This window comes from Triturus cristatus, chromosome 10 (assembly GCF_964204655.1).
Source record: "Triturus cristatus chromosome 10, aTriCri1.1, whole genome shotgun sequence".
Taxonomy (NCBI): domain Eukaryota; kingdom Metazoa; phylum Chordata; class Amphibia; order Caudata; family Salamandridae; genus Triturus; species Triturus cristatus.
The window spans coordinates 812,075,871-812,147,959 of record NC_140593.1 but is presented as its reverse complement, the minus strand read 5'-3'; the positions used below and the strand labels follow the sequence as shown (position 1 = coordinate 812,147,959).

General features: G+C 47.2%; 1 protein-coding gene across 1 annotated transcript; it reads right to left on the bottom strand.

The window, feature by feature from the left end:
- Nucleotides 1–24,285: 24,285 nt before the first annotated feature.
- LOC146790046 (uncharacterized) lies at nt 24,286–68,255 on the bottom strand. Its single transcript, XM_085631252.1, has 6 exons — nt 68,072–68,255; nt 26,781–26,916; nt 26,477–26,518; nt 26,269–26,372; nt 25,674–25,823; nt 24,286–24,402 (listed from the first exon to the last, which is right to left on the bottom strand). Exons 1-5 carry the CDS (start codon nt 68,253–68,255, stop codon nt 25,675–25,677), a joined length of 615 nt encoding a protein of 204 aa, XP_085487378.1. The 3' UTR covers nt 24,286–24,402; nt 25,674.
- Nucleotides 68,256–72,089: the final 3,834 nt, after the last annotated feature.

Sequence of the window (72,089 nt, the reverse complement as noted above, 5' to 3'; positions counted from 1 at the left end):
GGGAATTGACATTGTGGGGCCTCTGGACCCCAAGACAGCCATGGGCAACAGGTACATCCTGGTCTTGGTTGACTATGCCACCCTGTACCCTGAAGCCATCCCACTCAGGACAGTGACGGCCCCCATGGTGGGACGTGCACTGATGGGGATCTTCTCCTGTGTGGGGTTCCCCAGAGAGGTGGTGTCTGACAGGGGAACCAACTTCATCTCCCAGTACATGAAGTCTCTGTGGGAGGAGTGTGGGGTAACTTATAAGTTCCCCACTCCTTACCACCCCCAAGGAAATGGTCTGGTTGAAAGGTTCAACCGGACCTTGAAAGGTACGATTATGGGCCTAGAGGATCCTCTGAGGCGTAAGTGGGATGTCCCACTTGCCATGCCTGTTGTTCACCTACCATGAAGTGCCCCAGAAATCCTTAGGGTTCAGCCCCTTTGAACTACTCTACGGTCAGAGGGCCTCTGAGTCTGGTCAGGGAAGGCTGGGAGCAATCTCCCAGGAAACCTCCCCAAGACGTATTTAGCTACATCTGGGCCTTCAGGAACCAGACTCGGCATTTCAGAAAGATTGCTGAGGCAAATCTGGAAGCCAGCCAGGAGGAGATGAAACGTTGGCACGACCAGAATGCCATTCTGGTTGAGTTTCAACCTGGTCAGAAGGTTTGGGTACTGGCCCCAGTGGAGCCCTGCGCGCTCCAAGATAAGTGGACCGGTCCATTTGAGGTGGTGGAGCGCAAAAGTCAAGTTACCTACTTGGTGGACTTTCAGTCGCCCAGGAACCCCCTGCGGGTCCTGCATGTGAACCGCCTGAAGCCCCACTTTGCGAGGTCTGAAGTGGGCATGTTGCTTGCCACAGATGCTGGAATGGAGGAGGAGAGTGAACCTCTTCCTGACCTCCTGTACGCAGAAGAGAAGGATGGGTCAGTTGAAGGTGTGGTCCTCTCCACCACCCTGACCCCTGAACAGCAGAGAGATTGTCACTAGCTGTTGGGACACTTCTCAGATTTGTTTTCCCTAGTGCCTGGTGTCACTGACTGGCGCGTCCATGAGGTAGACACCGGGGACAGCCCCCCTGTCAAGCATAAGGCTTACCGTGTGTCTGACAGGGTCAGGGCCTACATTAAGGAGGAAGTCTCCAAAATGTTTGCCCTAAGGGTGATTGAGTCCTCTAGCAGCCCTTGGTCCAGCCCAGTGGTCTTGGTACTAAAGGCTGCCATGCCTGGTGAGGCCCCTGAACTAAGGTGATGTGTGGACTACCAAGGTCTCCATTCAGTCACAAGGACCGACACCCACCCCATCCCCAGGACAGATGAGCTCATTGATCGGCTAGGGGCTGCCCGGTACCTCAGCACGTTTGATCTAACGTCTGTGTACTGGCAGATCGCCTTGACTGATGGGCAAAGGAGAGGTCAGTATTCTCCACTCCAGATGGGCACTACCATTTCCGTGTGATGCCCTTTGGGATGAAGAATGCCCCTGCCACCTTTCAGAGGTTGGTCAACCAGGTGTTGGCTGGACTGGAGGATTTCAGTGCTGCCTACCTGGACGACATTGCAGTGTTCAGTTCCTCCTGGGAGGATCACTTGCGCCACCTCTAGGAAGTGTTGATGGCGCTGCGCAGAGCAGGCCTCACAATCAAGGCCAGTAAGTGCCAGATTGGGCAGAGTTCTGTGGTGTACCTAGGACACTAAGTGGGGAGTGGCAAAGTGGCACCCCTGCAGCCCAAGATTGAGACCATCCTGGCTTGGGAGCCCCCAAGAACCCAGATGCGGGTGAGGGCCTTCTTAGGACTCACGGGGTACTACTGGAGGTTTGTCAAGGGGTATGGCAACATTGTTGCACCCTTGACTGAGCTGACTTCCAAGAAGCAACCAAAGATTGTGAGCTGGACTGACACCTGCCAAAAAGCTTTTGATGCCCTCAAGACTGCCATGTGTACAGCACCCGTACTCCAGGCACCCAACTTTGCTAAAGAATTTATTGTCCAGACAGACGCTTCAGAGCATGGGGTGGGGGCTGTTCTGTCAGAGATCAATGAGGAGGGACTAGACCAACCTGTAGCCTTCATCAGTAGGAGGTTACTGCCACGGGAACAGAGGTGGAGTGCCATTGAGCGGGAAGCATTTGCTGTGGTCTGGGCGCTGAAAAAGCTGAGACCATACCTGTTTGGGACTCACTTCCGGGTTCAGACAGACCACAGGCCCCTCAGATGGTTGATGCAAATGAGGGGTGAGAATCCCAAGTTGTTGAGGTGGTCAATTTCCCTACAGGGACAGTGGAACACCGCCCTGGTACAGAGCACGCCAATGCTGACGGTCTGTCCAGATTTTTCCGCCTTAGTGATGAGAACTTCCCAGGGGATGGGTAATTCTCCCCACATTTCAGCTGGGGGGGACACGTGTTACACCTGGCACCATTGGCGTGAGTCTCCCTTTCTCTTTTCCTCTGTGCCTCCTCTGTTTTTCTGGTGATAAATGCTCTGGGCGCTGCACCACTGCCATTCAGTGCTGCAGCGCGGATACTCCCTGTGTAAAGATGACATACAAATTTATGTATCCCTAATTGGATTATTTGGTCTACCTGTTAGTCCCTAGTAATGTGGTCTGTGTGTGCCCAGGGCTGGTAAACCAAATGCTGCTGGTGGGCCTGCAGCGCTGGTTTGCGCCACCCACAGAAGCAGCTTGTAAAGTGTGTCTCAGACCCGCCACTGCAGTGTCTGTGTGCAGTCTAGGACTGCCATGTTGGCTGTGAAGTGCACCCACTTCCCAGCCCCTGAACCTTCCCTTGGCATCATGTAAGCCACCCCTATGGTAGGGAGCATTGTATGTGTAAGGTAGGACACGCTCTGATATGTGTAGTATGTCCTGGTAGTGAATTACACCCAATTTCGTTTTTCACTACTGTAAGGCTACCTGTTCTCCATAGGCCAGAATGGGAGGTTTGTCTATTACATTCTATAGTCCTAACTGACCCATAGAACATGGTAAAAAAAATAATTTAGTATGCCTGAGCTCAGAATATTAAAATACATCTTTTAGTGAAGTTTATTTTTATATTCTGTGATTGAAAATACCACTTTTAGAAAGTAGGTATTTTCTTGCCTAAGCCTTCCAATGTGCTCTGCTGTTATGTGTATTGGCTGTCTGGTTTTGGAGGGACAGGGCAGGCTGAGTCAGACCTGGGTTGAATAGAGAGATCTGCATTGGAGTGTGGGGAGGGATAGCTCCTGGACCTCAATAGGGTGGGCCTGGCAAGGTGAATGCTGGCTCCACCTCCCACTGTGCGTCTGATGGCAGACCCCCTCTCTCTGAAAGGAAGGATGCAGCCTGGTAAACAAAGTGCTCCAGGGCTGGGCAGAACTGGTTCTGGCTGGGTTCAGTGACTTGTAGCTTCTGAGAACAAAGACTTTTGGGGTATAAATATCTGTGCTGAAACCCCTACAATTTGTATTGCCCCTGGATCTCAAGACCAACCTCTGTCCGTGGAACTGAAGGAAGCTGCAGGAGAGGACTGTCCTTGTGTTGTGTGCTGTTCCCTGGATTGGCCTGCAGTAGCTGTCATTGGACTGGAAATAAGAGGGAAAAGGAGCTGTAAGAGAACTTTTTAATCTTGAACCTGCAATCACCCAAGGGCTAGAGAGAGAACTAGCCTCCTGACTGAAGTCTCAGGACCAGTAGACTTCATTTTGTCGCTAAGGCCTGTTAGCGAGCCGCCGCAGCCGAGGAGCGTCAAGAAATTAATCGCACTGCTGCCGCTGAGGGCTCGCTGGCCTGATCATCGCCCCGCCCGCTTGCGGGCCTCAAAATTGTCGCTAAGGAATGTTAGCGAGCCGCCACAGCCAAGAAGCATCAAGAAAATCATTGTGTTGCTGCCGCTGAGGGCTCGCTGGCCTGATCATCGCCCCGCATGTTTGCGGGCCTCAAAATTGTTGCTAACATCCGTTAGTGAGCGGCCGCGACCAAGAGCGTGAGGAAAAACATCGCTAACCCGCCGTAGCTGCTTTTTTGTGGATTATTGACAACAACATCCAGGAACTTTGAGTAAAAGGGTCGCAGAGACCATTGCCCTGAACTGAACTTTGCATTCCCCATTTGAACTATTTTTGCAGCATCCAGAGAGAATTATTTTTGTACAGTATTGTGGCTTTCCCGTTATTTGGTCTTGTGATCAGCCTACATATAAAGATAACTATTTTTTGATACCTACCTGTGTTGTGTCCCTTTGTAGTGTTCCTCACTGTATTACTGTGTATGGTCATAGACGCTTAACACACTGCCTCTGAGATTAGCCTAACTGCTTGTGCTACGTTACCACAGGGTGGAGCAGGGGTTGTCAAAGGGGTGCAGCCCTTCACTCTGACTTAGGAAGAAGGGTCCCTGCTTGGACAGTGGCCATCCACTGCCAACCATAGACCCCCATTTCTAACAATGCCTCTGACATAGCTGCCCTCATTGTAAACCAGGAAATAGACTTAACAATCCTAACAGAAACATGGCTCACGGAATCCTCTTCCCCTCTCATGGATCTACTGGGGCCCCCTCATTATAACATTGTGAGATGAGACAGACAAAAAGGGACAGGTGGCCGGATAGCCTGCATACATCGATCGGATATAGAGGTCAACCAAATACAATCAGACCCTCTCGAATCCTGTGAATACCTAGGTCTCAATATAAGAACTGCAGACAATCAAAAGTGCAACCTGCATGACCTTTACCATCCACCAGGCAATAATGCTACTTTCATAGATCAGTTATGGAGATCATCACGACTAACAGTCACACCAATAACATATTCCTAGGCGACTTCAATTTACACTGGGACGACAATAATGACAAACAGGTTAACGCACTTAAAGACTTTTTAACTGAGCTAAACCTTACTCAAGCCTGCACACAGCCAACTCACTCGAAAGGGGCAACCTTAGATTGGGTAATTTTGAGGAGTAAAGATATTACAGTCCATTCAATTGTTCCTTGCGACTGGTCAGATCACCATGCCATAACCTTCCTGATACCCACCATAAAAAAGAGCAAGACCGCGCAGCCTGTCAAACCTAAAAAGTGGATTCGGGACACCAAAGACCCTAATATTCAGCTACTAAAACTGAAAAGAATATCAGAGAAAGATAAAAATCCATGGTTCAATGAAACACTGAATGAAGATAGGCGGAAACTGAGACTTGCAGAAAGAAAATGGAGACAGCACCCATCATCCCCCCAGCTTAAAACACTCAGAAAAATCAGAAACCAGTACAACAAAAGGGTAATCAACCCCCCCACCCCCCAAAATTTTTTTTAGATCAGAACTGGACAGCGCTAAAAACAGACCGCGGAAACTATTCGAGATGTTAAAGCAACAATCAAATAAGTTGGTCAAATCTGCCCAAGAAACGACTAAAACCCAACTGAGCTGCGAAGAATTCTCTACATTCTTTACTGACAAGGCTAACTCGCTAGAAAAAGAGCTCAAGATGGCAGCCGACAACCTTACCAGCCAACTACCACCACAGAACATTGATACCATGACAAACGATCACGATAGATTGAAAAACAATGCACAATGGGCAACCTTCAAGTTATATGATCAGAATACCATTGACAAAACTCTATCGGATATAAAACCTAATAATCACTACAATGACCCCCTCCCCTCTAAATGCCTAAAAAGAATCAATCATATTGTCGTCCCAATATGGACAGAAATAATAAATGCCTCACTATCTCAAGGGATCCTACCAGGGTGCCTAAAAACAGGTCAAGTCCTCCCCATCATCAAAAAACCTACAGCGGACCCGGCAGAGCCAAATAACTTTCGCCCAGTAACCAATATTCCATTACTTGCCAAACTAATTGAGAAATGTGTACAAAATCAGCTGAGCAATCACATCGCCAATTTCAAGCCGCTGGACAACTGCCAATCCGGATTCAGACCAGACCACAGTAAGGAAACAGCAATCTTACATATAGTGGACGATGCGCTAAAGGCCCTAGATCACAATCAAACATGCCTACTTGTCCTTCTTGACCTGTTGTCTGCGTTTGACACGGTAAATCACGAAAAATTGCTAGCCAGGCTTCAAGACAGGATGGGACTATCTGGAATTGTTCTGAAATGGTTTGAATCCTTCCTTCAGAACAGAACATAAAGATTCCTGGTCAACCAGACGCTATCACCATCTTGCCCAAATTCGATTGGAGTCCCTCAAGGATCAACACTATCACCGTCACTTTTCAACCTTTATGTCGAACCCCTTACAGAAATTATCCGAAACGCAAACATATCTTATCACATGTACGCGGATGACACTCAGATCTACATCAAGATCGCGTCACAAGAAGACATCAAGATAATGAATGAGGCCTTAAAAGTGTCATTACACTGGTTAACTAGCAATCACCTGAAACTAAATGCACAAAAAACGGAATTCCTATTAATATCACCACCTAAGAGCCCCACAGAAGCGAAGGAGTGGACCAAACTAATCACAGCGCTAAACTGCACCCCTACTCTAGTTGAATCTACAAAATCACGGGGAATCACGCTTGATAAGAACCTAGACATGAAAGCCCACATCAGATCATTAGCAAACAGTGCCCGGTTTCACCTGAACTATATTAGAAAAGTGAAACCACTCATTTCTATGGCGGACCTCAAAATGGCAATCCAGTCCTTAGTTATTTTAAGGATTGAATATGGATGTACTACTCTAGCAGGTCTATCAAAAATTTCCACAGCACCACTAAAAGCATGTCTAAATGCGGCCGCAAGACTCATAACGGGATCTAGAAAATACGACCATATCTCCCCTCACCTGAAACCATTAAACTGGTTACCTTATGAAGCCAGAATTCAACTAAAACTGGCATGTACTACCCACAAAGCGCTCCACTACAAAACACCAAGGTACCTAGCTAAGAAAATTGAGCTATCAGGAGGAAGCAGACCAGCTAGGAGTGCCAGAGAGCTGTTGCTGAAATCTCCCATATTTTGGAATAAGACAATGTATGACAGAGCTTTCTCCGGAGCATGCCCCAGAATCTGGAACTCACACCCTCCAAACATTGGAAAAATTCCAAACACTGCAACATTCAAGAAGGAAGCGAAGCTCTTCCTAATGAGCAAATTCCTTCCTTAGGCTAGACTGTTCATCATCAGCATCGTGATTAAGCATCGTGATTAATACCTAAACGTTGATCGTGAACTGTGTATGATGTAGAACCCGCGGAAAGCACATCAGAACAACTTGTATAGAAATACTGTTACACCTTGTTCCTTAAGAAGTTCCTAGAAAAAAATATATATTTTTGCCGAAACTGCTAGGAGAATTATGTACCGGATTTTTATATATATTAATGCTGCTGTACCCGCTATGGTCCAAATGTACCTCATTGTACATTGTATATAGTATATAATTGTATAATTGTTTTGCCGAAACTGCTAGGAGAATTATGTACCGGATTATTATATATATTAATGCTGCTATACCCGCTATATTCTAAATGTACCTCAGTATACATTGTATATTGTATATAACTGTATATAGCTATACCCGCTGTATTCCAAATGTAACCCATGCAACTGTGAAGCGCTGTGATACCCAAGGGTCACGTTCGCGCTATATAAAACTCTATAAATAAATAAAATAAATCTTCTTTGGTACCCATGCTCTAGGTACCTCAGGTATCATTTACTAGGGACTTACAGGGTGACCAAAGGTATTGCCAATTGGGGGAACATTTGTACAGTTTTGGGAAAGAGATCTGGCACTGGGAACCTGGACAGCAGGAACCCAGGACACTTCCAGTCAAAATTGCATTGAATACCAGTCAAAAAGTGGGGGTGACCATGTCAAAAAGGGGCCCTTTCCTACAAGTTTCATTAAATGTAACATCATAGATGCATACAGGCACATCATTCCACTATTTTTCCATATATTCTAAATGTCCCATTGTCTTTTACAGTCAAATTTGAAGATGAAAAGCCTATATCCACTACGTATAAATACTTAGTGATCCCATTAACATTTCACTCAAAGCAGGTGTATGGTTGGCTAGGGGAAACAACCTTTACAACGCAGTCATTACATCACACTACCTTTACAACGCAGTCATTACAACACAACATCCTATACATCGCATGCCATCACAACGCAGCCATTACATCACATGTCACTATAACGCATGTTATTACAATGCATGGCACTACAACGCATGCCATTACAATGCAATATAAGGTAAGTAATGGGGAATAGTAATTTTTACGCCTCCCCTATCAAACACTTGAGTGGGAATAGTAATTTTTACACCTTCACTATCCAACACTTACCCTACTGTTGCACTCACTGGAGTGAGAATAGTAATTTTTACCCCTACACTATCCAACACTTACCCTACTGTTGCACTCACTGGAGTGGGAATAGTAATTTGTATCCCTACACTATCCAACACTTACCCTACTGTTGCCCTAAAAGTAATATGCATTGTAATGGTATGCATTGTAATGGTATGCGTTGTAATGGAATGCGTTGTAAATGTAGTTTCTAAAAATGCGTTGTGATGGCATGCAATGTAAAATCATGCGTTGTAATGGATGTTGCGATGTAAAAACTGCGTTGTAGAGGCATGCGCTGTAAATGTTTGCGTTGTATTGTCATACATTCTTGGGTAGGGACCAATTGGTTATTTAATCTGTTTAGTACTTTTCCCATTTGCTCCATATTTTTTTATGCTTTTGGGGAAACCCCTATCCTCGTATATTGGAATTCCAAGGATACGACATCTATCAATGCCACATTTCCACACCTTGACACTTGGGAGTTTTTGACTCAGTCAGTACTGGCAATATCCATTTCCCTAACATTAAACTTAGTCTCGGGAAAATCTTCTCAGCATTTGTAAAGCCCTCTTTCTCGTGTATGTTAAGCAAGGCCAATTTTGGGAGCCGGTCTATTGGTCATTTTAGAATGAGCTGCAGCATGTGAAATTTCCCTGGCCAGTGGGGTTCCACAGCTGGACAGGTCCAAACAACATATAAGAAATTTCCTCTTAGTGTCTGGCATCGAAGGAATTCCTGCCTTGGTCCCATTTGAAAGGAGTTGGGTATATTCAATGGAGGTATTTGAACTGTATGAGGAAAAGCCTATATGATATTGACACATTATGTAAGCCATGAGTGCAAACCTTGATTCCTCTTCATCTCCTGACAAGCCTCCTCGTCCACGGTGCTGGCAGGAAAGGAATGATGGCACTATACAACTTATGGACTGCACAACTGCATAACCCCATTCCAAATCACACAACCATGGGAAAATGACTTGGACACAGAGTTCACAACTAAACTGTAGGAAGCAATCACCAACATGGTCAAATAGGTCTGCAGCAACTCGAAATTAAAATTCACACAATTCAGCTACATGTACCAGACATACCTCATCCCACACTCGACACCGCATACACAAGATGTTCGGGAGAACACCCACTGACTGTCTCCGATGCTGACAAACTGATGCAGGCTTTTACTACATGGTGTGGGACTACCGGCCCCTACAAAATGCATAGGTGAGAATATGGGATGTTATACCAGAGATAGTGGACCGTCCGATCCCTTATACATCTGAGCCGTGCCTCCTAGGCACATGCCACGACCCAAAATTGACTAATTGTTCTGCAAATTCATGGATCTAGCCCTCATGCTTTTTAAAAGTGCATTGCAATTGTCCTGGAAAGCAAATATAGGCCCTGACATAAGACTATGGTTGCAAGACCTGTCGAAATGAGCCAAAGCAGAAGCCGCCGTACTCAAACTACACCGACTATTGGTCTAATATGAGATGAATCATTACGAACCTAGAAGCCACAAATGATACCAGACCACCCTAGTAGCCACGTGGACAAATCGCAGACAATTAGGCCCATAACCGGTGGATAATGGACCTCACACTCTGAGTGGTATCCACCTGAACTCGTGGAAACACACATTGAACCAACCTACCCATATATAAACACACTTAAGAACAAGGGATGGCAGGTCTAGCAACCCCCTAACAGTGGGGAACTTAATTCAGAAAGGGACAAAGAACCGGCGATAGGGACAACACTACACTGTGGAACTGATAACCAACCACTGGCAAGGAGAGCATCACCTAAACTGTAAATACTGATTAATAGAACTGGCCTATCCCCCTCCACCCCCCCTTCCCCGCTCCCCCGAGGCAAGATTGACCTGAAGAGATCATCAAGAGACGCTGAATACTTTGGCAACTAATAAATGGCTGATGGCCTTTGAGTGACAAAAGTATAAACACAGAGCTGGTCCAAGTAGCCCATTCGGCATGGTAGACTACAATGTATGATTGCACAACTTAATAAAGAAATCTGTAAAAAATCCATTCCTCTTCGTCTAGAGGACCTACTTCCGCCTCCCATGCCTACCTCAGTTTATTAAATTTGGCAGGAGTATTGATCACTAGGGTTTTATGTATGTGGGGCCCTTTCCTCTCTGAGGGGAGAAGGGACATCACCAACTTTACCTCCATGGGACTGCACTCTTGGACCTCCTTCAGATTGGCTATGTAGGGTATTAGTGCATATACGATTTGGAGGAACTGGCTTTGTAAGAAACCTTGTCCCTCTCATTTTTGCAAATGACTTCACTTGTCCACTGCTGATCACTTCTCCCAGACTAGATATTCGATGGCAATCTCACCACCCCAAAACCCTCTAGGGCCACCACCTCCAGAGACGTGGTTGCTACCCACAGCAGGGTCTGTTCGATGAACCAGCCCACCCAGCCAATACGCTTGTCTGAGTATTTAAAAGTTTCAGCAGCTGGGATTCCTGAAAGGTCTTTTGCACCATAAAAAAAGTGACTAGAGGGCTTCTCCTCCAAGGTCCACAGCATATGCCTGGTGTGCAGTGGATCCCACATTTGTGGAATTAATCCAGTCGTTTTCCACCATCAGGTGAGCAGCCCGGTAGGAAGAGACTGGATCTATCATTGCTAGGCCTCCATCATACGTCAACAAGAAGCATTTCACAAAGTAAATTTGGGATTGCCTTCTGGGACATTAATCTTTGTATTTGTAGTTTTACATTCTGCAACACTTTAATGTATTTGTAATTGTATTAATTTGTTTTTCCTTTGGTTTTGATTAGGAGTTGTTCATCAGTATGTATTAAATACTTCAGTGTTGCCTTATCTGGTCTAAAACTCTTTTTGCCATCAAAGACCTAGTCGGCTTTGGTATACCTCGTGCAGTGATGAGTTAGTAATTGGCACTTATGAATGGCCCTTTTTAGGTCTCGGCTGGCGTGGGCTGCTGTTCTGCTTGGGTTTTTCTGATCAGATAGAACCCGCTCAACAGAGCCTCTCTAACCCAGCCAGAACGTTACCCCCTCCCTAGGGCCTATTCACAAACAAAACCACATATATATATACCACCTAAGGACAGGGAATTCCTACTATATATATATATCAAGACCTCTTATAATACAAGTGGCGGCCTCGCGGTCCCAAGTGGACCCAGGACTTCCTACCCAGACGGCAGCCTCAGCCTCGCGGTCCCAAACGGACCCGGGACTTCCTGCCCAGACGGCAGCCTTAGCCTCGCGGTCCCAAACGGACCCAGGACTTCCTGCCCAGACGGCAGCCTTAGCCTCGCGGTCCCAAACGGACCCAGGACTTCCTACCCAGACGGCAGCCTCAGCCTCGCGGTCCTAGATGGACCCAGGACTTCCTACCCAGACGGCAGCCTCAGCCTCGCGGTCCTAGATGGACCCAGGACTTCCTACCCAGGCGGCAGCCTCAGCCTCGCGGTCCTAGATGGACCCAGGACTTCCTACCCAGACGGCAGCCTCAGCCTCGCAGTCCTAGATGGACCCAGGACTTCCTACCCAGGCGGCAGCCTCAGCCTCGCGGTCCTAGATGGACCCAGGACTTCCTACCCAGACGGCAGCCTTAGCACGAGTTCATCCTATAATTACCACGACATACAACAAGGGAATCAGTGTTACTATGTATCAGATCACACAAGGACCGCCAGTTGAGCACAACCTGTTCCCCAGTTCGAGGGGCTCCTTTCTCCCTTATTCAGTTACCACTTACCTGATCAGGATTAACATCTGTTCATGTCAAGTCACAGCTGACTAGAAGAATAGGCTACCCTCTTATACAAGAACACGCAGCACATGTTGATTCACTACAAACTGGGTACTTTATTACTCATTACATACGTAACCACACAACATTATACTATGACATATAACCTGCAAAGAAAAGTGAAAGATTAAGTTGTACACTCTAATAAAAAGGGGTTGACATCACCTTGGTCGTATGTAGCCTGCACTCAATGGTCATCTAGGTTCCCTTCTCGTCTGTGCCTCGGCTTCGCCTGGAAGTCACACCTCCGCAGTCACGGATCTACTCCCTTCTCCTTCTCCGAGTCACTGGGACCTCTTCCTCATCGGCTACTCTCTTCTCTTTGGCTATTCTGTTAGAAGAATATCTATCTCTCGGTTTTTTCTCCACCTTCAAGTTTGTCATCTGTCTTCCCTGGAATAAGTAGTAGCTTTACTGCTAACGGCCAGGTGCCGCCTACGAACTAAAAGCAAGTGCCAGTATCTGCCTCAGACTTTCACTAATATAGAGGTGCATTTTCTCATGGAAAATTCCAGCCCGTAACCTGCCGCCCACCAAATTCTTGTACCTCCCCGTGCCAAGGACACGTTCCCAGCCGGCCGGCCTGATGTAGTGTCTTCGGCATGAAGAAAAATACAATCCTTCGATAAGGGCCGGCCTGAACCGGTTCTCTCCAAGCGAATAACACCTCCTAACTAAAACACTGCCTATGACCTAGAAGCATCCCAAGCTGCCGGAGCAGGAAGAAAGATGGAGTCTCTCCCGTTTGAGGCCTACCAGGCCTGAATTCAGCACGGCTCCATGAAATACCCTCACTACAGAATAAATTACCCCTAATACTAACGAATCTATCCCCTAGGATATGTGTGCAAACCCTGATCTATGGGGAAGAACACAGGACCATGTCGAAGTGCCTAATAAATAGGCTCTATACACTACTCTAACCCTTAGACTTGAATGGAAAGAGACTGAAGTCACATTAGTTCCCCTTTAACACAGAAAGGCCGGGAAAATCGAGCAGTACATTTCACCCTTGACTTCAGTCTATTATACATTCATTACACAGAACTAACATCGGTGGAAGAATAATATGAAACAAAGCTAACTGATCTATGTCTAGTACCGAGTGTACAGAATTGAAGTAGTGAAGGAATACACTGAATAAAACAACAGATAGAAATCAAAATAGCAACAGTAATCAGAATACCTCCTAATGTTTGACGTAGCATATGTACATCAGGCAACCAATTAAAGAGCCAGTCAAACCATCCCTGGTCAATGTGTTTTCTAACTTCTTCCGTTAAGTCACGTAACTTGTCAATATGTGCCGAATGGATTGTGTATGATCAGACAAGTTAAAACAACAGAGACCCTCAAAATCAGAACAGTCGTGTCCATGTTTAAGCAAAAGATAATCAATGGCCGCTCGATTTTGCAAAATGGCCCTACGTTCACCCTGGGCGTCTAATAGCATGTCAGACAGGACTGTGGAAGTATGATTAATGGATTTCACCATCCAGCAGGCCATTTTCCCAATAGATTTGGCATTATAAACTGCCAAAGCAGGAACACCAATAATTGAAATAGCTAGGCTAAGGTATTCAGACTTGGAATATAAATGTAAAGATGAGTCACAATCCTCCTGTAACATCACAGTATCTCGAATCACACGAGAGTTGGCATTCGGATGCGACGAGAACATTAGTAAACTTAGTCTAGTAATGGCACAAGGGCCTCCGGAAATGTTTGCAGGGACATATGGCCAGGAAGTATTACCACATGAGAAAAGCCATCCGGCAGGTAGTAACATCGTGCGATAATGACTGGGGGTAACTACCAAACTATTGCAAGTCATATTGTTCTGAACTGAAACACATGTGGTCGGTGTCCTTTGAAAGCACAAAGTCCGTTCATGAGCTGTAAATGAAGTGGCACCTTTCAGTTTTAGGTGTAGACATTCAGAGATCGCACTAGGATTACACGTAAGAAAGAAACATAAGTCACCTTGTGTGATATTATAAGTAACTATTTGGGACTGGATGGGGGGTTGCTCGTCTAGCATTTCAGTACATGAGGGGCAATACACATGGGTAGCGAAATCACCCAGGAGAACATTGGGGCGAGCCTTTGAAACATTGAAAATGTTAGTTAGAGTTTCCAGTGAGGCAGGGACAGCAACCAGACAGGTCGCCAAGATATCATGTACAGATCTCATCGGTGTCAAACAGAAGTGAGGGGCATCAGTCACCCTCTTAGCTAGCGATGTCCAAAAGTTCGATGATGAATCCCACGCAGCGAAGGAACGCAACACTCTGGTTCTCAGTTCATCCCGGGTTGACGGGATCCCTCCTCTCTCGTCGTACCATCCCAAAAGGAGTCCAGCGCCGACACATCCTGCAGCAACAGTCCAAAGAATGATCTGAAAGAGAATCAAATACAGGCATTAATCATTCTCGTAAGTAACATTTGTCAGCCGGGACCGCTTCCCAGCTATCTTTCCCTGGTCTCATAACCAAAATGGTATTGTCCTGACCGGTGGCAATGACCTCTGCTTGTTCAGGGGGATTCTTAGGCGACTGCACCCAAACCCTAGCCCCAGGGTTATCCGTAGAGCCAAAACCTTTCTGGCCTCGTACAGTTAGCAAAGTTGGGGCAGCGCCTTTCATTAATGAACCACTGAAAACAGGCATAATGAGTAATTGAGCCACTCGGTCAGTGCGGTGTATCAGTAAGTCAACCTCACTGCTATTCAGCAGGAGCACCTTAATCTCTCCCTGATAATCACTGTCAATTATTCCTCCAAGCACCTGAATGCCTTTTACAGCCAGCCCCGATCTAGGGGCTATCAATCCGAAATTCCCAGGTGGTATATGAATACCAACACCGGTAGCAATGATGACCCGATCCTTACTTTTTAAAACGGTGTCATCCATGGTATGCAAGTCTAAGCCTGCCGACCCTGGGGTCGCTCTACATGGAGCCAAAGCTCCGGGAGTAATTTCCCAATACATTACAGTCTCTCTGATTTCATTAGGCATAGCCTCAACATTCGGGGGAAACAAACGCATAAGTGGAGATTCAGCATTTAGAAAAGGACGATTATTCAAAATCAATATTGCTTGGGGCACAAAGTCTCGCCAATTTTTATACTTGTCATCTGTTAACTTACGCAGCTGATCCTTTAGCAAGCCATTCAACCTCTCCACAAGACCCGAGGCCTGTGGATAGTAGGGTATATGGAATATCCATTCAATATTGTTTTCCACACAGAATTCCTGTACCAATCTTCCACGAAAATGGGATGCATTATCAGATTGAATTTGGAATGGCACACCATAATACATCATAATCAATTCTAATGTTTTAATGGTATTCAATTGGGTAGCTTGCTTACAGGGAAGGGCTACCAGCAGGCCACTGTATGTATCAACAATAGTGCAAACATATTGACAATTCCTACTCATAGGAAGTGGACCGATGTAATCAATCTGCCAAATTTGAGCGGGCAGTTTCCCGCGATGTAAATGACCTTTAACAATTTGGGGCACCTTACGCTGTCTGATATGCTGACAAACGGGACAATGTAAAATAACATTTTTAATTAAATCTAGGGGAATATAAATTCCTCGATCAGCAGCCCACCTGCTAGTGGCCTTCTCTCCAAAATGTCCTGCCTTCTGGTGTGCCCATTTCGCCAATCCCGCAATATCAGAATCTTGCCTGTCCACCACTGCCTCAGCAATTTTAGATTTCTCATCTGCAATGTTATGAAAAAATTTGTCAAGAGAATCTATCGGGGTATGAGCATCCACATGGAAGATTGTAACAGTACTCTGTGGGAGCATCTCCCAAATCTCTTGCCATAACTCTTTTCCCCACAATTCTTTGGAATGCAACTTCCAATTATGGGAATGCCAAGTCGGCAACCAAACAGCCAGTCCATTGGCAGTAGACCAAGAATCGGTGAAAATATGACATGTACCAGGTAACTCTTGTTTCCAAACTTGATAAACAGCATAAAGTTCAGCAAATTGGCTGCTTTTACCTTCACCAGTTGTGCTCAGCAATTTCTGTGTGATCGGATTATAGGACACCGCCTTCCAGTGCCGTGTCGTCCCTATGAACCTCGCTGAACCATCCGTGAACCAAACATGGTTTCTGTCCGCTACGGACAAATCATCAAAAGGCTTACCCCACTTGACAGGAGACTCCTGTACTAAAGGTACGGAACATTCACTCTCAGTCTCAGTCGACGGCGCTCGCGCCACCTGCTCATGTAAAGAGGCAACTCCTTTCGGGCCCACACGTGCCCTGTCTTGTATATACCATTTCCATTTAATCACACTCGCCTCTTGAGCATGTCCAATCCGGTGAGTTTTCGGCGAACTTAGAACCCACTGCATGATAGGAATTTCAGGACGCAAAACTATATCATGTCCCAAAGTCAATTGCTCGGTATCCACCAGAGCCCAATAACAAGCAAGTAACTGTTTCTCAAAAGGTGTATAACGCTCACCAGCATCAGGTAACTTTTTGGTCCAAAAACCTAACGGTACTCTACTCCTGCCTTGTTTCTGCCACAAACTCCAATTCGCATAAGGGCCCTGTACAGACACATTCAAATCCACGTCACCATCACGTACAGGCCATAAATCCAGAGCATGTTGAATTGCTTCTTTTGCCAGACTGAACGCATCTTGCTGCGGTTTATCCCATTCAAATGCATTCTTTTTACGCGTGACCCGGTACAAAGGGGCCAATATTTGACTTAAATGAGGAATATGCTGGCGCCAAAAACCAAACAGACCAATGAAGCTCTGGGCTTCTTTCCTATTCCTCGGAACTGCAAAATCAAGAATCTTCTGTTTAACCTGAGGGATCACTTCACGGTGCCCTTCATGCCAATTAATACCCAAAAATTTTACAGCCTGGGACGGACCTTGCAATTTATCCGGGTTGATTTCCCAACCTTTCCCACGCAGGCACTCAATGATCCTGTCCAATTGTGTCTGAACTTCCTCTCGTGTTTCACCTTGGATCAAAACATCATCAATATAATGACATATCTGAATTTGGGGAGGAACCGGTACCTCAGCCAAATGCTCTGCCACCAGCCGGTGACATATCATAGGACTATGCACATAGCCCTGAGGAAGACTTCTAAACGTCATCTGACGCCCGTTCCACGTAAAACTGAATTGTTCCTGACACTTAGGGGCAATTGGAATCGAAAAGAAAGCATTAGCAATATCAATGGACGCATACCATGTACCTGGATGCTTTTGGATTCTTTCAATTAGGGTAATAACATCCGGTACTGCAACAGTCAAAGAGGGCGTGTGTTTGTTCAATTCTCGATAATCAACAGTCATGCGCCAAGAATTATCACTCTTACGTACAGGCCAAACAGGATTATTCCAAGCAGAAGTAACCGGGGTTATAACACCTGCATCCACCAACTCCTGAATAGTGGTACTAATCTCCTCATGACCACCTGGAATACGATACTGCTTCTGACAAACCACTTTTGTCGCCTGGGGAACTTGTATGGGGGGCATTCTTAAACGACCAACCCGTATAGGCCTGGACGATATATAATGCGTGGTTCCAAATTGGTAACACCCATCATCTAAATGCAACGTCATTCCTTTCAAAATATCAATTCCAATTATGAATTCTAAGAGAGGCACCACTAGTACAGAATATTCTTTTCTAGGGATTCTACCTATTCTCATTTCAAGCAAAGTTTGAACTGCAGGAGTTTCTTTTCCACCTAATCCGGTAATTGTAAAAGGCTGACCTGTAAACTTCTTTGATTTTCCATGAATAAGAGTGGCCTCCGCTCCTGTATCTACCAATGCTCGGGCCCTTTGGATATTACGATGTCTCCAATAAATATCAATATCTACATAGGGTCTATTATCTCTGTGAGCCCATCTGTGTACCGGAGCTTGACCTATTTCCTAGTCATTCTTACTGCATTCTGTGTACCAGGATAAATCAGGATAAAGAGTCTCATTTAACATAACATAACATAACATCGGTACCTCCTGTTCATATCCATTCCCAGTACGGAACGGATTCGAGTCTTCAGCATTGTACTGCGGGTTACGATCGACCAAACTGTGACGATCCTCTCTCCTCCTCAACTCAGGGGATTGATCCCTATCATCTCTACGTCTGCTGTAAACATAATCATTTCTCCCCCTTTCTCTTTCCCCCTCTCCCTCCCTGTCTCTCTCTCGACGGGGGGACATATCACGTACATAACGTCGATCATCACGACGAACAGAGCGCCCACGGCGGTCGTCATCACCGCTACCGTCAGAACCACCACGATCACACTCAGTGGTCCGAACACGCCGGGCACCCTCCTTCCGATCCAAACCACGTTTGCGAAACAACTCCCACAAACGAGCGGTAGTCTCACCGTCAATGTCTTCCCTACGCACACCATCAGCCAGAAGACCAGAAAAGATATCACGTCTAGTAAGTTTATTTTCACCAGGAGTACGAGTGTCAGGCCGGGACTGACGTTCAGGTTTAAACCACTCACCCAACTCACCGAGTTGGCGCACCGATTCCAGTACCGTAGATAACACATTACCAGTCTGATTAATCAATAAAGTCATCATGACCTGCTTATAGGCAACAGGGGAAGATCGAATAATACGGTTCCGCACAGAAGATGTCAACAAACCATCAAGCAACCTGTCAGCAGTACCCAGAAAAATTGCCGTTTTCATCACCTCCTCTTTGAGACGTTGAGCAGCATCGCGCAAAGTATACCACGGCTTGTCATTCACAGGCCAGTCAGATTCAGTAGGATATTTTTGATTACAACCCTCAGTCGCCAATTGGAGTAAAGAAATTTGACCACCACCATTATAGTTACGAAAATGATCCTGCACAGTAGAATCCAAACTCAAGGAACAGAACTTCAAACAATCGCCAGTATCCAACATAATACCAGCAGCGCCCAGTTCATAAAGGCGCACCATCCATGTGAGCAAGGACTCACCAGCTCGCTGCCGAAATCGCTGCAAAATATCACTAATTTCTTGTTGAGTAAAGTCTTCTAAACAGTCTAAAGAAACACCCTGCGGAGCATTGGGAGACTGCTGCAACTTCCGACGAAAAACTGGATGCGCAGAGACCGCGGGACGAGCATCACAAGGAGCCCGATCAGTACTCGTAGAGGGACAATCAGTGTAAGAGGCATCGATCCCACTCGAAGAACGAGCGTAATCACGGGGTGCACCATCAGAGGTGCGAGAAGCAGAACTACAATCATGGCGGGAGCGAGAAGACTCGCGCTTGGCAGACTCCTCACCCGAGGAACAAGAATCACTCGAGTTCCAGATATTACCATCCCATTCATCAGGATTCCAATCCAGCCCGGCTTTCGCCACGACCAGACGCACCTTTCGCGTCGAAACCCGACCGCGCCTGTTCTTGTATTTATAACGAGCAATTCGCACGGCCGCCCTTTCGGCAATAGTTTGATAAGTCTCAAGTTTATCAGCAAGCAACTTATTTTGACACCGCAACAAAGTATGAGAATTCTGAATCTCAACAAAGTGCGCTTCCACATCCTTAAGAGATATCTGTAACTTCAACAATCTCTCATGTAGAATCCTGTACGCAGACAGAACAATCCAACCTCTGCGCCCCAAAACGGGAATCTCCTCACCCTTCGATACGGGTGCCTTCTGTAAACAAGTAATCACATTAGCCGGCTCCGCCAGCTCCAAAGAAGAATTCCAATTCTCACTCAAACCTGTAGAATCAGCCCACTCACGGGCTAATGCTTCATAAGGCGTTGAATCCCATCCGGGAATATCAACGGGCAACTTAAAAGTAGATTTAGATTTTCTAGAAAACATCGTGAAAAAGAAAGAAGAAAAGAAAGAAGAAGAAAAGCTAGACACACAAGTATACCACAAATAATATACAAACAAAACCACGCACACGCCGAAAGCAAACACGAGACAACACGACGCACACAGGTTTCGAAAACGGTTCGTGACGCCAAATGTTCTGCTTGGGTTTTTCTGATCAGATAGAACCCGCTCAACAGAGCCTCTCTAACCCAGCCAGAACGTTACCCCCTCCCTAGGGCCTATTCACAAACAAAACCACATATATATATACCACCTAAGGACAGGGAATTCCTACTATATATATATATCAAGACCTCTTATAATACAAGTGGCGGCCTCGCGGTCCCAAGTGGACCCAGGACTTCCTACCCAGACGGCAGCCTCAGCCTCGCGGTCCCAAACGGACCCAGGACTTCCTGCCCAGACGGCAGCCTTAGCCTCGCGGTCCCAAACGGACCCAGGACTTCCTGCCCAGACGGCAGCCTTAGCCTCGCGGTCCCAAACGGACCCAGGACTTCCTACCCAGACGGCAGCCTCAGCCTCGCGGTCCTAGATGGACCCAGGACTTCCTACCCAGACGGCAGCCTCAGCCTCGCGGTCCTAGATGGACCCAGGACTTCCTACCCAGGCGGCAGCCTCAGCCTCGCGGTCCTAGATGGACCCAGGACTTCCTACCCAGACGGCAGCCTCAGCCTCGCGGTCCTAGATGGACCCAGGACTTCCTACCCAGGCGGCAGCCTCAGCCTCGCGGTCCTAGATGGACCCAGGACTTCCTACCCAGACGGCAGCCTTAGCACGAGTTCATCCTATAATTACCACGACATACAACAAGGGAATCAGTGTTACTATGTATCAGATCACACAAGGACCGCCAGTTGAGCACAACCTGTTCCCCAGTTCGAGGGGCTCCTTTCTCCCTTATTCAGTTACCACTTACCTGATCAGGATTAACATCTGTTCATGTCAAGTCACAGCTGACTAGAAGAATAGGCTACCCTCTTATACAAGAACACGCAGCACATGTTGATTCACTACAAACTGGGTACTTTATTACTCATTACATACGTAACCACCCGGTTTTCCTTTTCAAAATTATGGTTCTTTCACGGACACACGATCGAGCCGGAAGGGTCTTCATGCCACAGAAAATATCCCGCTCAGTTGGTTGTTAAGTATCGTCTTTTTCAAAAAACCTAAATTGGATGTCAACTACATCTCCCAGAATGCTTGAGAAGCTCCGCCCCACTAAAACTTGAATTTCCAATTACAAGTCGACACGCATTCACCAAATAGCCACCACTTCCTTTCAGAATCAGTCGTTGGTGTTGTGAGCACGGTGCGCGATGGTTATGGCGGCATTGGAGTAACCGGATAAAAGGTAACCAGGAGCTTAAAACTAAACGTAATGTTGCTGAAACTGTTCAAAGACCTGCGGTCTCAAAACTTGCTTCGCTTTCTGCCCCCAGGCCTTAGCTGGCGACTTGGATTTTCCAATTGATAGCTGACACGTATTTACCAAATAGCCATCGCTCCCTTCCAGAATCAGTCTCCGGTGCTGTGAGCACGGCGCGCGATGGTTATGGCGGCATTGGAGTAACTGGATAAAAGGTAAATAGGTCCTTAAGAGCATACAAAACTAAAACGTGATGTTACTGAAATTGATTAAAGACCCGCAGTCTCAAAACTTGCTTCACGTTCTGCCCCTAGGCCTCAGCTGGCGATTTAGTTCCCAACACGCCCTCCTGCACGAAAACATAACCATCTCTGACCAAGAAGAGCTAAGATACACAAAGCGCCTATGAGATACCGTTCGTCTCAACAAGTAAGAATTCTATCATCAGACTAAGGCACCGTGGGGCCATTAGACGCTTGCTCTGACGCTTAAGCTTTTCTCTGATCTTGCCCTTGACTATCTTCTGAAAAATTTCACCCTACTATTCACAGATTGTGGGCGTCGGACTGTTATGTCGTCTCACTTCGAAAGCCTGAGTAGCGTACTTTCAAGCTTTAGGTAAGGCTCTCGAGTTCTTGTTTGGTTAATTATTGTTTTTAGAATTGAGGGGCCAACTGGTCTAACTTAGTGTTGTGTTCGTCTTTGTTCCTAGAGAGTATTGGTCCTGAAGAGAGTCCCCGGTGAAGGGATTCGAAACGCGTAGACCTTTTTTGACCTATCTTCGCCCTTGGCCAATCATCTGTCAGAACAACTAAAAATAAATGTTTAGAAGTACTGCAAATGCTAGTTGTTGATGGCCTTATGTTTCTTGTACATACAATTGTAAATTGTCTGTTTTATAGTGTTTAGTTAGTATCTTTTTGTACATATTTGTGGTGTTCTGAGTGTTGTTGTTGTCTGAGTGACTGTGGTACGCTAGTGGTGACGTCATTTATATGTGTTAATGTAATGTACATATTTGTAAAAATCTGTTGCTTTTTGATTGTTTAAACGCTTTAATCACTTCTATATAACCGTGCAAAATAATAAGAAAATTTGCAAAAATATTTTTGATTAAAATCAACCAAAAAAATGGGTAGTAATGGACGTGTTTAATTCAGTTCATGTTTAACAAGCATTTACAATGCAATGGTCTCGGCATTGGTAAAGTTAGAGCTATTGGCATTGCTCATGACAATATTTTTGTTCATGTTTGTTTTTAAAACATTTAAAGAAACGGCATTATTTACAATGTCAATAGCTTAATCACTCTCAAATGCGAGACCTTTTGCATTTGCACTCACACACAGAGCCCCACAAAGAGCCACCCACACACACGGAGCCACTCACATAAAGCAACCCACACACAGAGCCACACACACACACAGAGCCACACACACACACAGCCACACACACAGAGCCACACACACAGAGCCACACACACAGAGCCACACACACAGTGGCTTCCACAAACCTTCCAGCACCTGTGACGAGATTAGCAATAAATCAGCATTTAACAGTGTTTAAGGCTCGAGAAACGAAGGAGTTAAATGCCAACATCAGAAGGAAATAAAAAGAGAACTTCACCACTAAAGATAAAGCGTGCAGGAGCTGCTGAGGGTGCTGCGTAGGATGGACAGTGGAAATGTACACCACCAGCAGGCACTGGCTGCACGCTTCGATGGGGACTGTAGGGGGAGTGGCTGTTTACCTTCTCAAAACTCACGGCTTCCCAGAGGACTCCTCTAGGGGCGTCTTACTAGTAGTGCATCACTCCTTGTCTCTTCCCGCCCTCTCTCCCATTCAATACCAACTCAAGTCATTCTCAAAATCTACATTACTACTGGGTTGGGATCTCCCCAGCTCGCCAAAACTTGCTCTGTTGCATGTCATGGAGGGGATAGGATATAACATTCACAGACGCCACTTACTGCAGTTAGGCCTTACTTTGGCGAAAAGGGATATAGCAAGGGCATGGAAGGCACCGAGGGCCCCCTCAGTAGACTGGTGGAAAATGGATTGGACTTCTGTATGGGCCTGGAGAAACCCATCTTCATTGCCAGGGGGTGCTCACACAAACACTTTAAGATCTGGAAGAGGTGGGCTGACTATCGTGGACTGCTGCTGGAGCCGGTCTCGGTGGCAAGGGACCCCCAACTGACATGATTCCTCTACCACTGGTAGGATTCAGGGGGGTACGGTGTGGTTTGGAATTCCAATGGATAGACCGTTGTACTATCATAATGGTTCTGCCTAAGCATGGATGTTCAGGGCGATCTGGGGTGGGGGGGGGGGGGGTAGATTTTATTTTTTATTGCTCTTCATTTTCCTGGATCTTAAGATGATAATGGCAAAGTCAGGCTATGCTTTGTGCAGTTGCCTCTGGGGTAGAGCCCTGGTATAAATGTGTAACTTGACAATTAAAATCTGTCAAAAATAAAAAAAGCTACATTACTAGGAAAGGTATTGGAGAAGCAAATTGGGCAATGTGCGATTCCCCGCAAATGATTCCTACGGGATCTTTACCACCACAGGCAGTAAAATAGAGATGGATGCTTCTTGCTGTTCTACAGGAATCCTCACGCCCAGAAAGAGCGAGATGGATCAAAAATAGGAGTAGAACATTCCAGTATCGAAGTTATGCTGGAGCCCATCATTAGTAAAGAGGCAACTAAGGCCACTGTGATACAGGCATGAATGAAGTCACATGCAGCCCCAACCCCCTTTCGAAAAGTGCACCTTCTATAAAACCATGCCGAGATCGCTTATGTGGCAGGGGTGGGTGTGAAAGTAAAGAGACTAAAACGTAGAATATATCACGAATTAGAATCTCACCTCCAGGAAAGCAAAGTTTTTGTCTTGGTTTATTTGGACAGCCAGCACAGGGTTTCCAGGGGCCTGCGTCAGACCTCCAAGGCGCATCTGGGCGTTGAAGAAATCCATCATGGCTTCCTGCAGAGGAGGCAGAAAATGAAGAAGGAAACACAAAATAACACAAACATGATATAGGGTTTATGTGGCACCAACCCGCTGAAATAATATATAGCAAAGAGCAGGCTTAAAATCTAGATGCTCCTACTTGCCTTGGACGATGGCAGCCAACTTATTTTGCTACGAAGGCATTTCAGCCCCACAATTCACTTAAAAAAGAAATGGAAACAACTCTTTGATCTTTGTTTTTATTAAGCGGGAGTCAATTTTATTTGTATACTTCCCATTTTTAAAGAACAATCTAACACCAATTGACCTTTGATCGCTAGCTGCAAAAGAAGCTTATGGTCAAATAAACACATTAGTCAGCCATGTAATTTTGGAATGGGTTATCCTGATGCAGTCAGTCCATTACATGGTTATTTCCAGGTGACCACGAAAAGGAACAACTAACACCCACCCTCACCATCCACCATGGGCGGGAGAGATGCAAACCAACCCACAACCAGTTTAGAAGCCTAGATCAAAGGGAACCGTCCAGGCAGTCTAGCAGTAACATCATCACCCCCTAACATTTACTGCACGATTAAATATATACTCTGTTAAATCCTGAATCCCTACGTCCTCTTATTGTGCAGAGGTATTTGCACTCAATTGCCCCGACAGACTGCCTCTTGACCTACTGAAAGTACATTTTCTATGTTATGCACACTATTTACGATCAGAGCTTTTCTGTTTAATCTATCTTGCACAACTTTTAAAGGTGGCGGTAAGACTCCCTCAGTGAATGAAGCCTTGACAATGTAGCCATGGCGGTTTTATTATTTGAACGGCTGCCATTACACAGAAATAGTTTACAGAGAGTTGAGGTGTAAAAGCTGAAAGCAGCTGCGGAGTTGCACAGCTCGATTCCAACAGGTGGCAGCGGGTTCAAACAAAAGGACACAATAATAGAGCTTCAGTGCACCAAGCTTAATTAAAATGCAACAGCTTGGATTCAAAAGAAGATTCCATTTACTCGTGTCTATACCCATCAAATTCTGGGGCAGAAATAATTAATCTGTTCATCTGAAACATGCACCGCTAGAGGAGAGTGAAACACGGACAGAATCCTGGTTGAACTAACTGAACGGCCACAAAACCTGAAATATAAGATACGAGGAGCTGAAAATGGGGCAAAAAGGTAGTTAGTTTTGTGACCAGGTTCCAATGCAATCTTTACTATACACCTACTGCACACAAAGCTTCTCGGTAGGAGAGAACGGAGGACGGCATAGGGAAACCACGGGTACCTCAGTGATTCCGAAGGGGATATTTCCAACGTAGAGTCGGCGGGCCTGCCTGGTCATCTGGCTGCCGACGACGGGCACAGGGGTAGGGGTCACGGCCAGTCCATCTGGGGTCATGGTCGGAAGGAGAGCTGTTCAAAACAAACACTATCCCTGTACCAGAGGTGGATACGATTCGCCGAAGGAAGCAAGACAAGAGAAAACCTGTTATAAAGTAAAAGACTATGGACCAAGAGAAGCAAGTTTTTTTCCAAATATCAAAAGGGTTCATACACAAAACATGGGTGTAGCGTGAATACAAAATGAATACCAGAGGATTGCTCCAGTTGCTTGTGTGTATGTCTGTACAGTGTGTATATATACACAGACACTCTACCACCGAGTTGCGGTTTGCTAGGGGAGGGTTTAAGGAGCCCAATTGAACTGCAAATATGCTTCAACGTTACATCCATAGACACATACTAAAGCCCACCAATGACGACATCCAATAGATGCCTAAAGGGAACTAGCTAATTGTGGTAGTGTACATACATGCACGTACATCTATACAACAAGCGATTTGGTATGTGTGGTGTGGAATGCTCGTTAAGATATATACCTTGCATGGCTTTATACTGCATTGGTGTGATGTGTTCAAACCCAGGAGGTGGGACATCCCAGTACTTGCGGATCTTCTTTTTCTTCTCATGCCTGGGAGACCTGCTGTGAACAGGAGAAAGAATAAAGACTTGCAGTGGCTGAGACAGAAATAGCGAAATTTGTGAAAGCACCCAACCATGTCAGGAGCCCGGAATTGGTATGCTAACCTCTTATCAAACGAAGGCTGTATGTGTTCTACAAGGTTATCCCTAGACAAAAATCGATAAGGAGTAAAACGATTGATTAATAAATTTCCCATTGTCAGTCACACAACATACATCACAAAGGAATAAGCAGTCTTTAACAAAGCAATTAAAACGCACAGGTAGAATGCACAAGATTTATGGTAAAGCAAGTATGTGAATGTTTACTGACCAAAAAAAGTATGTAACTGACTTATAAAAGATATGGAAATAAACACGGTGGTCCCGCCCTTTCACTGGTCTAAGCCAACGAACGGCAGCCCCATACCTGCGACGTCTTCGGTCCCGGGAGCCGATACGCTGGTCTCTGCCACGCCTATCCCTACTGCGGCTACGACGCTTTCGATCACGGCTCCTAGAGCGACTATGACTTCGTTTCCTGTGACGGTTCTCCTTGTCACGTTCTATAAAGTGAAAACAATGATTTAGTTTCAAACAAAAAGCAACGTGGGGACTATGAGCAAGATGAGGTAGGTCGGATGAACTTAAGAGGCTCCCATTGGTTTTCCGAATATGTATGCAATATGGTACCCCTTGCACTAAACGCACTTGCTTACATCTGCCTATGAGGTCCAACGCGTGAGTAATCGCCGTGTAATTCTGTCCAAGTTTCTTTCTACCTGCATGAAGACTTATCAATGAATTGTTTTTTTTTATAAATCAGTTTGTAGCGGTCAGTCTAGCTGATGGATCCACCTAATAGGAATTCGGACGTTGCACTTGTAACGCGTTAACGCTATGCTCCCAACTATGTATCATTACAAAATACACGCTTGCACTTTTAAGTAACCTTCGTAGGGTTCTATTATGTGCGAGCTTCTTATTCGGCTAACTCGCCACCCTACGTCCCAATTTTACCCGTTTATGAAGTGGATATATTTTAATCCGTCAGTTAACATTGATCTGTAGAAATAATTATGGCAATACATGCGCTTGTAAATACACTGTTTTGTACTTCGCTGCACTTAGATGGTCGTAATGACCGAAGTTCTCTGACAAACTGCCTTGCATAAAATACGCCAATCAGAGAGCGCACCAGCAACCGTACTGCTTTGCCAGACTAATGTAAAGAGTAGTCGTGCCTTCATCCGGTTTCCACAGTAAACCTCGGTGCTCATCTCAAAACGCAATTTGCCTCAGTGGCATTAAATGCATTATAAACACAACCCAATGTTTTCAGACCACATACCTTCAAGGAACTATCGCTATCCGGTCCACGTAACCGCTCAAACTCGTCGAACTCGGACATGTTGGTTACCCTGATGGTGGTGGTGGTGCCGCTGCCGGGGGCTTCTTTCGACCCCTCCTGCCGTAGCCAAGGAAAGAGAAGACGGGGATCCGAACGATTATCTCCTGCAAAAAAAGAGGCGGTATGAGGGCGAGTCCGCCCGCCCCGCAAATCTTAACAGCCAATCATGTACCGCACTGAAGAAGGCAACCACTGAGGATAAGCTGTAACATTTGCGGCCAATCAAAAACAAAAATTGCGAGCAAAATAAACCAATCAACGGAGCAGTCTTCGCTCCACGCCACTGACGATATGTCCTACGCGCTAGTTACGTAGAGGCAGTCGTGAGGCTATACATACGCACATATAAAAATGTTTAAAATATAAATAGACCTTAATGTCCAGCTTGACAAAATACAACAACAAGCACGCACCTAATGAGAAGATCGCGACCTGGCAATTAACAAATGCGTCCGGACGCCGGGACACCACCGCCTTTCTCCGAGGCACAGCAGAAAATGCCTCGGCGAAAGGGAGTGTCCTTTTCGGATTGGGGGGCGTGTTTTGCTGTTGTCTCCTCCCTGAGACTTCTCGCAAAAAACACGCCCCCCGATCCGAAAAGGACGGGGCAGGATTAGAGTGACGGGACCTCTTCTCCAATGGCTGGCCAGCATTTACTAGGCCAGCCAATGGAGAACAGGGAAGAAGAGGGGCGGGTTCAAGCCCCTCTTCACCCAAGTCATTATGTCTCGTGAGCGAGACTGCGCAAGCGCAGCCATCGCTAGCCGAGACCTAAAAACTTTTCTTGAAATTTCAGTGCAGCATTGGCACTCTCTTTGCCTACGAACTAAAAGCAAGTGCCAGTATCTGCCTCAGACTTTCACTAATATAGAGGTGCATTTTCTCATGGAAAATTCCAGCCCGTAACCTGCCGCCCACCAAATTCTTGTACCTCCCCGTGCCAAGGACACGTTCCCAGCCGGCCGGCCTGATGTAGTGTCTTCGGCATGAAGAAAAATACAATCCTTCGATAAGGGCCGGCCTGAACCGGTTCTCTCCAAGCGAATAACACCTCCTAACTAAAACACTGCCTATGACCTAGAAGCATCCCAAGCTGCCGGAGCAGGAAGAAAGATGGAGTCTCTCCCGTTTGAGGCCTACCAGGCCTGAATTCAGCACGGCTCCATGAAATACCCTCACTACAGAATAAATTACCCCTAATACTAACGAATCTATCCCCTAGGATATGTGTGCAAACCCTGATCTATGGGGAAGAACACAGGACCATGTCGAAGTGCCTAATAAATAGGCTCTATACACTACTCTAACCCTTAGACTTGAATGGAAAGAGACTGAAGTCACATTAGTTCCCCTTTAACACAGAAAGGCCGGGAAAATCGAGCAGTACAGCTGCGCACATGCGCAGTCTCGCTGGTGAGATTTAATGTTTTTGTGGTATTTTCTGTAAAGGGCTTTAAGCCCCACCCTTCTTTCCCATTGGCTGGCATCACCGTTTATGCTAAACGGTGGTCAGCCATTGGAAAAGAGCTTTGTATGATGTTTACTTTTGGCCTTTTCTGCCGTCCCACTTGAAAGGCCTCGCCTGCTTTCCTTCTGAAGTTAAAGGTTTCTTATCTTTATGGGGCCAAACACATGGCCCCATAAAGATAAGAAACCTTTTACTTCAGAAGGAAAGCAGGCGAGGCCGTTCAAGTGGGACGGCAGAAAAAGAGAAAAGTCCATGTCACAACCACGGCTGCCTGGCGAGCGCTTACAGACTTGTTTAAATACTTCTCCGTGGTCCCGGGGCAGCTTCACTATACTCTTCAATCCCCGCTTAATCCACCTCAAAGGGGAGCCGCTGAATTGTCCCTTGGCACGGTGGGTATTGGTATTGGGCAGGTCAGGTCCCGTTCCCTCATTATGAATGCCCCCGGGATCTCCAGGATCCTGCAAGCTGCCGAGCGCTGGACGGTGGAGTTGACATTCCTTCGAAAACTTTTCATAGCTAGACGAGTCTGCTACAGGCACACTCCATCTGAAGCCTGGACTGCACCACAGAGGGGCGTACCAGGGGAGTCTTTAATGTTGCACACATGACTCATTCTCCTGGAAGGCTTTGCAGAACGCAACACTCCCGACAAAATATATATTTCACAACAGTCGTTTTGCACAAGGAGTGCTGGCGAGATGAAAGCTAAGAGGTAGCAGGAAGCACAGAGGATCGCTTAGAGACTCCCCTTTCTCCTGAATGGACTCTCCCGACTTCACATGACTGCGCTCACTGTCTGTCCACTAGCTAAGACTTTCAGCAACAAAAGGTGCTGTGATGCCAGTCAGGCTCTGCGCATGGAAATGCGCTGCAGACAAGGGGAGTGACATGCCTGTTGGAAGGGGGGGGACACCGGCTGACACATGGTTTCAATCATAGAGAACTGTTTACTGCAGAAATCGAGCTGAGAGAACAGGATGGAAGGGATCTCGTGAGGACATGTAATAGTTGCCCCATATCGGGGGCTAGTTGTTCGTTCACCCTCTCATGCTTTTTTGATTGCGTTTTGCATCTTTCTCGTTTTGGTCGTTTAATTCAAAATGCACGAATACTAGTGCGGAACCTAAAAGTAAAATAAATAAATAGTAAAGACCAGAATGAGTTACTCCAGCCTGATATGATATTATCTAAAATCATCATGGCCCCACAGGGTTAATTTCTTTAAAACATTTTTATATAGTGGTTTATTCTGCCATAATTACCGTTTCAGGCTGCTATCGACATCATTACTCGCAGACTAGGACAGTGTTTACAACAGGACGAGGGGCGGCAGTGCACGAAAAGCAAAACTATTTCCATTTCACACAAAAGCGGTACTCTTTTTATGACCTTAGAAATATTAAAGTTTCAGTTAGCCCGGCCTGGATTTAAACTTTCAAATCAAAGACAAATCTAAGCCGCAGGTGCGTCAGTCACTGGACTACATTACAACCAAAGTAAGTGACTAAGTGAAAATAAATGTTTTGGGGAAGCACAAGCGTACTTTTTTTATCCGGTTCTCTCTTCGCTGTACATAATAAATTCATACTTAATTCCTAAACAACCGAAATTAGATGGTTTTACCTTTATCAGTCGTGCCAGGCCTAAACCCTGCAATCTTGATGTTTGCATGGATGCGAGAGCTGATGGCTGAATGTTCGGATGCTTTCGGTGAATGAAAAACAAAATTCCCCTACAAAGCAGAGAATTCCCTTGCCGCAGCATAAGGGGCTTTTCACTCCGCCCCCTCCGCCTCACTGCATGGGACAACTGCTGATCTGCATCGCCAAGGAGAAGAAAGGCTTGTTGCCTGAAGTGACCAGTGTCTCAGAATCCGTTCCATCATCCTCGTGTCGCCATTGTGTTCCCCTCTAGCTGCTGCCTCGCAGACATGCTCTTGCATGGGAGAGCGGGGAGACATGGCAAGGGGTCCATGCATAGGCAAATTCCGATACAGTAACCGGGCGAGGTCCCGCACTCGGAAGGGAGGGAGGAGATTAGGGGTGAAGGAGTGACGGACACATAGTACACGCAATGAGATGGATTTGAACTTTTATTGAAATCTGAAATCCAAGTTCCAATTGGAATATTTCTACCCTTCAAAATAAGCCGGCGACTGTATCAACAGCTGGGGTATTTTTCAAGGCCTGGTTCCAAGTGACGTCATATATAATAACAGCAAAGTTTGAGTTGTCTTTCCTGCCAGTCGGAACCCTATCATATCAAAACCCGTCTGTTGAGATCTACCTGCGTGCAATATAAGGTTATGAATAGGCCTGGGCGTTAGCAGAACTCTAAAAAACTCGGACACATTAAGCGGACTTCCGCAAGTGGCAGAGTGCCTTAGGTCGCGCCATTTGCACTGATGTTTAAGGGCCGGGTGTTTGTCCCACAAGTTTCCAGCGCAAACAGCACCATGCCCAGCACAAGAGGGCGCTGCTTCTTTCTGCCGCTCGAGCAGATTTTCTACTCAAGCGGCAGTTTTCTCAACACGAACGGATGGCTTCTCTACGTGAGCAGTTGTGAACATCCGTGACCGCCCAGGTTGAGAAACTTCACTGAAAGGTGGTCTAGCATTGGATTTTCCTCACTCGTCAACTTAACCTTGGTGAGCGTGGAAAAAACTGCACACCGCTTTGGGGAACAGCGTTTTTCGGAACGCTGCATGCTCCACGGAGTGCGAAAACCCGTCAAACTCCGCGAACAGAGTTCACCGCCCAGGCCTAGTTACAAATGCCCCATTTCGCCCACCCCCCATATTAAGCTTATCTAATGGGCCGGAGTGCTTGCAGTGTGTGCTTGCAGCAATAGGGTATTCATGCCAAATATGCTAAAGATGTGTCCTTCTAGTGTTCTTCAGGTGATGTCTCTGTCCCAAGTCTCCACCACCACTCATTATAAAACAAACCATACCTGCTAATCCGCTTCTCCCACTCCCAGGTCTGTCCTCTGTCATTCACTAGACATTTTTTTAAAAGATACCCGAGTAGTATCCTGACTCCCTTTCCCTTCTTCCACCTTACCCTTAGTGTATATTTAAAAATATAGCTGGCATCATGCTAACATCCTAATCAAACAACAAAAGAGTGTCTCCACATACAAAGGTTTGCAAAAAAGGAGGGAAGAAGTCACTCAAGGTAAAAGAATGGAACCCTCACTCACCAACCTAGTCGGTGACATGCTTCATCATGGGGTCCCCACCAGGAATACGACGTGTATTCCTGGTGTGCTACAACGCTTTTAACATAGCGGAGCAGATTGTATCTTATAACCTCAGATGAGGAACAGGGTGATTTAAAATGGGGCCTTTTCTCAATCCCAAGAACATTTTTAATGGTAGGTAAGGAATGGCACCAATTAAAATAAAGTGAGATGGATGTCGCTAACTGGTAATTAGTTGACCAGATGCATCCTGAAAAAATGCGGTCAACATGTTACAGTTTCCATGATGATATTGTCGAAGCTTTCGTCAGGACCAGACAACACCATGGCGGTATAAGCACGCTAAGGCTTACCCTAACCTCTGGTGTAATTCTTATATATTGCAACTCCCGGTTTACGTGTGGACCTTCAGGGATTACCCAAAAGCAAATGATTTCTGAAAGAGACAACAGAAAAGAGACTTTTTATAAGTGACTATCCCGAAATGAAAAGGATGTTTCCACTATTGCCCCTCACTGAATTCACTTGAACTAAATTTAATTCAATAGAGTATAACATTCTCTCAACGGAAGAGGAGGGGAAACGGAATCCTGGATTTGATATCTCTTGAATGATTACATTCGACTTATCGTTTAAATGGTACTTCATGAGTTAATTATCTTAGTGTACCATAATATTGATTCATACATCTATCAGCAGAACCAATAGTTAACTTAACATTTGTTAAGATAATCAAAGATCGAAGAACATGACTTTTTTTAAAAACTACATAAAAAAAAAATTGCAATGGCAGTCTTAATACATCCCACACTCAGGGGGGGGGGAACAAACATGAGAAAACACAAGGCTTACATCAAAGTGAATAAGGTTGCGCTCCTTAGAAACTGCAGGGTGGTGGGAACCTCAATGCAAATCTAAGAGTAAACAGAATGAGGTAGCAGTATTAGATAACCTCCAAAACTGTTCAGAGCAGCTATTCAGTAAAATGCCGATCGAAATTACACTTTTCTATTGTAAAGAGGAGCAAATAGTACTCACTTAGCTTCGGTTCAACCGCCAGCCGAAACACCTACTTGGTCCCTGCAGCCCTGGAGGTGATTGCTGCTTGGTACGGCAGCAGATAAATAATAGCGGTTGTGCCCCTGCGCGCGTACAACTCTGTACGTGCTTCCGGAGCGGGGAGTCACGTGAGCGACCTAGTTGCATGAAAACTTCAAAGGTCAATGGTTTGTTCCGGTTAGAAACACTAGAACGTCAACCAAAGATCGTGTTCATGAAACTTTATTGAAATCAGGTTTCTGACTCAATGAATGCGCAACGGAAGTTTTGTTTTTCGTAACAAAGATGGGAATCAATCTAAAGTTGACAGGAGAGATTGATCTCGCATTTTAGAACCCTTGAATCACCCTGTTCCTCACCTGAGGTTATAGGATACAATCTGCTCCGCTATATTAAAAGCGTTGTAGCACACCAGGAATACACGTCGTATTCCTAGTGGGGACCCCATGATGAAGCATGTCACCAAATAGGTTGGTGAGTGAGGGTTCCATTCTTTTACCTTGAGTGACTTCTTCCCTCCTTTTTTGCAAACCTTTGTATGTGGAGACACTCTTTTGTTGTTTGATTATAAATAGTTAGGGGGACTAAGAGTGGTTCTTCGTTGATTCCCTTGCCCTCTCTCTCTTTTTGTTTTGTAATAATCATGCTAACATCTTCACCACCCTTTGGCCTTTGCCCCCACTTCCTCTGTATATGAAATGTACCTGGTGTTATGTTATCCTCCCTTTGCCTTCCTCTATATCTCCCTTCCCTTCCAACTGAAATATACTTTGGCGTCCTGCAACCCTCCCATACCTCCCAATGTTCGAACTTACCATTCCCATACATATAAAAAACTGTGCATTCTGCCACCCTCTCTCAGTTCCTTCTGGTCTTTCATTCCTATTCCCTCCACCTTCCCCATCCCCCTTATGATAAGTATAAATGTTGTCCTGCCACTCAGCCCTCCCCTTTCCAGCTTGCCCTCGCTTAGTGTCCCAGCATGCCATGCACCAGTTCTCCATGACATAGTGGGGAGCAGCCAACATTGTCAGCAGCAGCCCTGTCACACAGGTGCTGACTACTAGGGATCCGCTGTCAACCATTGGACTGGGCAGACTTGTGGCAGGCAGGAGTGATGGTGAGTGGTGATGCTATATCATCACCCGTCACTCCACCTCACTTGGTTCTGCGTAAAGTAAGAGGACACTGGGAGAAACAGCAGATTATCATTCACTCTTTCACTCAGGGATCTGTCACATGCTGCTGGCCAATGGAGGATTTTAATTTAGTTCACCATTGCGGGTCCCAACTAGCCACATGCTGCTGGTCAATGGAGGATTTTAATTTAGTCCACCATTGCGGGTCCCAACTATCTACATGCTAAAGCCGCCTTTTGCCATCTGAAAACGACTGTCAGATATGAGATGATAGTAACAACGTCCATCCCAGCAGATCTCTGATCCATGACTTCTTTCAACATATGCCTCCTGAGGACCATACATTTAAACAAAATATCTCAGATTGGGCACCACTGTGGAGTAACCAGCTAAGTGAACTATGAATTCAAGAAATACCACAAAGAGACCTGCAGAGCTGCTAGCTTACTGAAAATCATAAATTGTCCACCTCTCTCAAATTGCTTTATGCATCACATTGCTAAGCTCTGCGTCTCATAACATGATCTCGGTGGTCTTAATGCACGATATGGAAAGACTTCCCACACAGGATAAAAAAAAGACAACACCCATCAAGCCACATACACTACTACTCTCTAGCATGTTATCCATGTAGGCAAGTACTACAGCACTACACAAATAGGGGCGGTAAGCACTATATGTTACAATGCAAAACAATACAATACAATACTTCTCTCTTCTCTGAAGACCTAGCAGTTTGGAAGAAGACAGGGCAGGGAGCCCGTATATAAGTTCTAGTGGTAGGACATCACAGGAGTGAAAACACAGGATATAATTCCCATATTCAGTTTACATATAACATAGCAGTCATTTCCCTGTATTACACATCCCAAACAGTGGACATGAGAGGAGAGGAGGTTCATTTAAGAGGCACTGCTAGTACAGTGGTCAGGTCCCTCGTTCCCACAGGGCACTGAAAAAGGAATGCGGATGCACTTCATTCCACAGGCTTTTCCAAACCTTACTTTGTGCTTCTGCACTACTGAAGCACTTGGTGGACAGGAGAGCTCGTGATCCATACATGTCTTGTTGGTTGCCTCCTAAATAAACCAAATGGACTACCATCACTTGCAGCCCGTTACTTGCGGTTAAAAGGAACTCCGATAAACTGTGAACCAACCATTCTATTTTGATCTCTAACATCCCAGTCTCCTTATATTCATTTCTGCTTTCTCCTTGAATGATTTGTTTTTTTACCCAGACAGAAAGGTACAGAATAGTTGACTGTCTTCTAAATAGCTATGTTACTGCAATTTCACAGACCAAGACCATTCCTGCTTACATGGGGAGTGCTACACACTCTTACATCACAAAGCCCTGCGATTCAACAGGTAACACAAGCTGAAGATAAACAATTTCCCTAAACATGGAAGGAAACATTCCTCCAGCCCCTCATGAGTAAATGGTGTCGTGCTGCCAGTCAAAGATACAATTGGAATGCCATAGACATGAAACAATTATGCTTAATAACACTCAGAAGGCTTTCTTGGCAGCCCCTTTGAAGAATAAGTGGTTGCCAGATTTTGCCTAATTCTTCCTCCCTGTAACACCTGCTCCTATGAGGACACACTCCCTCTCATACGTTATCACAGGCCTGCCCATCCTATCCGTCCATAGCGGCACATCAGAAGCTAGTTGACAGATATGACTCCTGAAAACTGTTCAACTAAACAATGACCAATGGATGCAATCATGGAAGTCACCACCAATTCTCTGACTCTTTCATTGGCCTACACAAAGTAAGCGTTCTCTGGCTCTTTCATGGGCCAACATAAAGTAAGCGTTCTCTGGCTCTTTCATGGGCCAACATAAAGTAAGAGTTCTCCGACTCTTTCATGGGCCAACATAAAGTAAGCGTTGAAGAACAGAGAAAAAGCCAGACTCACAATTACTGCTACTACACTGCCTTGCAAATTGAACACTATAGTGAATGAGGAAACCCCTGATCTGAACTTTCTGCTCCACAGTAATGGAGGGCACCCATACATCACAAGCAAGTATGAGATACAACTGCATGCAAGCAAAAGAAATTTAGGAGCAGACTACAAATTATCACAGTTCCATTAATGAGTGTCTAGCCATTTCATGTTCTACCTTAGGTCACTAACACACATCTTGGTGTTTATTGCCCATGCCTTACACAGGCATGTTCAATTTTAGCAACCAAGTTTGCAGGAAATATCTTTGTGTTATTTGCTTCTGGTGCCAGTAGCTGAAAGTAATCTACCTATAAAAAGAAAGAAAAAAACAGCCATCTTGCTTTAACCAAATACACTTGCCTTGCAGTAAAGTTTACGGTCAGGAACAAACATGTGACACAATTCCTTACAGAAGTCCAAAAACTAGAATGCTAAGGGTTGTGTGCCTTGTCACTACATGAACAATCCCACAGATCCTAGACCAGTGGTCTTCAAACATTTTTATGCTGCAATATTTCTTCTGGCTCCCCAGAATGACGGCACTTTTTTCACATTATTCACAAAAATTGGTAGTTTCAAACATATTTAATAGTTCCCGCACCGCAGTTATGGTAACGCATCCTTTTTACGTCTCGCGAAGGGGGGCTTGGGGGGGGCAGGCGACCGAAGGGAGTCCCCACCCCCGGGCAGTTTGGGAGGGGGCGTGTGGGGGGGGCGTGGCTGGCCCCGCGCGGCCTTTTTTGAATTTTGGGCTCCTTTCCCTACTAAATGCAGCCCAGGTATAAATACTTTGGGCGCCTGCTCCCGGCCACCATTTTAGGTTTGGTGACCTGGTGGCTGGGAGCTAGGCTAGTGGTGTGTTTTTTGTTAGGGTCGTTTAGCTTTGGTTAGTAGTATTTCTTGCTGTTAGCAATGGCGGAAGGTGATTACCGTGTGTTGGAAGCCCTCCGGCTCCTGAGCGAGGCGGGCGGGATGGACCTCGTCGTGGGTGAGGTGGCGGGGCCGTCGCGTCCCATGCGACGGGCCTCGGCGGGCGTAGCGGCGGCGGTGGCGGCGTGTACTTCGCCGAAGCGCATGAAGCCCATGGCGGTGAGTGACAGGGGCCGCCAGCGCTCTAAGAGGGCGGCCCCAGCTGCCGGCGTCCAGCGGAGGGCTCCCGTACCGGTGGGGGAGGTGCGAGGAGTGAGTGGGGAGGGCCGGGAGGGCTGGTGCGCGGAAGAGCTGGCGTTGAGGGTGCCGGCGGCAGCGGCGCGCTCGTATTCTTCCCCCGCGGTGAGAGGCAGACGCGGGGGAGGGCGCGTATATGAGAGGCGTTCCTCTTCTTTGCCTGAAGCTCCGGCGCTGTATCGGACAGAGGCGGGGGGCGGTGTCGGGCGCGGAGCGGGTCAGGAGGTCGCGCGTGTGGCGCGTGCTGTTTGTTCTCCTCGCGCGTATGCTGCCAGGGAGGCGGGTGTCAGAGCAGGCGGCGCGGGGGGCTTGAGGGCTCAGCAGGTGGCCTCGTTTTCTTTGCAAGATTCGTTTGTGGAGCAGGACAGCGTGGGGCAGGGCATTGGCGTTTTCGATGGGTCAATGGAGGATGGGGAGCAAGGGGTGGTGGGGGCCACAGGAGGGGAGAGCCCGCTATTGTTTCCCCCCCCTTTATCTACAAGGGGAGGGCCGGGGTCTGTAGGGACGAGTTCTCTGGGGGAAGGGGAGTGGGCCCAGGTGGGGGGGTGGGGCTCGCAGCAGGAGTTACGTTTTTCTAGGGATTTTGGGGTTTCTCGGGCCCCTGTGTCTTCACGTGGGGGGGGTTTGCGTTCTCTGGGGGTTCAGGAAGGTCAGGGTGGGGCAGGAGCGAGGGTGGGGGGTAGTGAGGAGGATGTGATGGTGTTTGGGGATCTGGAGCCGGCTGGGGGAGAGTTGGCCTGGGACGGTTTGGATATTTTTCCCTCCTGGTCTGAGGGGGTTCGGGGGAGTGGTGGGGAAGCGGCGTCGGGCTCGGTCCAGGTGTGGGGGCGCGGGGGGGATTTGGAGTCGGGGGTGGGGGCAAGTGGGGACGTTTGTGGCCCGGTTGCAGGGGGGATAGGCAGTTCACGGGTTGGTGGGGTGTCGCAGGTGACGGGAGAGGCGTCTGCGGTGGTGCAGGCGATGCTAGATTGGAGTGGGGATGAGGAAGGTGTGTCTCCGGCGTTTTCGGGCAGTAGGTTGCAGGCGGGTTTTTCTGGGGGGCAGCAGAATAGGGAAGTTTTTTCAAGTGGGCATAGGGCGGGCGGCGCGGTTAGCTTTCAGGGACCCAGCACACCAGTCCAACCTTTTTCTTTTCAGGTCAAGAAGAGTAGCGGCACCGCGGACTCGGTAGGGCGAGGTGCGGCCCATTATCGCCGAGGAGAAGGGAGGGTGAGGCCTTGCGCGGCACATTCCGTACCGGCGGGGGATCCCGTCGCGGCCAGCTCACGAAGATCCGGCGCGGCCTCGCTGGCCCCAACGTCACGGGGGTCAAGATGGACGGAGTTTTCAAATAAGATGGATGGTTATGTTGCTCAACGTAGGGGGGAGGACCGGCGTGTACAGTCGGCTCCCCCGCAAGCTGGTTTTATGGCCGTGGAGGCCGGTTGGGCTAATTCTGGGTCCGGTAAGGCCCGTGTGGTGGAATTTGCTGAGGAGAATTTGATGGTGGAAGAGCCACTCTTGCTGGATTATGAGGAAGACAGCCCCGAAGAAGGGGAAATACGGGGTTATGAGGAGGGGGGACACTCTAATGTTTCTCGCAGTATGTTACAGGTGTCTGGTGCGCCACACATGGCACAGCCCGTGGTGGTGAAATCCAAAGGAGAGCACGGCCCGTCAGCGAGGGCGCATCCTCCAAGGGATTCTTCTGAGAGGTCGGCGAGGCGGTCGGAGTCGGTCCGCACACCCTCTTTAGAGCCAGGTGAGAGCGCTAAAACACGGGCCAAACCTATTATGGTGTCTGTGGGATCTGGGGAGGATGGGGGAGGGGGTGTGTCGGAGGGGAGATTATATAAAGGAAAATATGTGAAAGATACAGGAGTCGGTACGGTGACAGAGGTAGCGGTTCTGGGGACCAAGGTAGAGACTGGGTCGAATACGGAGGTAGGTGAGGGTAAGGACAAGCCACAGAGCAAAGAGTTAAAGATTAAGAAGCTCCCTTATATGGGGGTGACTAAGCCGTTAGGCGCCCATTTAATGTTAGCGACCAAGGAGCGTATTTGGAAGGGCGAATATGTTGAAATTTTGAAGCTATTACACAGGGAGGTGAGGTCTAAGGAGGGTTCTAAGGAAGAGGAGTACGAATTGGCGAAGCGCCCTAAGGTGCCGCTGACGATTGAAAATTGGACGGCGGCATTTTTAATTTATGCCAGTGTCTACTGTGAAAAGTTTCCCGAGCGCTGTGTGGCCATATTCAAGTATATGGACGTCATACGGAAGGCCCAGATTACAGGCAATGGTTACGCTTGGGCACAGTATGATGAAGAATTTAGGGCCCGTATGGCTTGGGATCCGGAGGCAAAGTGGGGTGAGCTAGATAATGATTTGTGGCAGCATACCATGGGGGCCGCACCAGGAGGTAAGACTATTTTTACGGCTAGTGGTCTGCCTCTAGTTTACCGGCCCTTTCAGGGCAAGCCCACCCGGGGTGGGGTGGGAGGCTCAGCCGCGTCACAGACTGGGGTCGGGGCTTGTTGGGATTTCAACAAAGGCCTATGTACTCGGGAGTATTGCAAATACCGTCACGAGTGTTCCAAGTGCGGCAAGCGCCACCCTCTCGTCAATTGCTGGGGCGTTAGGCCATCAGGCGGACAGCAAGGGCAGCAGGCAGGCGCAGGGATGTCTAGCAATGCGCAGCAGTCACAAGGTGGTCGGCGAGGTAGGGGCGCACAGGGTTCTAGGCCGAAGGGCTCCTACGCCAATTAAATTGGCTCAGCTTGAGGAAGCATTGAAGGGCTACGGGGACTTGGTGGCAAAGCAGACAATTCTTGATGGTTTCAGGTGGGGTTTTCATTTGGGGTACCACGGGCCCCGGCAGAGAAGGTGGGCGGATAATTTGAAATCCGCCTCAGAGCACGCTCTGGTGGTGCGTGAAAAATTGTGTAAGGAAGTGCAGGAGGGGAGGATGGCAGGCCCGTTTGGAGAGTGGCCAGTTCATAATTTGATCATTTCCCCTATTGGTGTGGTGCCCAAGAAGGAGGAAGGGCAGTTTCGGCTGATTCAACATTTGTCATGGCCTGAAGGGTCGTCAGTCAATGATTTTATCGATGAAGACGCTGCTTCGGTGTCATACTCCTCAGTTGACGTCGCCATGTCACTTGTCGTGACCGCGGGCGCAGCTGCAGGTATGGCAAAGTGTGATATCAAGTCGGCTTTCAGGCTGCTCCCGGTTCATCCGGACGATTGGCCGTTGTTGGGTATACAGTTCGAGGGTAAATGGTATGTGGACAAGGCGCTACCAATGGGCTGCTCCGTGTCATGTGCTCTGTTTGAACTGTTCAGCACTTTTTTGCAATGGTTTTTCACGCATCGCACTGGTCACAGCTTGGTCACCCATTATTTGGATGATCTCTTCTTTGTGGGCTCTCCGGGCTCTTCGGAGTGCCGGCAGGCTCTGGAATCTTTTCAGGAGATTATGGAGGAATTGGGGGTGCCGTTGGCTCCGGAAAAAACCATGGGACCGGACACTGTTATCTCCTTTTTGGGTATTGAGCTTGACTCAGTGGCAATGCAGGCCCGTTTGCCTGAGGATTAGAAATCCAAAATGTTGGCGTTGCTGGACACGATGTTGGCCCGGCCGAAGGTGACAGTGAAGGACATCCAGGTGCTGTTAGGCCATTTGAATTTTGCTTGCAGGGTGGTAAGGGCGGGTCGGACTTTCTGTAGGCGTCTGGGCCGGGCTTTGGCGGGTCAGCATTTACCTCACCATCATGTGCGTTTGTCAGCAGGCGTGAAGGAAGACCTGCGTATGTGGTCCTTTTTCTTACACTCCTTTAACGGAGTGCCACTGGCCAGAGATGAGGATGTGCAGTGGGACGTGCAATTGTTTTCAGATGCAGCGGGCAGTGATGGTTTTGGCATTTACTGGCAAGGGCATTGGTGTGCAGAGAAATGGCCGCAGGAGTGGAGGAATGGTGGGCGGAGCATTGCCTTTTTGGAGCTTTTTCCACTGTTGGTGGCTTTGACCATTTGGGGCAAGGAGCTGGAACATAAGAGGGTCCTGTTCCGTGTGGACAACATGGCGGTGGTACAAATCGTCAACAGGCAGTCGGCTAGGGACGAGCAGATCTTGAAATTGATGAGGGTGTTTGTGCTGGGCTGTTTGCGCTACGATATTGCATTCAGGGCTTTGCACGTGCCAGGTGTGGACAATGACATTGCAGATGCTTTGTCTCATTCGCAGTGGGAGAGATTCCATGGGCTGGCCAAGGAGGCGGACAGGACACCGACCCCGATGCCGGAGCACCTCTGGTCTGTCGGCAACGTAGGGTATTTCAACTGGTGGTAGGTTCTCTGTCTGCTTCCACTCGTGCAGCGTATGCTTTGGCGTGGAAGGAATTTTTGTCTTCAGGAGCGCGTAGGAGGAAGGAAGGGTGGCGCAGTTCAGAGGATGTAGTTCAATTTATCCTTGAGCTCATCGAGAAGGGTTTGTCTAGAGTCACCATTGCTGGGAAGTTGGCGGGGATTTCCTTTATGGGTAAGCTTTTCTGGGGATATTCCCCGTCTGCTGGGGAAATAGGACGCAGGATGCTTGAGGGTTGGGCTAGAGAGCGGGGGGGAACTGTGATGTCCCGTTTACCTATTTCCTGGCAGACGTTAGCACGTTTGTTGACAGTTTTGCCTGCAGTTTGCAGGGATGATTTTGAGGCTTCGTTGTTTGCCACCCTTATGGTGTTCATGTTTTTTGGGGCTTTTCGGGTGGCCGAGCTCCTCGGGAACAAGGTAAAGAGGGGCATTCGTTGGCAGGACGTTTTCTTCTCGGACACAGGTGTGAACATTTGGTTGACCAGTTCGAAAACAGACCAGAGGGGGATGGGTACGGGGGTGTGGTTAGAAGCAGGAGCCCCCAGTTGTACGTGTCCGCTGCGTTTGGCGAGGCAATGGAAGATATTATGTGGGGGAAATGGGGGCGAGTTGGTTTTCAGGCATATGAATGGGGCGCGCGTCATGGACTATCAGCTGCGTATGGTTCTGCGCAAGGGGTTGCAGCGTATTGGTTTGGATGGGGCCCAGTTTGGGACGCACTCTTTTAGAATCGGGGCGGCAACTGAAGCGCATAATCGGGGTTGGTCTCAGGGCGACATAATGCGCTTAGGGCGCTGGTCATCCGACTGTTTTAACAAATATGTACGAGAAAATGCAGCGGAGGCGCCTGCGTCCACCTCTTTGGCTTGAGTCTCATTTTTGTTTTTCTTTTCAGGTTTGGTGGCTGGGCCACAAGCAAAGGAATTGACGGTGTGGATTGTGGGGCATTCCTTCGTCAAGTGGGCACATGTTCAAGCGTGCAAAAGTTATTTTGGGGGAAGTTTGGGTTTTAATGACAGCCTTTTTCGGGTGGTCTGGAAAGGGAAGGGGGGTATGCTTTGGAGGGAACTGATTCCATGTTTAAATAAGGCCTTGGTGAGGGGGCATTGCCCGGATGTTCTGTCAATCCATTTGGGGGAGAACGATCTTTGCAGCGTGAAAGGGGTGGTATTATTGCGTGCCATGAAAAGGGATTTGGCTTTGTTAAAGGAGCAATGGTCGGGTTGTCATGTTCTCTGGACGGAATTGGTCCCGAGGAGGGTGTGGAGAGGGGCTTTGAACCCCAGAGCCATCGACAGGTCTCGAAAGAAGGTGAATATGGAGATCTCCAGGTTTTGTCGAGATTTGGGTTTTGGGAGAGTGACGCACAAAGATATCCGTTTTGAGGCGGTAGAATTTTTTCGCGGAGATGGGGTCCACTTGTCAAGGTTGGGCATGGACTTGTATTTGTTGGAGCTTCGGGAGGTTTTGTCCCGGTGTTTGAATGTGCAGAATCAGGCTCGTAGTGTTTAAAGCTTTGTTGGGGGGCAGAAAGAGGGGTGGGTAGTTTCACCGCCCCCCCTCTTTCTGGGTGGCGGGGGTTATGGTGAATTTTGGACAGTTTTACCGGAGGTTGGTGGAGTTATGTTGTTGAGTTGGGTTATCGACAGGGAAAGGATAGGTTGGGAACTTTAGTTCGGTTACACAGTTTGGGGGCCGATAGCTGTAAAGGGGCAGGCAGGGGAGTTTGGTTAACGGAAGGTTTGTATTTAGAGATTGTTGGGGGGATTCTATAGGAATGTAATGTTTGATATTGTTGTAATGTTGTATTGTACGGGCGGGGCGGGGGCGGGCTCGAAGGAATTTAGGGGAGGGGGCGGGGGGCGGGGTTAGGCATGTTATATTTAGTGAGGTTTAGTTTTGGAAGGCGTTTCGGCCCAGGTTTTAAAATTGTAATGTGCACCTGTCTCCAATAAAGCGGCCTTTTACACACAAATCTTGGTCAGCAGCCTGCTTTACCCCCCCACCCCTCCCTCCCAAGGGGGGCTTGGGGGGGGCAGGCGACCGAAGGGAGTCCCCACCCCCGGGCAGTTTGGGAGGGGGCGTGTGGGGGGGCGTGGCTGGCCCCGCGCGGCCTTTTTTGAATTTTGGGCTCCTTTCCCTACTAAATGCAGCCCAGGTATAAATACTTTGGGCGCCTGCTCCCGGCCACCATTTTAGGTTTGGTGACCTGGTGGCTGGGAGCTAGGCTAGTGGTGTGTTTTTTGTTCCCACCCCCCCTTTCCCCACAAAAAACACTTTTGTTGGTTATTATTTTTCTGTTTTCCACTTTGGTATTTTTGGGCGGTTTTCTTGGGACAGGTGTGCAGGGTTTTGTATACGCTTGTATTTTGTCGCTTGGAGCAGGTGCTGTGCGGGGGTTATGGTGAATTTTGGACAGTTTTACCGGAGGTTGGTGGAGTTATGTTGTTGAGTTGGGTTATCGACAGGGAAAGGATAGGTTGGGAACTTTAGTTCGGGTACACAGTTTGGGGGCCGATAGCTGTAAAGGGGTAGGCAGGGGAGTTTGGTTAACGGAAGGTTTGTATTTAGAGATTGTTGGGGGGATTATATAGGAATGTAATGTTTGATATTGTTGTAATGTTGTATTGTACGGGCGGGGGCGGGCTCGAAGGAATTTAGGGGAGGGGGCGGGGGCGGGGTTAGGCATGTTATATTTAGTGAGGTTTAGTTTTGGAAGGCGTTTCGGCCAAGGTTTTAAAATTGTAATGTGCACCTGTCTCCAATAAAGCGGCCTTTTACACACAAATCTTGGTCAGCGGCCTGCTTTACCCCCCCAACCCTCCCTCCCAAAGCGCTGTCGCTAGCGAGATCTATTGTTATCGACTTGCTTTGGAAGGGAGACAGGACATGTGCATGCGCAGAATGGACTGCAATTGTGAACGCGCCCGTGAACGCGTACCACGGCATTAGATTAACTTGCAGGACAGGGGATGTGCATGTGTATAGCTGGCACCACGTTTACGCGCCTCCTGCTTCCTTATACGACAACTCCCAGGACAGTAAATTGGCACGTGTACAACTGGCTTTTGCTAAATAAACACCAGAGATATGCACGCGCCAGCTTCCACCATACATCCCAGTTATGCTTGGTTGGGCTCACGGTGAAATGTGGGAGAGCATCGGAAGCGTGGGGACTATCGATTACAGAGCAGACTCCTGCTCGGGCAGAACAAGTGCTCAACTCTCCCATCAACCCCTCTCTCTCGCGGTCTGCCCGTCCGCCCATCATGCTCTGCTGACCTTCACTCCCTGCACCCTAGCGCCCCCACACAGCCTGGGCAACATGAAGCGTTATACAAAGGACGTTACATAAATAAAGGAGAAATACACATTTGTAGAGCTCTCTTACCGGTGCTGCTGCATTGCAAACCCGCCCCCAGGCAGGCTGAGCTCCCTCTGGGAGCCCTAGAAGGGGGACGGGCGGTATGGGAGAGAGCCCGGCCTTCGCCTCCAGGGGAGTGCCCGGGATTCGAGGCACATCCAGGGGCTGCTAGGGAGCTACGCAGGGGTCCTCCACCTCCAGCGATACAGGCAACTGCACTGCCTCCCTGAGCTCAGAGAAAAGCCTCGGGGAGGAGACGAACACAATGAGCTTTGGGGAGGCCATGCGCTACCTGCTGGACGCTGCGGTGAGTGCGGGAGAGAAGCCAGGATGCTTGGGGAGAGAGAGAGCAGAGTATTTCTCCATTGCTAGCGGTACAGCAGCTACGCCACTTTAGGGCTAGCAGCGACTGGCCTTTAGAACACCTTCGCAGTGTCCTCGCAAACATGCACCCTGAGGGCCGTGGCAGGAACAGGAAATACATGGCGCTGTTTACCTTTTGTAGTTTCAATTCCTTGCTCCAGCTCCTCGACATCAGCAAGAGTATATAGAGGCGCTAGGAGTGCGATAAATGATCAACCTTGTGATGTCAAAAAAGATAATAGGGTGCCTGGTGACATCGCTTCCTATCCACAGCATTTTCATGAATGCTGCAGTTTAAAATATCACCAGCATCTGAATCAAAAATTACTTAATTATCGGATTTGTATCAATCGGTTTCATCGCAAAAAATGCAGTGAAGCTACAGACTACGGACAGAGGCAGGGTTGAATTGGGTTCAAAAATCGACTCGGGCACACAAAAAACAAGCATTAAAAATGCAATAAGTCTCGCCTTTCATTAAGTTAAAGCCATTTGCTTTGCTATACAATACCATTAGCAAAGCAAATAGCTTTAACTTAATCAAAGGTGAGACCTATTGCATTTTCAATGCTTGCTTTTCAAGGTGTTGGCACAGGGATCAGAATCATGAGGTATTCAGTAATTACTGCATCCATCGCAATTTTACCCAGGTAAATTTTGGCTGAAATTTACAAGGGGGAATTTATGCTCAGCTCATATCAATACATGCTGACTTTGTTCCGTAAGGCAACAAAATCCAGGTATAATTGCTCAATTTAAAGAGGGAAACTTATGATAAGTACAAATTATTGCATGAAAGTGGATCATTCATCTAATCTAGAATGAAAGTCTGTGGTGGAAATTGTAATCGGGCCGTTGTCTCTAACATGCTTGAAAAATTCAGAGCATAGGGAGACCAGAACTGTGCACACTGACTCTATACCCCTACCTTGGTGCTATATTTCCAATGCCCACATTTGATATCAGAAACGGCAGTGACAGGTATTCGTGGATTAGCTGCTAGATGGTTCTCCCAAAATTGGTTCCTCTTATGGTTTGGCAGAACAATCTAAATATGTATTATATTTTTCACTGCCACTCTGGGTGTGATGTGATGCTAATGTCCCCACACTGGCACAGTGGATTTCTGGGAGGCAGACTCTAAATTATGCCTTAGGTCCTTTTTAGGTCTCACCTAGCGAAGCAGCGCATGCGCTGCTCGCCTCGGAGAGACCTATAGTCGCCAGTTTCTCTGCCGAAGGGAGACAGAAGATGGCACGCGCGGACATCAGATGTGCACTCTGTACGCGTGCACATCTCCTGTCCCCGTTTAGGGCTGGTTATTCCTCCCTTTTGGGGTGGGCTTCTGTGGCCGCGGGCGAGGTACAGCAACAAACCTCAATAACTCCCTCAGTGCTTTCTAAACAAACGACATGACCTTCTTACATACAAAATTGAAAGCGAAAGTCCCGCCGTTCTGATTTATGTGGTTTTATCTGGTTGAAGAATCTTGTAGGGTCCCCACGTAATTCTGAGCTGGGGAGCGGTAACAATAACACATGGGAGACAAAGCTACCCATACCCCGTCCTGATGAGGGGGGCCTACGGCTCCCAGGGCTGTACCAATGCACTAAAGAGAAAGCTCCTGTGCTACTTCCAGAGACAGAAGAAGTCCGGCGGGGGCGAATGTCATATCAGACTCCCACCCCAGAGAGGTGCTGGTTCACTTTGCGGAACACGAAGGTACTCCCCGGATATTTTTCTGTACTCCTTGTGAGAAAAGCAGCAGCAGTGCCAGTCAGGGAAGGCACCAGGGGTCTATGATATCAGATTGGGATCAGGGAGACTTCAGTCAGCATTGAATACTCAAACTATGATGTGTTACGGACGGGCCTCGTGACAAACAGGTGACAGTTTAGTTTTGAGGTAGACGAGATACAATTGCGCACGTTTGTGTCCCTAGTTCACCAACCTCTAAAACCATTCAAACTTATGCTTATGGGCAGACCACTACCTCAATATTTGTTGATTCATAACACCACTCACTGCCATACCATACCTCCCAGTCACCCTCCAGTGCCACGCAATACCACTTGTTCACTGTTCACTCACCTTTAGTTACTTATAAATCACCTGCAGCATTATTCTTATACATGCATCCCACCTCATTCATCCACTGGCCTTCCTACCTTTTTACCCTCAACAACGTGCAGCACGGAAAAGCCATTACCATCACTCAGCTTCTCTCAAAAGAACTCATCAACACCACTCACCAACGTCAGCACCCACAATTACCCACCAATCAGTCACCAACAGTCTTTTACTCTTCTCACTTGCAACAGCAGTCGCATGGCCCACAATATAATTCACATATCCTACGTTCACTAATATACACCAGCAGGAATTCTGCTCTCCAGATAACGTAGTCACCTATGTTCTTACCGCACCTCTCATTCTAGATGACACCTACAATATCTGCATTAACTGAATATTGCTTTGTCATGATAGGTTTTAGCTTATAATCAATTTAAATGACCCCATGAGGGAAATCTCTGCTGTTTAGTGCATAGGGCCGTGTATGTGTTTTTGCCTCTTTTTGCCGTGTCCGTGTGTTTATGGGTACTTGCATGTCTGCTGACAGTTTATGAAGCCAACTATTCATCTAAGGTAGGCCAGCCTTGTTTATCTGTTAAGTGCTTTCTTTCCTCATCCACCTTTGTACTGTTTCACCTTTTCGCCCAGTGCTTTAAATGGAAGTACAGAAGTGCAGGTACTCACTACCCCAGAGTACCTTTTTGATCCCGTGAAGTGCAGGTACTCTCCCATAAATAGTTTTGTGCCAGTGCTTAGAAGTGCAGTTGCTCTTCCGTTCAAATGAAAGAAGTAGGGGAGTGGATGTGGCCAGAACTGAGGACTTTAGAACTGGGGAACTTAGGGGCACATGTACAAATAAATCCTGGAGCGCTGTGATACGCCAAATTTCGCAACACCGCATTCTGACATTTTCAAAATGCATGTATGCGCCATATTTATAAAAAAATGGCGCACCCCTGTGTTTCCCTAGCGCTGGTGCTAAAAAAAGTTGCCTAGGTTCAGCACAGGCACCCTGCCGCCATGTTGCAAGGGTGCCTGCGCTGCAAGGGCATTGTTCATGTGCAGTAAGGGTCACCTTCCTGTTCATAAGCAATCAATGATAGCAATTTGCTCCTTCTATGTGAGCTGCCGAATGCAGCACACATAGAAAGAGCAAAAAGAAGGAGAAATGAATCATTTCTCCTCGTATTGCCATTCTAAGTCCAGGTATTCCCTGGCCTTAGTTTCTTGGTGCTGCCCCAGCCTTGTAAATCTGTGGCAGTTTCAAAAAGCAATGGGTGTTGCAATGGAATGCCTACAGCAACACCCATTGCATGCCCCTTTCACACTAAGTGGTGCGCGGAAAGGGGCCTTATTAACAAGGCAGCGCTAAGACACAAAAAGTGGCTTAATGCCTCTTTGTAAATATGGAGAAGGGCATATTGCTGTCATAATGTCGCTAAAAGTGACGTTCTGGTGGTGATATCTCCTTATACATATGCCCCAAGTTAGCGTCTCGGCAGTGACGCAACATCCTGAATACATGTCAATAGACCTAAATACAAAATGCTTTGTTTTGGCAGTCTCTTGCCTGAAATTGACTCTGTTTCAGTAGGTGTCAATGGGGGAAATACGTTCTGCCGACTATGTTTTTGAAATATCCCACTTCATTCTTCTAAAATGTTGGCATGTATGATCATGTGATACTGGGCAAATCCTTTAATCTCTTCCACGTACCTAAAAAATGGTCGTGACTTTGTGTAATATAACTAATGTTCATGTAAAGCGCTCCAATACGTACCCTTGCGTCAAGGGTTTGCGCTATATAAAACTAGAAATAAAAGAGCATGTAGCCAGTACCTGCTCATTTAAAGGACTCTTCTCGCCCCTTTATACTCATCTCACATTACCTTTTCTTGTCGTCTTACTTCAGCTGCTTTCTTATTTTCTGTTCAGGGCCTGCTTAGGTTATACCCTCTTTTCCTTCTCTTTTTCCTTCTCTCGCTTTTTCCAACTCCATCATTATCTTTGCTGAGCCCTCACACATTTCCAGTATCTTCTCACTCTGATTCCTCATTCTTCTTTCCCTTTCTGCTCATACTTCCAGTGGTGGCTGGCATCTATGGGGAGCGCTGGGCAGGCAGCGTACACACGCACGCAAAATACATTTTTTAAAGTAAAAACATTCCTGAATGTGACGTGACATCCTCCGATCCAGTCCTCTTCTCACCACCGGAACTGGAAGCAGCTACTCCCTTGACCAATCAGGGCGCTGCTCTCATGCAGCATGACGGAGGAGCCTGGCTCAGAAGCCAGCAAATGAAAAATAAAACAATGTTTCAGCATCGTTCTATTTTTCATTTGCCGGCTCTGAGCCAGCACTGTAGGGAGGGGCGGGCCGGAGTGCTATGTGCACTCCCTAAATGCGCATATTTGTTTAGCTGTCCGTCTCAGACCAGCCAAACACACATGCGCACATTGAATATCCGAGCTGGAGAAACCCCAGACTCCCTGCTCTGAGCAGAGCGTCTTCCCACCCTGCTCAGGCCAATCCCCGCACTGCTCTCATAGCATGAGAGCAGCGCAGGGATTGGATGGTAGTCTGTCCGAGGGGCTGCTGGGACCAGGAAGAGGACAGGAGGCACAACGCGATGCGGGAGGCGACCGGCGACTTAAGGTAAGTTCCTTTTTTTAATATGGATTGTTTCTAATACCCCCTGCATGATCCCCAGTGCTCCTCCTCCTGTGCTCCCCCTCCTGCCCCCCCCTCCTGCGTTCCCTCCACCCGCCCACCACCCTTTGTTTGTCGCGGCGGCCACTGAAAATAAAGTGGTAATAAACTACTGTTTTATTTTTCAGGGTTTTGGGGGGGTTTTAAGCGAGGCGACGCTCCTCCACTCCAACGGAGGAGCTGCCCCTGCGTGATACTTCTCAACTTCCTTCACTCTCCCTTATCTCCAACTGCTCTCTTCTTCTTCACCAATCCATTCTTTCTCCTCCTACTCCGCGCCCTCTCCTTATTTCTACCTTACTATTTTTCATTTTCCTTTCTCTTACCGTCCCTTCTATTTCGTTCCTTAGTCTATCCTCATCTTCTCGCCCATTGACTCCTCTTTATTTCTCCTTCTCCGTGTATCTTTCTCCTTCTCGTCCCACTTGCTTAACCCTCCTCTTCTCTCCACTTTGCTTTTATCATCTCTCTGTCCTCTCTGTTTTGCCCTCCTTTCTCCTCTGCCTTTGCCTCCTTCCCCTCTCTCCCTCAGCCCCTTGGGTCGACTGACTGGCATCGTCGTTGTTTTTATCACCTTGTGGTTCTTCCCAGAACTCGTTAAGTGCCTCCCGTGGGGGGTTCTGGTCTGGTTTTTCCCTCTCTGTCTCGGTCATTTTCCCTCTCTAGCAAGTGCCTGGCTTTCCGTCTACGGAACAGAGCGGCCTTCGATAGCTCCATTAGATGACACAACCGGTACAAGAATTCAATGCGCCCTTCAGAGCCCAGGACTGAACGGGGTGATGGTGGATTAAAAAACAAGCATTGATAAAACCAACAGGTTTCGCCTTTAGGATATATTGGGTTTGCCAATACCTTTTAGTCATGCTATACAGCATGGGTACTCACAAACATTTTCCCAGGGGCCAAATTGTTTGGTCGCTGGTGGGACCAAGGGCCGCAGTGATGCTGACAGGGTGGTGGTCAGGGGGTTGTTAAGATGGGTGTAAGGGAATCGAAGCATGTACATCTAGTGGCTGAATTGAAATGCACAATATGGAATTAGAAAACCTGGGATCCATCCTGGCTTCCCCACTTGATCACATTGTGTGATCCTGGGCACTTGTTTTATTTCACTTTCCCTCCTTTTTCTTCACCACCACCTATAAAAGGACCTCGAAATACATGACTTTCCGGTATGCGTTGTAAAAAACTCTAATACACTATAATGTTGTTCATGTATTATAGCAAACCCACGCAACCTAAGGGTGCACATAGAAACTGACTTGCCTCTTAGTTCAATATTGGCATTGTTGTCAGGGTGAGGAGAGAAGCATAAATGTTTCTAAATTCACATTTGGAAACTATCCCTTTTAAAAATAATATTCCTCAATGCACTGACATTATCTGATTTATCAAGAAGAAACGATTCTAAATGTTAATAAAAAATATTTTTTGAATTTTGAACAGCCTTGATCATATTTTTGCATGTTTGCTGCAAGATGGCTTTATAAATTAATGTGTTCCTAAAGTTAAGCAGTGCATGACATCCTAGTTACTTTCTTTCTTTAACTGTAATTAACACTTAAATAAATGCTTCCCCGTTTATATAACATATGTTACTGTTAGTGCTTATTCGAATAAGCAGCAGCCCAGTGCTGCTGTTGACCAGGGGGCCACACATAAAGGTCAGGAGGGCCGCATGAGGCCCGTGCTGTACTTTCAGTATCACTGCTGTACAGCATCCCCGATGCTGTGCGACATAGCCAAATAAGAATAGAAAAGCCTATTGCATCTTTTTGTAGCCGCGCGCACGACACGTGTGCACCTACAAAATTATGCAGCAGCTTTTTTTCCATTTATTTTCTAGTCAAACTCGGATTGGCAAATAAAAAGAAAAAATAGTGTCAGTGCGTGTAGTGTGCTGCTGGACACGTTCTAGTGTTCTGCCTTGGGCTGTACCCACACTTAACACCCACCCATCACAGGTGTCACTGGCCAGCCGACCCAGGTAATAAAAGGGGCCGGGCGTACGTGCCCTGGGCCAGTTGCCAGTACCCCAAGTACGTGTCTGTGTCACTAATTTGCCTGCATGTGGGTCTATGGCCCAAAACACAACAGTGCATGTTTTTTTTGGGGGGGTGCAGGTGGAGATGCAACACAGGCGCATGAGACAAAGCAGGTAGTGGGGGAGCAACAGGAGTGTGGGGCACAAAAGCAACATGGTGGGCCAGTGGAGGGAAAGACGCAACACAGTGCGGGTCGCAACACAGAGTGTACGGGTGAGGGGAAGCAACATGGAGGGCATGGGAGAGCAAACAGGTGAGAAGGAAAGTAGTGTGGAGTGCAGAGGGTGGGGAGAAAAGCAAACAAGTGAGCAACGTGGAGTGGGGCAAGCATGCGGATAACAAAGCAATGCAGGTTGAAGAGCACACAAGGGTGAGAATATCATAGAGAGGGGTTGGGGAGAACCACACAGGCGAGAAAGATCCTCACAGAGGGGTAAAATGGCATTGCTTCAGGGTGTGTGTTTGGGGTGTTACACCCCTCTAGCAAATGTATTTTCTGATGAATAGTTGGGTACAGGAACTTTCAGGTGGTATGGTGAGGTGCCAGTTGGATTCCACTTGGCATATTTGCAGGCACACACTGACAAAAACACACACTCTCTATCATCTCTGTTTTGAAAGTCCTCAAAATGTTACTTATTTTATAAAATATTGTGTTTCTTTCACTTAGTTCTCCTATGAGTCTGAATTTCTCTACACATATGTTAATCACTAAGTAGCAGGCAAACATGAGTGACAATGAAGTTAACCAATAGTAAGCATTGGGCGGGCTTTATGCTAACAATACATCTCGCAAAAGGCAGAGCATGTGCTGCAGTGGTGGCTCCTCCGCTAAGGGGGAGGAGCGCCACTCCACTGCCTATAAGCAGTGTAAATAAAGGAAACATAAAATGATAATAACAAAATTATTATCATTTTTTGTTTCCGTGCTGCTTTGCGGGCGAGCGGGGCTGCTCTGCTCTCAGAGCAGGGCAGGGGAGGAGTGGTCTGTCCACTCCAAGTGCGCAATGACTGTTTGGCCGGCCCTCTGGGGCCATCCAAAACAGTCATGCACACTTCACATGTTCTCCATACAGGCTGCATTACAGCCTGTGTGGAGAACATGCCCAGGCCCCCCTGTTGAGCGCCGAACCACGGTGCGTAGACCAATCATTATGCTGTGTTACAGCGTTGTAATTTCTCAGCGGAGCCTGGGTGCTTACTAAACACAATGCTGCATTGCAGCGTTGTGAATGGTCAGGGGAGCCTGGGTGTTTCCTGGTTCCTGTTCCGCACCTGCGGAGTCCTGATGCAGAGGAGAGATGTGGCGGCAATATGGTAAGTTGTTATTTTTTTTTTAACATCCCACCTCACCTCACCCCTGCCCCCCACCCCGGATCGGTGCCGCCCACCACTAATGTACTGTCTAGGATGTGAGACCTTAAAGCATGGAGGAGTGGTCGATGTGCCATCCATGCCATTGCACGGTTTGCAAACTGGGTTCAGGGTAGGTGGCAGCTGATGTTGTAAATTGAAACAACGATGTGGTTAAGCATTTACTGAAGACATTAATTCCCTTCCTTAGATCATGTTTTCTCTGTTATGTTGACCGAAGTTCGGACTCCATTTTGTATTGTCATGCTTCCACGTGTTCCCCACGAGAAGAGTCCAACCTCTGTGTTAGTTGCTCTTGTAATCTGCCTAGTAACAGTCTATAAATAGCTCCTTTGTCCATCTGGCGCATGCCCAGATTTGACCACATCTGTTATCAGTTAAGCCTTGCTTGACCATGTTTTCGCGGGCTCAAGGAGTGTGTTAGCTCCGCCCACATATTGTTTCAGTTTCGAAAATGACCATAAATGGTAATGTTCTTTGGCCTCATGTTGTATCCACCCACTTATGAGCCCCTCTATTGTGTATAAAAGGGGACCATGTACGCAAGTTCTTTGTGCTACTCTATGCAATACTGAAGAGTGTTGTGTGGATTGTAGGACCACCCTTAAGGGTCAATAAATGCTGTCTTTGTACTTTGCAGTTTCCGTGCCAACTTCCTTATAGATTCCATTACAGGAGAGCGAACCCTCGTGTCCTGCGGGCCTAGCTGGGGCCTGTATTCATCAATTGGCGCCCGTCACGTGGGGCTCATCGGCGACTCGGATGCTCGAAGGACTGGTCGCGACGAAGGTGAGGAATTTGTCCGGGGACGTGATCACTGCCAGCGGCGTCTTAGCCCTGGCATCCCGAGGTTTCTTCCTTCCCTTCCGAGCTGACCGTCTGGGTGGCGCCGGTCCTCGACTGAGACCTCTTCTGTCGGTCTTGCCGTGAAAGCCGTTTGGGCGATTTTTGGAGCTTGGCAGTTGGAATCTGGACTCTTGATTGGTAAGAACCGTTGTACGGTACTTGCTCCGAGTTTTTGAAGCCTGGTCTGGCTATTTGAGTTTGATTTGTGATGACTAGTCATATTTTGTATTTGTCTTTGTGAAAATATATGCGTTGCAACACATATAGGCAGGTAATGTGGAGAGATTTCTCCGGAGCTGTGTAACTTTGAACGGCGCAACGATTAAGTGCCGTTTTTTTTATAACATTGCATATTTTGCATTATTTCTGAGCATGCCTGCTTTTAGCGCACTCCGTAAGTGGTGTTGCTGCTTTGGAAACCGGTTGAACCTCGAGGAATCTGCTCCAGCCCCCCCAGAGGGGACTCCTAATAGGGATATGTATGTGAAGCATGGTCTTTCTTCCATAATGTACAGCACAGTATGGAGGAAATATACTAAAAAAGATTCTGAGTTACGATGGCCTTTGTATGGATCGTTTGATATACGTAAGATTGAGTATGTGGAACAGTGTATGTGTAAGCGGCGTGCTCGTCAGGATATGTTTGAGTGTGTGCGGTTGTGGGTGAAGGAGGTGCGTGAGCGAGAGAAGCGTGAGAAAGCACTGTTTGATAAAGAACAACGGAAGAATGATCATGTGCGAGTACAGGAAGCGAAGCGTCGGGAGGACAGAGAACAGACGGAGAGACAAGAGAAAGAGCGTAGGCTGCAAGTCTCGGGTCAATATGCTGTTCGGCAGCCACTTTATCCTGTCCTTAATAATCTTGATGATGATTTTTATTTACTAGATCGCTCTCCGCCCCCTTATGTTGGCGCATCTGCTCCGAGGCCACAAGATTCTGTCCCGGGTCCGGGTAAGGTAGATACGCGGTCCATGCTATCGGCTGAGCAAATGGCTGAGCTTCGGCAAATTTCCTTCCGTGCACTTAAGGGCAAGGTGTCCGTGGATGAATTATTCCATACTTGGGGGCCGTGGCAGGATAGAGAGAAATTGTATTTTCTGGGTCATTTCGCTGAGGAAGTGATTGCCGCCTTCCGGAAATATTCTAGTGTCTTTGAGCCTGAAGAAGTGACATCGGATGCTAAAGCATTGCATAATGGTGTTTTCTCTTCCTCTAAGGCTCCTGATACGGCTCGGCGGCTGTTCGCCCTGCGGGACTCGGTGCTGGCCCTTAAAGAAAAAGCGCGCCAACGAGCAGGGGAGGAGAAACAGTTGGATTCGTGTACAGCAGAAGGCCACTCATCCACCTCCCAGTCAGATAAGGATGGCATAGTGCATGTTAAACCAATGCGAGAGGCGGCGCCTTTGTATGTTCCTCCTAAAGGAGCGGGGACTAGCTCGGACATTACCTCCGCCGATGCTAAGGGATATTTTGTGTATAATTGGGTTTATACTCCTTGGCATAGAGCTGATGTTATGGCCTTAAAGAATGCGTTGCCTGACCCCCGCAAGAATCCAGCGGCCTTCTACGAAGAAGTCGAGGGGGCCTTGAATTCTTGCGTTATGACCTTAGCAGATATAGACCTGTTCTTTGGCCTTATTCTACCACCGGATATGTGGCGATCTGTCCGAAAGGTAGATGATATAGTTGCCTTTAAGGCTCGGTGGTCTGACCTTCAGGATGAAGATAGGGAACGGAAGCCCGCGCAGAAACCACCCCAGAGTATTTTAGATCTCCCTGCTGCTATTCTGGCTAAGCTGAAGACAATTATCCCCCCTAAAAAGATTGACTGGAATATGTTAGCTTCATGTAAACAGAAAGTTGACGAGTCAGTGGCGGACTTCTTTACGCGCTTTGAGGAGACGTTTCATGATTTTAGTGGCCAGTCGCTTACTGATGATACGGGTCGCCATCTCTTTGCGGATAAATATGTAGCTAATCTGCTGCCGGCAGTTGCGGCCCGTTTAAAAGCGAGCGAGAGTTCTTGGTCTTCCGCAACCCCGACGGCCCTCCTGACTATCGCTCAGTATTATGAGCGTCAGGAGCAAGAAGCAAAGGGCCAGGAGGAAAAGAAATCGAAAGATCTAAAAACAAAGGTGGTGTTGGCACAAGTATATGGCCCGCCCCGGCGGGGTGTTAATAGAGGTAGGGGAGGATCTTATGGTCCTCCCTCGGGCCGATCTGATTTGAATAGGAACCAATGTGCGTATTGTAAGCAATCGGGTCATTGGGCTAGGGACTGCCCGGTGTTGCATGCTTCGCGTCAGGGGCATACTCAGGGTGGCCCGCGAGGTAGAGGGGGTTTCTCGAACTTTAGAGGGAATTCTAACGAACAGGCTCGTTTTGACTCTGCTGGGCAGCACCGAGATAGATCAAATGTTTTCGATCGCCAGCATCAGTATCAAGTGTCGGGGATTGACCGATCGGGGTACCATGATTCTCAGCATGCATAGGAATGCGTTGGATGGGGGTTAGAATCAGTTGAGGTGCCGGTCGATCAGAAGGGTCCTTATGTATCGGCTGAGGTTTTGGGCTCTACTGATCAGTTCCTAGTGGATACAGGAGCGACACGTAGTGCGCTGTCTAAGCAATTGGTTCCGGGGGCTCCCCCATCCGGCTTAATGGTCACATCGGTAGGGTTTGATGGTACACTCTCCCGAAGCCCTCTTTCGCAGCCCCTCATGTTTAAGGTTGATACTTTTTCTGCACCCTGCCCGTTTCTGCTTGCCCCGTACACACCGGACAACATTATGGGCCTTGATATGTTAAAGCATTTTAGGGCTACGATCCGCTGCTCCCCTGCTGGTGTGCGGGTAATATTGAATGACAATTACCCCCGGTCTGAACGGATGTGTGCGATGTCAGAGGATGCGCTGTTAGCTACCCTCCCTCGTGCTTTGTGGGCAACGTCGGATACTGATGTGGGACAAATGGTGATTCCACCGGTCCACATTAGTGTCCAGGAGGGGGCGGTGTTACCACGCCTCCCACGGTACCGTATTTCCCAGGAGGGCGAGGAGGCTCTCATACAGATAGTGCAGGATTTGATTGCGGTAGGGGTAGTGGAGGAAGTTCCCTACAACATCTGTAACAGTCCGATTCTTCCCATACTGAAAAAGGATACGGATGCCAGAGTTTATCGGTTTATAATTGATTTGAGAGAAGAAAAACAAGATCGTGATACCTCAGTACCCAGTGGTTTCCGATATCACGACGTTGCTTACTTTGGTCCCGCCTACGGCGACTATGTTCTCAGTGATCGATTTGAAGAATGCCTTCTTTTCCATTCCCATTCATCCGGATAGCCGATATCTTTTTGGGTTTACATTAAATAATAGATCTTATCGTTTTTGTAGGATCCCCCAGGGCTACACAGAAAGCCCTAGCATTTACAGTCAGGCTTTGAAAAGACAATTGGATTCCTTTGTCCTGCTCGAGGGGGTCGCCCTCATTCAATATGTCGATGACATCTTGCTGGCGGCTGACACCCTGGAGTTGTGTGAACAAAGTACGTTATCCTTACTTTCCTTTTTAGCATCCCACAATCATAAGGTATCTAGGAAGAAATTGCAATTCTGTAGACCAAAGGTGACTTATTTGGGTCACCTTTTGTCTAAGGAGGGGCGTGCACTCACACCGGATCGTATCCAAGTAATTTTGGACACACCGAGACCGTCCACGCAGAGGGATGTGCGTGCATTTTTGGGTCTTGTTTCCTTTTGTAGACAGTGGATATTGGGGTTTTCACATATAGCTAAGCCATTGTTAGCCCTCTTGACAAAGGACACGCCTATCCCAATCCCTTGGTCAGATGAGTGTGATACTGCTTTTCAGCAACTACGACAGGCCCTTTGTTCAGCACCAGTGTTAGGGACCCCTGATTATGCAAAACCCTTTTTGTTGTATGTGCATGAGAAAGATGGATGTGCATTATCAGTTTTAGTGCAGATGCACGGCGATAAGCAGCGCCCTTGTGCATATTTTTCGGCTGTACTTGATCCTGTCGCCCGAGCATTACCAGGGTGTTTCCGCTCGGTTGCGGCGACAGCTGTGTCAATACGCCAAAGTGAGGGAATTGTGTTATCTCATAAGCTGTTGGTATTAGTCCCCCATGCTGTCGATGCCCTGCTTAATCAGACGAAGACGCAGCATCTGACCAGTGCCCGCTTAACGGGATATGAGTTGACGCTTTTGGCTCCTCATATTACGTTGAAAAGGTGCGTAACGTTAAACCCGGCAACATTGTTGCCATACCCCGAAACCCAGCCTGAGGCGCGGAAAACACATGATTGTATTCTCGTGACTGAGGAACAAACAAAGGGTCGTATTGATCTCCAGGATACGCCCTTTCCAGATGTAGATGGAGAACTGTGGGTGGACGGATCATGCCTGAAGCTACCAGATGGTACGACTTCAGCAGCGTATGCAATTACCACATTACAAACGATAGTGGAGACAGCACGCATACCACAGAAATCAGCTCAAGCAGCGGAACTGATAGCATTAACACGAGCATGTGAGCTCAGTACATGATTATGTGTGAATGTTTATACAGATAGCCGCTATGCCTTCGGAGTAGCGCATGACTTCGGCCTACTCTGGAAGGAGAGAGGGTTTTTAACGTCACATGGAGTACAGATAATGCATGGAGAGTTAGTTCACAATCTTTTAACTGCATTGACATACCCAAAGAAAATTGCCATCGTTAAGTGTAGCGCCCATAGGAAAGTAGTTGATAAAGTTGGAGAAGGGAATGCGTTAGCAGATCGAGTAGCACGGGAGACTGCAATGCAGCCCGGTGCTACTGCCATGTATGTAGTAAAGTCACAGGTGGAAAGATGGCATGATGCGAAGGAGGAAGTGCGAGAAATGCAGAGGACCGCTTCTGACAAAGAGCGGGAACAATGGGCCAGCGAGGGAGAACTGGATGACGAGGGCTGCTGGAGAAATAAGCAGATGGATAGATGGAAATTACCCACGGCCTTTGTACAACCTATGGTTCAGATGGCACATGGGCTAGCACATGTTGGAGCTTCCGCAATTGTGAAATTGCTTACCCAAGTCTGGGAGCATCCAGAGATTGCTAGCACGGCAAAGAGGGTGGTGCAGACCTGTATGATCTGCTTGAGGTATAACCCAGGAAAGGGTACTCGAACTCCAGCAGGAGGATTCGTGACACCCACTGCACCCTTCGAGGTTTTGCAGATGGATTACATCCAGCTTGAGCGCTGTAATAATTTGAAGTATGTTCTAGTAGTGGTCTGCGCTTTCAGCAAATGGGTTGAAGAGTACCCTACGAAAGACAATACTGCAATGACTACTGCGAAGTTGCTGCTGAAAGAGTTCTTCCCTCGATATGGCGTCTGTAGACTTCTGTGGAGTGATAATGGGCCTCACTTTGTAGCGGATGTTATAAAGTACGTCTTGAAGGGCCTGGGCATCACCCAGAAGTTTCACGCGGTATTCCACCCTCAGTCTGCAGGACTAGTCGAGAAGTATAAGGGTACACTGAAGCTCAAGATCGCTAAAATTCAAGCTTCGACGTCTTTGACTTGGCCAGATGCTCTACCGCTGGCGTTATTGTCAATTAGATCGGTACCACACTCTCGAACTGGCCTTACACCTTACGAGATTGTCTTTGGACGCCCAATGAATATTTGGGGTCCACCAAAACCCAAGGCTGTGTATGATGTACCTTGTGTGATGATGAATGATTATCTGGCGCAGTTAACGGATAACTTGGTTTCTATTCATCAACAGGTCCGAGAGGCGCTCCCTGATCGGTCTACCGGTGAAGGACATGGTCTCCGACCTGGTGACCACGTGATGGTGAAAATCTTTGACAGAACAAACAGCTTGGAACCGAGATGGGTGGGTCCTGAGCAGGTCCTCCTCGCAACGAGGACGGCTGTGCGAGTCTCCAACAGAAAGAATTGGATCCATTCCCTGCACTGTAGGAAGGTGCCGCCCGGATTGGTGGAACCTGCCGTGCTGACCGATCAACGAGAAATCCTGGCTGCAGAGACAGGCCGTGCTGCGGAGCCAAACGCCACTGAGGAGCTCTTTCCGGACTACGCGACTCCTGGAGGAAGGCGATATCATCTTCGACCAAGGAAGTGAGTCCTCCAGTACCGGGACATGCTGTCAGAACGGCCCTTGGGTTAGTGAAACGGAGAGCCGATGAGGCAAGGGGGGGGGGATCAGCCCTGCATTAGTGTAGCGACACCCGTCTTGGCCCGCTGGTGAAGAAATCGACCGCTGCCCAAGGGGAAGAGTTCTGACAGACTTTTAGTTTCAGGAAGATATTGGGTTTTTATTTTTGACATGGAGAAAAAGAAAGTCCTTTGTGCATCAGGGTTCATGTTGACAGTAGCCATTGTTGGGATAACCACATGGTTTGTGGAGGATGTAACTCCCGCTCGGAAAATACTTGTGTTGACAACTCCGGTGCCTGAGGAGCACTACTTTTATACATTACCGTATCAAGAGTTGAAGCATCGACAGTCTTACTTGAATAACACTTTCATCCAGATGCTGCATCATACCCACGTTGCTACGAACGCTACGAACTGTTGGATATGTGGGATGATGCCAGCCCATCAGAAGAAAGGAGGTACGCCATTCATACCACTTCCTTTCTCTCACAATGGCTCTTGTAGAGCATGGTACACTTTGATTTTTGCCACTCGGAAACCGACAGTGGGACGATTGCTCTTCAGACTCAATAAAGAATGTCATCAGGATAAAAATGGGTATCCGCAAGCGAATGGGACAATTTGGGAGTGGGAAGAGTACCGACCAGACAATGAATCCATTCCCTACATCTTCACGAACACAAGAGACACTGTGGGGAAGGACAAATTTGTGATTCAAGTAGCACAAGCTCAAGCGGACCTGTGTGTCCAGAGTGTGGGTTTTATTCCTGTTGGTGTCAGTGATTGCATCACTGTCCTGAACATTGATGGATTGAATAATAGTACCTTTCTAGCGTCCCATAATACATACTTTGTGTGCGGAAATAAAGGTTATTACCGTCTGCCGGCTGGGTGGTCTGGGGTATGCTATGTATCATTTCTATTACCTCCTGTATTCCTAGCACCCGCATCTTATCATAAGGATCTGAAATTATTGAATAATGTGACTGTAAATAGGTATAAACGTACTTTATCAATTGATGATGTAGATCAGACTGATACCAGTCTGCAACAGTATATTGATTTTAACTTAGGACTGTTTTTCTTTGTTGGAGCTGCTCTGAACAGTAGGAAGATCCGAAGATTAGCAAGAGTGGTAGAGGCTGTGACAAACCAGACTGCTGCTGCTCTTGGGAATCTTACGGAGGAATTGCAAATTACTAGAATTGTTGCATTGCAGAATCGTATGGTATTAGACGTTATGCTAGCTGACAGAGGAGGAGCATGTAAAATTATTGGGAGTAGCTGTTGTGTGTTTATCCCTGATCATACGCCATCAGTTTATAATGCCATCAACAAACTACATAAAATTGCAGCTGAAATCCATACAGAAAACGGCACTTGGTCCTTTTCTGGATGGTTTTGGGCATTGATTACTGCCTGGGGATGGAAGGTTTTAACTGGTCTTTGTATTATTGTAACAGTTCTGTTTTCTTGCTGTATCTGTGTCCAATGTGGTCCTTTGCTCTGCTCCTTATGCGTAGCATTCTGTGTCCCTGATAAGAAAGCTATTGCCGATGTTGCTCACCAGAAACGTTTAGCTAAAGAAGTCGAAGAAATGATGACAATTGACATATATGATGATTATCCTAACAAACCGGATGTCTTCAGTAAATGCTGAAAGGGTCGTCTGTTGTAAATTGAAACAACGATGTGGTTAAGCATTTACTGAAGACATTAATTCCCTTCCTTAGATCATGTTTTCTCTGTTATGTTGACCGAAGTTCGGACTCCATTTTGTATTGTCATGCTTCCACGTGTTCCCCACGAGAAGAGTCCAACCTCTGTGTTAGTTGCTCTTGTAATCTGCCTAGTAACAGTCTATAAATAGCTCCTTTGTCCATCTGGCGCATGCCCAGATTTGACCACATCTGTTATCAGTTAAGCCTTGCTTGACCATGTTTTCGCGGGCTCAAGGAGTGTGTTAGCTCCGCCCACATATTGATTCAGTATCGAAAATGACCATAAATGGTAATGTTCTTTGGCCTCATGTTGTATCCACCCACTTATGAGCCCCTCTATTGTGTATAAAAGGGGACCATGTACGCAAGTTCTTTGTGCTACTCTATGCAATACTGAAGAGTGTTGTGTGGATTGTAGGACCACCCTTAAGGGTTAATAAATGCTGTCTTTGTACTTTGCAGTTTCCGTGCCAACTTCCTTATAGATTCCATTACAGGAGAGCGAACCCTCGTGTCCTGCGGGCCTAGCTGGGGCCTGTATTCATCACTGATCCCCTTCAACATTGGCTGTAGCATTGTATGGGTCATGTAAGACAGATCAGCTGACACCCTCTCCTGCACCCTGTTCACATTTGGGAACAGGGTTCAGTTTAGAAAAAAAATACACACACTCACGTACATACACAAAATATATATATGAGCTTTTGGATTGAGGGTGCATGAAAATACCACCCCAAGAAAACATATTTTACAAAACTGTCTCCAGATGTTCAATAAGATTAAGAGAGACACTTTAAATAAAAAGCTTCACAACACCCTTGAAGGAAAGAGGCCTCTACTTCCACGCCTTGCCCAAAATGAGGAGGTGCACACCACCATTAACACCACTACCATTACTGTTATCAAAATTACCAAAACCATTATTAGCACAATTAGCACCACTATATTTACCACCACTCCAACCATCACACTACCCACCATTACCACCTCCATTACCATCAACTTAATTACCATCACTACCACCACTATCCCAATCACCATTACCATGAACACCACTGTTACTAGCACCATCTGCATTACTATCACCATTACCACCATCATTATCACTATTGATACCACTCCACCACCATTACAAGCACCACCATTACAACCCCCTGCACCATTGCCACCACTAACATTAAAACCACTTACACCACCACTATGGCTAGCAGCACCATTACCCCCACCATCAACACCCCAAACATTACAACCTCAACCGCCATCAATACCACCATCATTAATACCAACACAGCCTTTACCAACAATACAACTATTTCTGCTACCATTATCATCTCCTTGTCATTACCATAACCAGGGCCACTACCATTACCCCCAGTATCACAACCATCATCAAAGACCCCACCACTGTGAAACTCAACTTCCAGAATGGAATGCAAGACGTCGCAGTCTGGCTGACCAACAGCTGCCTGAAGCTCAACACCGAGAAGACAGAAGTCCTCATCATCAGTACCACCCTTCTGCATGGGACAGCACCTGGTGGCTGACCGCCCTTGGAAGCCCACCTACCCCCTCAGACCACGCCAAGAACCTCGGCATCGTACTCGACTCATCACTCACCATGAACTGACAGGTCAATGCCGTCACCTCCAGCTGCTTCAACACCCTCTGCATCCTCCACAAGACCTTCAAGTGGATCCCCTCTGAGTCAAGGAAGACAGTCACCCATGCACTTATCACCAGCAGACTGGACTATGGAAACGCACTCTACGCCGGCATCAACAAGTCCCTACTCGACAAACTCCAGACAAAACCAGAACACCACTGCCAGACTCGTTCTCGGCATCCCCCGACACAAACACCTCAGTCAACACCTATGAAGTCTCCACTGGCTCCCCATGGAGAAAAGAGTCACTTTCAAAATCCTCACTCACGCCTACAAATGCCTACACAACAACGGACCCAAATACCTCAACAACAGAATCAACTTCCACGTACCCAAAAGAAACCTCCGATCTTCCCACCTCGCACTGGCCGAAACCCTGCGCATCCACAGAGCCAGAGCAGGCGGACGATCCTTCTCTCACATTGCAGCCAAGACTTGGAACGAGCTATCGGCAGACATCAGACGCGCCTCCTCCCTGAACACCTTCAGGAAGACCCTCAGTCTCTTCGGCTAAATAGATCTGCGGACCCCCCCCCCGTCAGCGCCTTGAGACCGTCACGGGTGAGTAGCGCGCTTACAATTCCCTGATTGGTTGATTCCCTGATTGATTGATCATGAGCCCAAACACAGGTACCACCTCTTCCTTCTATACAACTAGCCCTACCACCGCTCCATCATTATCGCCAACACCACTACCCTATCATTATTATCAAGTCCATCTTACCCAGTATCATAAACCAACATACCTACTAATAAACATTCACACAAACATCATTATACACTAAAACACCTGCCATCATCTGTCCACACAACCAACGTACTTAAATACAGTCTACATCATATGTTGATACAACCAACATAATACACGTCGCCCATTGTATGCCCACACGCACAACCAACAACATATGCCAATATACAAATGCAAAAACATAAGAAAAAAACATGAACTATTCCAAGAAAACTAAGGTGAAAGAGGAGTTAAGGTTCACTAATTTGTTAACATTGGTTTTGCCATAAAAGCTAACAGATCAAGAAATTCTTGAGTTAAGGTGCTGCCCTCACTTTGTGTCCCAACCGTGATGTGCTAAGTCATCCCTAAATTTCACCCAACACAAAGTCTTCACAGCGGTACACAATTTTTCAAACCAAAAGATCAGTGGGTACATCTTACACTAACACATCTACCATCATATATCCACACAGCCAAATCAAATGGTAGTAAGTGGTAATAAGCTTACTATAATATACCAACACACAAACTTTCACAAGCAAGTCCACCTACCATCATATGGCTAAACACTCACCCTCATATGGCCACTCCTATAACATCACATAAAACCTCACACTCACTATTGTGTTTGTGTACAACCAGCAGCATATGCGCATCCATCTCTATTGGACAAACACGCATATGCCCACACCTACCAAAAGACATTCACAAACTTACCATCAAATGCCCACACATCACTATTAAATGCCAACACAGCCACCATCATATGCAAGCCTTTATAACTTTATACATCCAAACACCTTCTATTATTCACACACAGATCAATCATTATTCAGCCGCCCACCCACCACCATCTACCAGCACACCACCCATCAAGTAGCCACACAGGTTCCATGTACCAAGGTTCTAAAGTATCACTCCAAGAACTTATTCACTCTTAAATATAACTTTATATTCATTTATAAACATAATCTTTGAATCTCTCAAGATATCCAATTCCAAACATTCTCAAGTAATAAACGAGGTAGGAGATAAGTTTGGCTTAGTGCAGCAAGGTTGGAACATGAGGTGAAAGCAGCAACTCAACTTGTGAATCCTGGTCCACTTCTCCGAACAAAGCTTCTTCAGCTTGGTGATGTTTGGGGCCATTTGTTAATTCACAGCATTCACTGAATCCTACCAAAGCATCTCAATGGGCATTGAGATTTTGCCAGTGCCTAACAGTTACTCGGATTGTAATACATTTTGCCTATTATTTACGAGAATGTTATGCAGTACAGTGCAGCAAGTCACCTTGCTGTTCTGCACTGCGTGACAGGGAAAGGGCAGGAATGCGCCGTATTTAAGACAATAATTTCCTCCTCCCAACATCAATATCAACTCATTTATGTTTGGTAAAGGATAAGTTTCCCCAACAATACTTTGACAACGATCTAAGTTCCACACAAAATATGTAATGACCATCTTCCTTTTCCGTGATAACTATTGAGGAAATCCAAATATACGTTTCAACATGTTCAATCACTCCATTTAATAAAGTGTTATCTAACATATCATTCACTGCAGAACAATCAACTAAAGGAATTCTCCTCACTTTGGGGCCTATTAAAAGTCCGCCCACCACCCTATCGGTGCTGGGACTAGCCGCCAGTGGTGCGGCGGTCCTGCACCTGCAATTAGGATGCCACCGCCACCGTGGCGGTGGCATCCTCCATTCCCAGCATTGTGGCGGGCGGTGCTCACAGTACCGCCCGCCACAATGCTGGGAATGCACGTTGTGCATTGTCATGCACAAGGTGACAGACATCGCGTGGTACCTGCCACCTTGTACGTGACAATGTAGGGGGGTACCATAGGTACCCCCCATGTGCACCCCCCACGCCCCAATACCCTGGGGGCCCGCAACGGGCCCCTGAAGGCTAAATCCGCATGCCTTTATGTGGCGGCGTTGGGCTGCCTCCCGCACGCATGCTAATATGGATGGCGATGTCTAGCAGACACCGCCACCATATCCAGACCCTTTTACCGCCCGGTCGACTGGTTGACCAGTGGAAAACTGGTGGACGGTCTTTCCGTCCGCCGGGGTCCCCCGCCATACTAATATGGCGGGGGGAAATGGGTGGCAGGCGGGGTATGATGTAGGGCGGATCGCCACCGCCATGTGGGCGGTGGTGATCCTCCCTACATCATAATAGACCCCTTTATGTTGAACTGGTAGATATTTAGGTTTTAACACAATTTTGTGAACATAGCCCTTCAAATGTTCATGACATCCTTGAAGACCTCCTGTGCTTTTTTTTTAATAGTATTAGATAAAGAAATGTCTTCAACAATCATTATCTGACTCGATGCTTTTGGGTTTATGAAAATATTAAGATTATATGGGCAGACCTTCTTCTGCCACATACCCTTTACTTTCAATTTCCCTCCCCACAAACTTAATAGTAGATTGCATATACCCAACTGAATTAATAGTCGCACCTTGATACCTATCAGATTAATGTCCTTAGGTAACAGAATAGTATTTGGCCAATATTCCTTATACATATCTTTCAGAACAATAGTGTACATGGAACTCAAATTGACCATGAGCTTCACAACCTTATCGTTAACTCCAAACTTTGCTTTCTGTCTGCACTTCCTTCCTTCCTCTTTTTGCTCACATCCAAAACTCAAAATTCTGTCACAGGGTACCTCTCAGAGATGTTCCTCATTAACAGCTGCAACTCTGGTTCTACTTTCTTTTTTACACACAATCGCAAAATGGCCACCACGACCACATGGTCTACAGTCCTTATTAAATACAATACAATTTTGGGAATCAGCACAATGAAAATACTGCCACACCAGTAACCAGATCTAGCACTTTATCTGTTTCCAAACAAACCATTGCCAGATTTTAACACAGCATTTACATCTGAACTGCCTTTGACAACACTTGAGATATCACTGGTAAATTTATCTTTCTTCTCTATTTCTTTCATGCAGAATTCTGATTGTTCCACCACCTTGGCTATGCCGATGGCACCTTTAGGAGAGGGGTTCTTTTCTGCCCAAAGTTGCTCTTGCATTTATTAACTGTTGCATTGAATGAATAACTGATTGTGAAGTAGTAAATCAGTTATAGCACCAAACCTACACTTTACAGATAATACTCTAGAAACAAATTCCTAAACTGATTCATTATCATTCCATGGTTAAGTATTAAGCTTATGCCTAGCCATAACCAAGTTCACTTCCTTGGGAACCTAATTTTTAGTCTTTTCTGTTTGTTTGCATTCTCATCTTGAACAGGTTCGTCACTAGTTTTCAATGCAACTGGTAAATATTGAAAGACATTGTAAGAAAACAGGCCTTTTGCAGATATCTCCCCACTGCTTCATTTTGACGTAGCCCTCACCATGTCAATGCACTGCTTTTAATATATGTCAGTCACCCTAAGGAAGGCATTCTCAGCATAGGAGGCAGAGTGCCTTATATTAAATGTGTGAGCATGTATGTGCCCTATAGTGGCCTTTTCCATTAAAGTACACTATAAGTGATAGGCGGTCCATATGATAATGTGTCCTGGCACCCGGGCATACCTGGGGTCACTAGCTCCATTATGGTACCACCTAGATATTTTGAGTTTCGCATCCAACAACAAGCCTTTTCACCCCTGACAGTAATCTCATGTTGAGGGCGATGTGGCATGCACCCAGGTGGCTACCTTAGAGGTTGCCCACCTGGTTGCACCAGCTTATCTGTGCTCTGGCTGGCAGTCCGTACTTGCTGCTGCCAAGAGAGGATTCTGACCTCCTGCCAGGCAGTGTGAACACTCCTAGGAGTCAGGAACAAAGGACTGAGCAGGAAGGAGGTCCCATCTCCTCCCTCTCAGGATGGCTAGTGAAGTGGCACATCAGGGCGGTGAGTTTCAAAGGCTGCACCACCTCTGTATGCATCCAGGCTGTCTCTCACAGGAATAAACAGCCCTACCCCTGACCCGGGCACATTTGCTTCTGGAAAGGTGGGAAATTAGGTATGCATGAGATGTACACCCCCAGAAGGCTAGTATACCTCTAGGATGGGCTGCCTGGTCTGTAAAGCTAAGGAAGACTTCTACCATTTGTACACGTGGTAGAAATAGTGTGTTTTGGGTAGAAAAGATGACCTACGCCTCCGATGTGGTCACCACAGGGACGAACTAGCTGCAGGGACTAGCAGATCATTGGCTACTTGCTCCCACATCCCTAACTCCCCTAAATCTAGGATTTAAGGAACCCCCCTGACACCAGAACCCTAGTTCTGAACATCCTGCATCAAAGAAGACAAAGAACAGGCTTGTGTCTGTGAAAACAGGACCTGCACAAAGCAAAAGAGGGATCCTGTGGCAACGCTCCTGGAACTGCCTGATTGAGGCTCATCCAAGGCTAACTCTTGTTGCCCCAGACAGAGGGACCCTCGTGAGAGTCTGAAGCTCCCTCAGAATCCTCTGGACTAGTGGCATTAGTCACCTGCAAACTGCAGGTAAAACAATGCTCCAGATCCAAACAATTGCTGGCCATCGGGCCCATCGAGGGATTGCCCAAATCCATATGGTCTAGTGCATTGTGGGAACTGTAGTCCCGCATTCCACAAAGTTACAGCCAGCTTTGGTGCTCCCTGGGACCACCGGACGACGAAGTACCTTTTTCCAAGGATTACCACTGCCAAGGCTTGTTGATCGCCAGTTTGGCAACCGACCCTTGCACTCAACATTGCACATAGAAGGAACTCATCCGACCTTCGACCGATATCAGCAAGCAGCCCACTGTTGTGTTTTTACATCTTGTTCCCCATAAGTTATGTTATGTTATGTTAAGTCCTTTTATAGCACGCAATAGCTACTCCAAAGAGTGTCCCAGCGCGAAACCAAGAGGAGAGTCAGCAAAAGCCGGTGATTACGGGAACAGATGAGTTTTTAGTAGTTTCTTGAAATGAAGCGGGTCTTGAGTATTGCGCAGAGAAAATGGAAGAGCATTCCAAGCCTGAGAGGCTTTAACAGCGAGAGAGCCGCCCCCCAATTTAGACCGGCAGAAACGTGGCACTGTAGGCAACAGAAGAGCTGAAGAGCACAGTACTCTAGATGGGACGTAAAAGGAAAACCGTCTCTGCAGATAGATGGGACCCAGATCACAAAGGGCCCTATGTGCAATTACCAGAGCTTTAAATTTGACCCTCTCCACCACGGGCAACCAATGCTGGGCACGAAGATGAACACGCACACTGCATCTTCTGGCGATTCCAAGAAACAGCCTCGCGGCCGCATTCTGGATCACCTGCAGTTTATTCATGGAGTAGCCAGGGATGCCAACATACAGGGCATTAGCATAGTCCAAGCGGGACAAAACTAACGCCCGAATAACCGTTTCTTTGGCAGACCTTGGGAGGAGAGGGAGAAAACTCCTAAGTGTCTTAAGAAGACCAAAACAGCAACCTGAGATCTTATTCACCTGGACAGAGAATGAGAGATTGTCCTCAAACCAGACTCCTAGATTTTTTGCGGATTTCCCTTTAGATGAAGGAGGGGGAAAACCAGGAGGCCAGATCCTACTTCTAAAGTCCAAGGGAAAGTTGCCGTAAAGAAGGATCTCATATTTGTCTTCATTACACTTGAGTTGAGCTCTGGCAAGCCACCCAAATACCGAAGACAAGCACTTCTGCACAGGCAGTACTGAATCTTCACCCTTGCCCCATGTAAAAAGGAGCTGGGTGTCATCCGCGTATGCTATCACCTTAGCCCCCAACTCCTCGGCCAAAAAGACCAAAGGAGTAACATAGATGTTAAAAAGAAGGGGGCCAAGGGAAGACCCCTGAGGAACACCAGTAGTGACCTCCTGCAAAGACGAGGCCGCTGGTGCTAACCAAACCTGTTGAACCCGCCCCTCCAAGAAGGACCTCAGCCAGGCCAAGGCCAACCCAGAGACCCCAATCTCCGTGAGGCGGGTAAGCAGCATGGAGTGCGGCACCGTGTCGAACGCCGCCGACAGATCAAGCATAACCAGAGCTGCTCTGCCACCGGCATCTAAGCAATCCCGAATAGCTTCAGAGATCTCAACCAGCGCTGTCTCCGTGCTGTAGGAAGCCCGAAACCCAGACTGCGCTGGATGCAAAGCATCAGATTTTTCCACAAACTCAGTGAGTTGTCTGGTAACCACCTTCTCACAGACTTTGGCTAAGCTGGGAAGAAGAGAAATTGGGCGATAATTCCCGGGAATCAAGGGGTCGAGAGTAGGCTTCTTCAACAAAGGAAGAATTTTGGCCTGTTTCCACTCCAACGGAACCCGAGACTCAGCAAGGGAGGCATTAATAATAGCGTTAACCTCGGGGTTAATGGTCTCCACTACTGCTGCCAACAATCGCGCCGTGCAGGGATCCGAGGGAGAACCGGACTTCAAGCCCCTGAGGATTTTCAGAGAACTGACAAGATCCACTGGGGCAAAAACTGACAATACGTGTTTTAAGGCACCCTGTGGTAGCACAGTCGGCCCCTCACCCACAGGAGAATCCGCACACGGAGTGAAAGTCTTCTGAATCAGACAAATTTTATCCAGGAAAAAACTAGATAGAGTATTGCACCAGCCAGCCATGGCCGGACGGATACAAGTTTGAGCAACAGGAGACGTAAAACTCTGAACTATATGAAAAATCTCCTTAGCATTGTTGCGGGCCTGCTCAATACGGTCTGTAAAAAATTGTTTTTGGGCCTGAAAAATGGCCGAATAGTAGATTTTTTGTCTTCCCCTCAGGACAGCCTTGGCCGAGGGACAATAGCCACTGCGACGCCAAATCCATTCAAGCTTTTTACATTCCTGTTTGAGAAGGCGCAAGTCAGATGTAAACCAGGGATTTGACGGCGAGGCTCTCGAAAATCTAGAAGAAGTGGG

Excerpts from the sequence above, each read along its gene's own strand:
- LOC146790046 (XM_085631252.1), bottom strand. The coding sequence starts at position 68,255 with ATGCAAGAGCAACTTTGGGCAGAAAAGAACCCCTCTCCTAAAGGTGCC. Across the intron at positions 26,917-68,071 it reads TGTGTTAAAATCTGGCAATG|AACGTGACAAGGAGAACCGT; the intron begins GTTTGTTTGGAA and ends TTCACTTTATAG. Across the intron at positions 25,824-26,268 it reads GCAGTATAAAGCCATGCAAG|GGATAGTGTTTGTTTTGAAC; the intron begins GTATATATCTTA and ends CCTCTGGTACAG.